This window comes from Oreochromis niloticus, linkage group LG2, assembly GCF_001858045.2.
Source record: "Oreochromis niloticus isolate F11D_XX linkage group LG2, O_niloticus_UMD_NMBU, whole genome shotgun sequence".
Classification (NCBI taxonomy): domain Eukaryota; kingdom Metazoa; phylum Chordata; class Actinopteri; order Cichliformes; family Cichlidae; genus Oreochromis; species Oreochromis niloticus.
In genome coordinates, this window is record NC_031966.2 from 32388686 (window position 1) to 32459713 (window position 71028).

The following is a 71028-nucleotide window of genomic DNA, read 5'->3' on the forward strand; positions in this document are numbered from 1 at the left end:
CCTTTGTCCCACACGCCATCAAACTATTTAACTCCTCGCCTGAGGGCAGGGGGAGGGGAAACAGGAGGACAAAGGAGGGCAGGAACAACTAAGCTGTAGTGCTTTTCACTGTGGAATATTTTTTATAGTCGACTGTGCAATAATCACTGTGCAACAGACTCACAATAGTTGAAATGTGCAATAGACCTTTGCGGTATACATTTCATCATAGACTATATTTCACTGGCATTCATATTTATCCCTATTATATATTCTGTATTTATATATGTGTATATAACCTATATTTATGCTTATATTCATAATCTCTCATTCCCCTGTATTTGTTATTCCAACTCTGTAACATGTAACTTCCGTCAGTGCTGAATTTCCCGGAGGAACCCACCCGAGGGGTTAATAAAGTTTGATCGAATCTAATTCACGCATGCAGACATGGTCATGACGATCTCTGAAGTTCAAACGTAGCATCAGAATGAAAGTGATGTTGTTGCCAGATGGGCTGGTCCAACTATTTCAGAAACTGCTGATCTGGGATTTTCTGACACAGCCATCTGTAGAGTTTCCAGAGTATGGTCTGAAGAAGAGAAACTATCCATGGAGCTGTGGTTCTCTGGGTAAAAATACTTTGCTGATACCAGAAGGAGAATGGTCACTCTGCTTTGAGCTGATAGGAAAAACGCAGTAACTTAGATTTCATTCAATTAAACCAAGTTGTGCAAGAGAGCATCTCTGAATGCACAGCATGTAAAGCAGCAGACGACCACAGCATGATTCATTCTTGTTAGCTGAGAACAGGAAACTGAGGCTACATTCAAAGAAAGTTGGACAATAAGAGATTGGAAAAATGTTGTCTGGCCTGATGTGTCTTGAGTTAAATAAAATAAATCCCAACTGAGAATTGCTTAAACATCACATTTGGGATGTGCTGTCAAGAAATCTGCAGCAACTGTGTGATATGTCTGTGAAGGTTCTCAGTCATCCAGGTCATCGTAGTCAAAGGAGTTTGCAAAGAAAAGCGTCTGGACTTCTTTAAGTTGCTTGAAGACGTTTCACCTCTCATCCGAGAAGCTTCTTCAGTTCTAAGGTCAAATGGCCGAGAGTCCCAGATTTAAACCCAGTGGGAGTATCCCCCCAAGGAGGGACAAAGGACCCCCTGGTGATCCTCTAATCACATGTGCCAAGGTGTGAAAGCGGGTGTGGGACCTAATCAGCCAGGGTTTTGGGTGAGCTCATTGTGAAACCTGGCCCCACCCTATCATGTGATTTCCTGAGGTCAGATGGCCCAGGATGTGAGTGGGCGTTAAGGCGTCTGGGGAGGGAACTCAAAACTGGATTATAGATGGCAGACAGTTGGTGTCGTAAACCACCGCCTCTGTTCAAAGTTGGTCGCTCACAGTGGACATAGATGGCTTCTTTCACTCCTCTTTCAAACCATCTGTCCTCTCTGTCCAATATGTGAACACTGGCATCCTCGAAAGAGTGACCTTTGTCCTCGCTGGTGAAGATCAGACACCAGCGAGGGAGGATAAGAAAGACAGACGCAACAACGTTGTCATCCCCTATGTAGCCGGTGTATCAGAAAAACTCAGGAGAGTTTTCTCCAAGCACGACATCCCAGTGTACTTCAGACCCAGCAACACACTCAGACAGAAACTGGTTCACCCGAAAGACAAAACTCCAAAACACAGACTTAACAACGTGGTGTATGCTGTACAGTGCAGCGAGGAATGCCCAGACCTCTACATTGGAGAGACCAAACAGCCACTTCACAAGCGCATGGCACAACATAGAAGAGCCACCTCCACAGGACAAGACTCAGCAGTCCACCTGCATCTTAAGGATAAAGGTCACTCTTTCGAGGATGCCAATGTTCACATATTGGACAGAGAGGACAGATGGTTTGAAAGAGGAGTGAAAGAGGCCATCTATGTCCACTGTGAGCGACCATCTTTGAACAGAGGTGGTGGTTTACGACACCAACTGTCTGCCATCTATAATCCAGTTTTGAGTTCCCTCCCCAGACGCCTTAACGCCCACTCACATCCTGGGCCATCTGACCTCAGGAAATCACATGACAAGGTGGGGCCAGGTTTCACAATGGGCTCACCCGAAACCCTGGCTGATTAGGTCCCACATCCGCTTTCACACCTTGGCGCATGTGATTAGAGGATCACCAGGAGGTCCTTTGTCCCTCCTTGGGGGGATACTCCCACTGGGTTTAAATCTGGGACTCTCGGCCATTTGACCTTAGAACTGAAGAAGCTTCTCGGATGAGAGGTGAAACGTCTTCAAGCAACTTAAAGAAGTCCAGACGCTTTTCTTTGCAAACTCCTTTGACAACTGTGTGATACTATCATGCCAGGATGGAAAGTCCGTTGTGGCTTTTTACCACAGTTTGTTTTTGTCTCTCCCCTCCCCTCACTCACCTCTCTGCTTACCTGCTGTCCTCCCTACCTGGGAGGTAAATTCCTGTGCAGGTTCCTGCCTTTGGCCAACAAACCTCCTGACAATTAGTCACCTGCAGCTCATTGTCATCATCATGGCCACTGCTAAAGGTAGTGGCTGAACTGCAGTTTTTGCTGGATCGTTGTACTTACTCTATCTGTGCCATCAAGAATTAAGGCAGTTCTAAAAGCAAAAGAAAGTTAAACTATCAAAGGGGCTGATAGCAGGGCATGGATATAGCATGTTTGGACCATGTACGTCAGAACTTTAAGTTGGCAGTAATTAAACCATTTTTTTAAAAAGCCATCACTTGACCCAGCTATCTCAGCTAATTATAGGCCAATTTCGAGCCTTTCTTTTATCTCAACAATTCTTGAAAAGGTAGCTGTAAAACAGCTAGCTGATCATCTGCAGAGGAATGGCTTATTTGAAGATTTTCAGTCATGTTTCAGAACTCATCACAGTACAGAAACATCTTCATTGAAGGTCCCAAATGATAATTCTTATGGCCTCTGACAGTGGACTGTGTTTGTCCTGCTAGCCCTCAGTGCATCATTTAGAACTGTTGACCATAATATTTTATTAAAGCGATTAGAGCACGCCAAAGGAATTAAAGACACTGCAATGCAGTGATATGTATCTAATATCCAATTTGTTCATGTAAATTAAGAGTCCTCTTCACACTACGGTTAATTATGGCGTTCCACAGGGTTGCATGCTAGGACCAATCTTATTTACATAATGGATTGCATTACCCTGACCTTCAGTAACACAGTGAGGAATCTTGGTATTTTTTGGCCTTCCTGTCCTTCAATGTGCATATTAATCAAATATGCAGGATTGCTTTCTTGCAATTGCACAATGTCTCTAAATTAGAAATATTCTCTTTTAGAGTAATACAGAAAAACTAGTTTATGGATTTATTACTTCTAGGCTGGACTATTGTAATTAATTATTATCAGGATGTCCTAAAAACTCCCTGAAAAGCCTTCAGTTGATCCAAAACGCTGCAGCGAGAGTCCTGACAGGGACTAGAAGAGAGAGCTTCTCTTCATTGGCTCCCTGTTAAATCTAGATTCAAATTTTGAATCCTTCTCATCACATACAAGGTCTTGAATAATCAGGCCCCATCTTATCTTAAAGGCGTCATAGTACTGTGTCACCCCTTAGTTACGTTGCAATAGGCCTAGGTTGCTGGGGCTTCCTGTGATGCACTGACTATTTCTTCTTCACTAACCTCTCGATGTGTTTATGCAGCACTCTCTTAATCATTAGCTAATATTAATGTCTGGCTCTCTTCCTCTCATCACCTCCAACCTTTTGCAGCAGATGGCCCCGCCCCTTCCTGAGCCTGGTTCTGCTGGAGATTTCTTCCTGTTAAAAGGGAGTTTTTCCTTCCCACTGTCGCTGAGTGCTTGTTTAAAGGGGGTCTTATTTAAATGTTTGTATATTTAATATCAGGTTAAGACTTGATCTTTGCTCAGATCTTAACTACTTAAACATGTATGACTTCTTTTTAAATGTCTTTGTTGTGTGGCATCCTTTACTTTTCACATTTCCCCCAAAACAGGTCCTCTCAGTCTATGCAGCTCTGATCAAAGTTAGTCGCCTAAGGAGATTGGAAAGAAAAGCATCTGGACTGAAGTCTCACCTCTCATCCAAGAAGTTTCTTCAGTTCTGTGATCTACACCCGTTTTCACACCTTGGCTCGTGTGATTAGGTAGAGGATCATTAGGGGGTCCATTGTCCCTCTTGGGGGGATACTCCCACAGGGCTTAAATCTGGAACTCTCCACCATTTGACCCTAGAACTGAAGAAGCTTCTCGGATGAGAGGTGAAACATCTTCAAGCAACTTGAAGAAGTCCAGACGCTTTTCTTTCCAAGCTCCTTAGACGACTAACTCTGATCAGAGCTGCATAGACTGAGAGGACCTGGATCAGCGGTCCCCAACCTTTTTTGTGCCACTGGTTTATGTCCGACCATATTTTAGCGGACTGGCCTTTAAGGTGTCGTGGATAAATACAACAAAATAAAACCAGTACTGGTACCAAAAAAAAGAAGATTTATTCAAAACACATGGGAAAAGACCCAGGGAAACCGAGTTAATGATAAAAACGATAAAAAAATAACACTAAAAACTGATAAAAACCCAGAAAACCATAAATTTCACACCCGAGCCTTAACTCTCGTGGCCCAGTACCAAACGACTCGTGGATGGACTAGAACCTTCACAGACATGAAAGTTAGTCCTTTGTATTGCAATTTGTGTCTGTGATAAATTGGTAAGGAAAGATGTGACAAGGAAATAAAGGCTCCATATCCATACCAAAGGTTCATGCATATTTTATTCAAGAGTAAAAAAGTGGATCGTCCCATGGGGCATGCTTACAGTGTTAGTGACCGGGGGAGTCAAAACAGAAAGCTGAGAGAAAGAGAGAGAAACCGAGAGAGAGAGAGAGAGAGAGAGAGAGAGAGAAAGATTGAACAAGAGACAGAGAAAGTCAGAACCGTGGCACAATTTCTATGGCACAGGGTCTCCCAAGGGGGGTTCACCTCTCCCAGAGAAGCACAAGATCAACCAAGGAGCAATGCAACATGAAGAGCAACCAGCAGAGAAAGAGAGAGAGAGAGAGAGAGAGAGAGAGAGAGAGCTTAATATTAAGAATAATGTCCATAATAAATAGAATCATAATAATCATAGACTCATAAATATCATCAAATAACAAGAGGAATCATCAAGAATTATGATCAGAGAGAGAGTACACTTTTTTCCTTTAAGTTGTGACGGCAACACGCCTCCCGTTAAAATGTGTCCGCTGCTTTTTTGCTTTGAACAGCGCAAATTTTAACCATGCAATCATGCTTTTGGCTGCCTGAATGCCTGTGCCTTTGTATATAGTAATGGTCATTCATCGATGCTAGTTTAATATTTGTTTATCATTATTCATATTTATCATTTTAAAACAACTCCTGTACATCGACAAAGAAGAGAGGAGAGAACGTGGACTTGACACTTTGAATAGAAGTGAGTCGTCATTCTGTACAGCGTCGAAAGAAACCGGAAACACAGGTCGTGAAAAAAGAAGAAGGAAAAAAAAGGTGGGAAAAATAACCCCCAATGAAATCGAACGCAAAATGAATACAAAAAAAAATAAAATAAATTAACATTATGTACAAAATAAATGGTTCATCATACCTCAGTTCATTTATATTAGCCAGAAAAACAAGAAGAAAAGAAAATCCTACCATAGTGAAACACAGAGCACAAATATAATCTTCACATTATTATCAAAGAACTTAACTCTGCATGCACTGATGCTTTAATATAAATGCTTTACAAAGACCCTTTTTCCCCCTTCGGACTTCTTCTTGTTGTCTTGGCTTCTGCCTTCACCAGAAGAGTCTGTTTCCTCAGTGGAATATCATTTCCTGCTTTTTAGGCCGGAGATTCCCGGCAGTCACTGCTGTCTTTTTAGCGGACAGCAACTCGGGAAGAAAGGAGGATGTAGAAAGAGAATGAATAGAGTGTTGAATTCACATTTCAACTCCCCTCCCCCACCTCTGCGTCTCCCTCACATACAGTACATTAGGTATCCCACGTTACCATACACTGGATCTTGCATCCTGTGACCAAACGCATCAAGATGTGCAATAAAACCTCTCTTATTTATTCTATTTACACACAACAGGTGGGGAGAAACACTTCAAATATGATCCCGGGTCACATTTGGAGCCAGGAGGGGGTTTCTCTGTTTCTTTTTTGGGTGGCTGGGTAGGCAGGGGGGTTTCCTGCCACTTGACTTCAAGTGGCGTATGCTTGCAGTGTGGTGCTACAAAAGCAAAATGGGACTCTCCTCCAAAGGAGGAAAGCATGGCGAGGCTCAGATTAGACCGCAGCTTGAGATTATCTCCGCACATCTCTCGCTGGCAGATAAGCCGCCACACTGCACATCAAAAACATATTCTCGCCGTTGCCTGATGCTCGGATCTGCTCGTGTTTGCAAACGTAAACACTTTTTCGTTTTTTCCAAATACAGCCATACAGACACCGACACGTTAAAAGCATGTGCACGCACTTTGGAAAATCAGCATTAGTAATGGTTCCACTTCCTGTTTTAGGGATGCAAACAGGAAAAAGAATCATACATGAGACTTAAATACCTCCCCCCCACCGTCTGCACCAGCCCTTAAACTTGACCCCGTCCATCACAAACAGCATACCTTCACAGGCTTGTCACTGTCAGCCCGCTGGTGATCCCCCCACCCCCCTCCATACAAGGCAAACAGTAGCTCCTCGTGCTTTGCGTTTTTGGAGACTCTTTTCCTGTGGTTGTGCAGGTACATGAGAGTTGTAGTTCTCTAAATGGGGCCAATCAGTTCAGTGAAGAGATCGAGCCTTTGGTGGTAAAGTCCAGGTACGCTCATGCCTTTACATAACAGCTGAGGGCGACAGGAAAAAGGGGAGGATGTGTGTATGTAATTGCATGTGTGTTTTATGTTGTCTGTACCTATTTAGTAAAGGAAATATTGTGTGTGTGTGTGTGTGTGTGTGTGTGTGTGTGTGTGAGATGTATTTTTCTTGTCTGTATATATGCCTATGTACACATAATATGAAATATGGGACCAGGTCAGTGTTGTGCGTGTCTGGGCACGTGGGCATGTACGTCCATCACTGTATATTGCTGTTGCTGTCGGTCCCATTGGGCTCTCCCATGTTCATGCGGCCCATCGACAGGCCCACGCTGTTGACAGCATCGCGGCGCGGCGGCATCCTCTCATTGATCCGATCCAGACCTTTGGCCTCCTCAAAACTGCTGATCCGATGCTGCGGGGAGAACCCTCGAATGGCTGCAGAGACACACACATACACACACCAAGGCAGAAGCACACATACATGCACAGTTAAAAGTCGACACCGTATTGCACAAAATCTTGTGTATCCAAACCCCCCGATAAGGAGCGTGAGCGTGGCCTGGGAAGTAAATGTTTTCCCAATTTCTCCAGTAACCACATTTAGATCATTTTGATGTAAATCTCTTCAGCTGAAGGTCAGCTGGGGTTTGGATAAACAAAATCATATCGTACATTCATATCTACAAAGATGTTATGACACCCATGAGCCAGTGTTTATCTGGACATTGACCTTAGATTAGCAGTGTGAGTAAAGTGGTTGGTAAGATGTTATGAGAAAAACAATATGAGCACAATCGGTCTTTCGTAAGTCCTTAAGATATCTTTTCCCCTCGGGACAAGTTTCTGACAGTTAGCTGTTCATTCAAACCATCATATACAGAAGGAGCTCACAGAATTTACAGGTAAAGACTTGTAGTCACGAGTCACATTTTTCCATTTCCCTCATGTTCCTCCCTTTTGGCTTTGGGAGTACTCCTTGTTTGTGACTAAGGGCGCAGCTTTAACCTTGGATTGATATCTTAAAGAGGCACTCCACCAATTTTAGTCAGGTCATAGTGACAGCCAGGATTTTCTTTACTTCGCTTTGGACTTGACAAATGTTTCAGGAAGTGCTTCAACATTTTGGGAAGAATATTTATTTGCTGACAGTTAGATAGAGCTGATTGCTACCTCCATGCTTTTCAAGAAATCTTTACACAGAAAAAAAAGTGAAACCAACTGGTTTCCAGAGAGCTGCAAGATATTATCAGATGGCGGTTTTACAGGAAGTAGTACAGGTGAGTCAGCAGTGTTTAGAGTCATTATGAAACAAACGCATGCGCATCTGCTTTTTGTTTTTATTTTGTTTATTTTTTTTTTATCCAAGTTGCAACTTCATACAAACCGACACTAATGCTTTAAAGGTGCAAATGAGGAAATGACTGAATGGACATTTATTATGTGTGTTACAGTCTCTGATTGTTAAATGGGTTTTATGTTTGAGTTAGTCATCATTATTATTAATAATATTATTATTATTTGTCAGATGTTTGCTCATGCTTGCGTAGTGTTAGCTTTGCTTTATATTTACTGCTAATCGTCAAATGTTAGCAAAGCACACAAACACATTAGCAGTACACCAGATCCAAATTATCGCAGTCTGTTCAGTCGCACTGAAGAGTCGGTCATTCACGCATATCTGGACTTCAGTAAACGTATTAATTCGGCAGCATGTTCCTTCTGTCATTCTTAAACCTGTTAGCATGCTAGCGGAAGCATTTCACAGAGCTAGCATGGCTGTAGACTTGGCTTTATTTCAGTTGTCTTTAAACGGTGTGTCTTTAAATTAGACAGAACATCGACCAGCATTAAGGTTGATCCTTGTAGTAGCTGTCACCCCAAACCAGGTAAACCTCTGTTCCAGCAGATGCTCCTGTACCAATAAGGAGGACTGTCTGGAGCGGCCGACGCCAACTCTTCAACAACGGCACAACGACAACTGTCACACATGCAGCTGCTCACAGATGCCACTGTACTGCAAAGCACATGTCTAACACCCAACTACAAATCATATATAACATGACAGAAAACTACAGCACAGGCGATACCCATAATTCATTTGGGTAAACAAATTATGGTCTGTACTTCAGGTAAGCCAAAGACAGCACTAAAGGTACAAACACAAAATAGTATGGGTAACTGAAGCGTGCCGAGTACTGGGCCTGTGCACGCTGGGCATGATACACAAAAGACACAATCCATGACCACAATCTGTTCATGAGCTCAAAAGAACCTGGCAGACCTGTCAGCCACCTCTGAATGTAATGCATCCATATGCCAAATTAATCTTTTTTTCTTTGCAAAGGTTTTGAGTGTGAAACTGTATCTGTATAATCCCAAACCCAACTTTTTGCAGAGGTTTCAGCCACACTAGCTTGCCTTCTTCAGCACACACCATCTCTTGGTGTAAGCAAAGACTTTTATTCTGAATTTAGGTCACGTGAATACGCTGAAGGAGGCTGAAAGCTAAATAAAAAGATGAGTTTTGTGGCAGATCAGTGTAAACGTTTCTTCAGCGAATTGCAAATGTTGCAAATTTTGATCCGGCCCGAGTTCTGCTGTAGGTTGTTGAGAAACAGATTGATTGCATGCTCATCTTCTACAGAACTACGGCATCTATGGAAACTATAGAAAAACACTAACACACTGCAGTCCGTGAGGAGGTCTGGGTGACCCTGCCCTCCATTGCAACATCCTCTCCCGCCCACATTCCCGCTCTTCTTATAAATGTGTGTGTGTGGAGAAAATATTCTCTGCGTGTTTCATCTGAACAGAATGCAAATATATGGCTGTATGTGTTTCCTGCTTCCCAAGAGGATGAAAAAGAAAGGTTTATGCATGTTGTGTGCTTTAATGTGGTGGCTCCAGCATGCAGCGGCTTTGTTGAGAGCGCTGATGCAGTTAGAAGAGCTGAGTGCATCGTGTCTAAGGAAAAATCTATGACCTTATGAGCATGGGCGACTGAGAGCGCAGCCATGCTGCACACACGTCCATACGCACACACACACACATATAACACACGCGCCCACACACAGTGAAATGAGTGGGATTTTACCTTCGGCGTCCTTAACTGTCTCGATAGCTTCAATGGCCTCAATGGTAGCTGAAGGATGGGCAAAAGAAGAGAAAGAAAGGAGGACAGGAAGAGAGAGATGACAGAGTCCGAGAGAAAGATGGAGTACAAAGAAAGGAGGAGGAGAAGGAAAACGAAGTGAAGGCTGAAACATGCTCTGTGCAGATATGCGTAAACATCTTTGCCGTATGGGTGAGCAGCGCTTGCTGAGGAGGCTCCGACAGGCTGAGCTAAATGTTGTCAAACAAACTCTGGTTGGAAAACAGTGTAGGCAGAACTTTGGGGTGATCCAAAAATCAAACAGGAAGTCACAAAACATAAAACGAGACCTCACGCTGGCCTGGGAGATCAGACAGGTATTATGTGATTTATGACGAGCACCATGAATTAAGGCAGAAGTGCAAGATTGCAGTTTTTGACGGCCAGCTTGGACCAATATCTGTTTGGCTGAACATGTGAAATTTCCTCCATGCTATTCTGTTGGCCTAATTCACTTAAGAGCTCTGTGGAGATGTCATCACGATAAATATACACAAGTGGGAGACTCTGTATCATCAGTATCATATGTAACATCCATATGTTATCAATAGCATTAGTTAAATATCCCAACTACCAGACACCCCCTTCTAAGGGGCATGTTTCAGGCTTTAAACAAGCAAAGCCCTCAGAGCAGCACTGAGACCACAGCAGGTTCAGAGGGCACCTGGTGTTAGCATTAGCTGCTGTTAGTTCACACACACACACACACACACACACACACGCATTCGCCCTGTATTTTGGTGTCATTCTCGGGTTCTCAGCCTCACGCTCATACACTCTCTCTAACACTCGTACACGCAGGCAACCAGTGGGCTGTTAGTATCCTTCAGCGCTGGCGAGGTGAGGTGGAGAGAGGGAGTGAGTCAGTGAGGCAGAAGGATGAGAGGAGAAAAACAGCTGGAGGAGGAGGAGAAGAGGAGAGAGGGCATGGAGGAACCTGAGGATGCTCCAAGCAGATACTCAAACTGTCTGTGTGGCATTGTGTTTCTGAATATGAGTTCAGGGTTAGGTTTGTGTGCATGTGACTGTGTGTGTGCTTATGTGTGTGTGAGTGAATGAAACGCTCACCGCTCTGCAGGGTCTGTTTGCCCCCAGAGAGAACTCCACTGGGCAGCATGCCTGTCGGGGTCAGTCCCTTCAGGGTCAAGACGTTCTCACTCTCCTCCCTGAGAAACAGAGACAGTGTGTTTGTGTGTGTGACAGATGTGTGTGGGTAAAAGAAGAGAGCAGGTGATAAAGAGAAAGAATTACACACTTCCTCACACACTGCACACCTGCAAACATGCAAAAAAAACACACTTGTGGTTTAAAAGACAGATTTTAGAAAAATCACTTTTAAAAAGTGAGGATCTGATGACTGCCGGCTTCTGCAGAAGTTACTGGAAATCGAGCATGTGCAGGCAAGCACACACGTGTTTAACTGCAACTTGACCCACCGTAGAACGGAGAACATTTTGGCCATCTTCCCGATGGCTCGGATCTTGTTTTTGATCACCTCTTTCCTCGCTGCCGCTGCACTGGCTGGAAGTGAGTGGAGCAGAAACGTTATTGAAAAAAGACACGTAGAAGAAAAAAAGAATGCTGGCGGCTCCTCACCGTCATAGATCTCCTCTCCATCGTTCATGAGTTCGTCGTCAGAGCAGATGCTCAGAACGTTGACCAGCATCTCAGTCACTGCGGGGCAAACAGACACAGACACGCTTCCATAAAAGGACAACAAAACTGCCAACTGGTGCATGCAGTTTAGGTCCTGGTCAAAACGTTGACGACAGGGTAATTATCGTGTCCCTCAAATGAATAGCGGTAAATTATCGACCTATGTGACAGCAGACCTTCACACCGACTCTCCGCGATCCCTTAATGCAGCGGTCCCCAACCTTTTTTGCGTCACGACCGGTTTGTGCCCGACAATATTTTCACGGACCGGCCTTTAAGGTGTCGTGGATAAATACAACAAAATAAAACTAGTACCGGTACCGAAAAAAAGAAGATTTATTCATAACACACGTGAAAAGACCCAGGAAAACCGAGTTAACGAAAAAAATGATAACAAAATAACGCTAAAAACCGCTAAAACCCCTGAAAACCCTGAAAACCATACATTTCACACCAGAGTCTCAACTCTCGCGGCCCGGTACCAAATGACTCACAGACCGGTACCGGTCCGTGGCCCCGGGGTTGGGGACCGCTGCCTTAATGGAACCTGAGCCATCATCAGTGTGATCGTTACCCATTTGATACGACATGTTTCAGTGTCTACTGTGAAAAATAAAAATGCCCAGCTGTGAAGACGTTAGAGGGCCGTGACGGGACAAAGATGAAGATATCAAGAATCACACTCTGTTACTGTTAATCAAAGACAAATTGAGCCTCTTTTACATCAGCGATCCGTTTTATTAATCGCTTATCAAAGCGGCATCCCTCAGGTCAGTTTGACCCGGAACCATTAACATATATCGTCTTGAGCTCAATTTTAAACTGCAGAGAAAAAATGTATGTTTATTGATTGCAACCATAATTAACAAAGCAACTGGTTTTTGTCACAAGGTTGTAATTGATGCTAAAAATCTGCTATGCTGAAGCTTATCTTGGAAAAAAAATGAATTGAGATGTCGTGTTCATTGACATTAAAATGTGTTCCAGCCATCGTCGGCCTTGTTTTGAGGTGCTACTGTCCCAGGTTGTATGACATATCTAGCACCACTCGCGTCTCCTGGTGTCTTTCAGCAGCTCCTCCTCCCGGCTGCTCTGTATACATTTACACGTTCCATAAAATAAAGCCCAGAGTCTGATGCCACACTTTGCTGGTTTTGAAGCCATATTCTGCCTGAAAGGCCAGCAGCCTCTAAACCTCACAAGCCATTCGCCCACAGTTACACTGGGCCCATAGAGGAAGCCAGTCCACCCACTGGTCCCACACACTGCGGGCTGTCCCTGCCTTCAAACAGGTCAAACGGGTCATCAAATCTGATGATCCTCGAGAATACATGAATGCTCTTTAGACACTTTAAGTTCCTCCTTCTGTCTCAGAATCCCAAAGACATCCAGTCAACTCCCCTATTGACCAGTTGACACCAGCAAGGACCAGGATCCCAAAGTAGACATGCATACTGTGCAAACTCTGTTACTTTTACTTTCAAAATTAAATGGTTTCTAAATTAACTTCATGTGGAAGAGGAAGATTTTGCGCTTCTTCTTCAACATCCTCTTCCATGGTATTTGTTACGTAATGTGTGTGTGTGTGTGTGTGTGTGTGGTACCTTTTTCTCCAACGAAGGGCAGCGACCATGTAAAGACGTCCATGAAGTTGGGCAACCAGTAGGGGTGAGGAGAGCAGTTGAACTGACGGATGTTCATCACATTGTTCTCATACTTTAGCACCGCAGCTAGACACACACACACGACACACACACACACACACACACACACACACACACACAGAAGCAGATATTAGCCCTTTGAAAGCTTGGAGGTAACAATGTTTCCATCCATCTGTACATGCAAAGATTTTCCTGAGAAGTCTTACAACACGAACAGTTTGCTCTACAATAATTGCATAACACACGTCAGTCAGACCTTTGTTGTTGTAGACATCCAGGTAGTTTGGAGCGGAGAAGATGGTGATGAGCGAGGGGAAACCTGTAGTCTGACTCTTCCTGTACATACGGTACCTGAGGAGAGAGAGACAAACAAGACGCCCACGTTACAGCCACTCAAATAGGACACCGCGCTGTGGATGAAAAAACCAAGGATTTGCTTTGCAGGTCTTCTAAAGCAGCCAGGGGATGGTTGGAGGTGAGACAGCCACACTCTTTTAAACTAACAGAACAGAAATAGAGCAGATTGCCTTGCAAAGCAGAGGAAAATGACAAGCAAAGTAAAAAAAGCGAAAGCTACTGGGCATCAGAAGCCTGCATAGAAATGAAAATGATCAAAACAAAACTTTGCTGTTCTGGGTTGTGGTGGCTGAGCGGGTCAAACACTTTCACCCAGAGCGTGGTTCATGTCCTGTGTGAATTTAATGCTAATATTCCTACACCAACGTATGTTTTGATTTGTTAGAATTCAAAATAGATCCTTTTTCATTGTCAGTCCACTATAAACAACACACATTTCATCAGGTAATATTGACAGGAAAGTGTGCTGCTGTAAATCAGTCGAACTACAGCTTTAGATTCTCACTGCTCCTTAAACTTCAGTGAAGAAAAACCCATTTTTCCCAGACAAAATCACCATTTAGGGTAGTTCCTGTAGCAGCTAGCTTAGATTTTTTGTTTTGAGTGAGCTGGCCGTTATTCTCTTTGTGCTGTCGCTATTGTTGGAGAATATAATGCACCAACGGCACATTCACAACTCAAGGGCTTTTTAAAGAATTCATAGAGACAGCAGTGAGTACAATGTCTTTTGTAAGTTCTCAGGTGAAAGCTGCTTCATTTTGTCTCCACACTGCTGCTGCTTACTTCATCGAACAGTCTTTTTTTTTTTGACCATGAATGCATGCTTTATCTCCACATTAGCTACTCTGCACAGGTGCAGAAGTCTGACGACTGAAATAGCTTCTTTTTTGGCCATCCTATAACAAGTGCATTAAGACCTCTGGATGATTACCCAGACTACCCGTCTGCATGACAGACCAAATACTGTTAATGGGTTCACCAAACAGCACACACACAGAACACAGCACTGCCTTAATTGCTGCATTACATCTAGAGGATTTTCAGTGAGATAATAGATGCCAGGAATGCATTTTTGGGTCACAATTTTTTTTCCCTTCACTATTTTATTCAGACTTTTAGTGCAAAGTGTACGAAGCCTCTTTGACTTCCTGTGCTGAGTTAGTTAGGGTTGAATCTTGCACCAGCTGTTGGTGCACTCTCAGTCAGACCAACTCTTAACAATGCTAATCACACAGTTTCAGGGTGAAAATTGTGCAGCCTCTTTTCCTGCAATGTGCCAATTCCCCGACAATGAAAAATAACAGCTCAGAACATGAAATGTCAGGGTAAGCCATTAAATGAAATGGTGCGCCCATTTAAGCTGAGAGAAAGGACTGAGCCGCAGCAGCCAGTCAGCTCACCCGGCATCCTGTGCTTCGTGCGCTCTGATGATTGACAGCAAGTTGTTGGTCTGTAAGAACTCGCACACTGCTGGATAACTGGAGACAGAGAGAGAGGGACAACAAGTGAGAGCAAGTGAGGGCAAAGGAAGAAACATGAAGGGGAAGAATTATTCAAAGCGATGCAGTAAAATACACTTTACATAACAAACAAGTCATATGTCAAGGCTGCTGTAAACCACAAAACAGATATTTAAAGTCTGGCAGTGGGTGATGAGTAGGCTTTTGTTTTCTGAGGTAGTGTCTGACTGAGACCAGCAGGGGGCATCAGTGAGGAGCGACAGGCCTGAGCCAGGCTTACGGCTGCCTCCGTGCTGAGGAGGGCTGAGTGTACACTAGTTGGCTGATTGATGCTGTGTCTCCTAAACATAGAAAATCGGCGTGTTTGCCACAGAGAACATGTCACAACACCCATTTCTAAACACTGTCTCCCCCTCGTCTGTACATGCCCCCATTCTTACTTTCTCATCTCACCCCCCCCCGCCACCCTCCTCCTATGTTACTCTCCCTCGTTCTCTCACTGTATCTTAATATCACTCCATATCTGGCAGGAGTAGCCAGTCGTCATAGCAACAGAACCGTGCAGTCTCCCTGGGGATTGTGGGATATCGTTTCATGCTGAAACGGAACTGTGTGTGCTGCGTGTTTGTGTGTGTAAAGTAGCCAAGATTTTCTACAAATCCCAGCGATCGTTAGTGGATCTCGGATGTGGTGTAAACGTGCACACGAGGCATCTCTCCCGTTCTCTCTGCTCGGGAACAACATCCCAAACCGGCAGCTTGAAGTCGACCTGAAACTTATTAGATTTCTAATTTGTAGGTAAGCATTGCACGTCGCTCGTGCATGGTAGCGACAGGGCGCTCAGATCATTTAAAACAAGACATCGATCTATCCCAGAAAAAACACAGAGTCAGGGACACGTGTGAGAACTTCTTTCTCTTTCAGGTGGTGATTTTAAAGAGTACTGTGTCTGCCGTGAACCGTCATCCCAGAATATTACACTCACACTGGCTTGTTGGAGTACCAGGTTAGCTCTTAGCTCTGCCTTTGAGCTTCACAAGCACAGGGCTCTGCTGCTGCAAGGCTGCCAGACTGTATTCATTCCCATTCAAAAATAAAATGTCAGGGCTCTTATGTAATGTTTTTTTTTTTGCCAGTCACAACACCTTGAGGAGTAATTCTGCTCTCCTGTACCTGTAGAAATAGGAGCACCCTCTGACTGTGTTGTGGCCAAAGTACTCCTGGGTCTTTTCATTGCCAAAGTCTTCCAGGGGGTCGGCCCACAACAGGTCGCACATGGGCCCAAACGCCGGAGGCTCCTTGAACCGGTCCAACTAGGACACACAAATAAACCCCCCCCACACACAGAAGTATAGAAATGTGAGCTTACAGAAACAGAGATTTTCTACATGAAAGAGATTTTCAGTCATGTAAACAACGCTCCAACACATATAGGATAAATCAGAGGAGAAAGAAAAGCAAACACATAGCATACACACACAAACACATACTGTCAGAGCAGAGCATCTCCATGGCAACCCTCACCACACAGGAGGGAGAAGATGTCACACCAGCAGATTCACCATGGAAACACTGCCATTAGATGAGGAAGTGTGTGTTCTCGCGTCTCTGTGTTCATGTGTGTGCCTTTGTGCTCTGGAGCTCAGTGAACTGTATACACACAGGGGTTATTTTATGGTTTCTAATGAACACACTCGGAGCAGGCTAAAAAGCTGAAATAAAAGTTGGTGTGTGTTTATGACTGCTTGAAAATGTGCCTGAGTGCTGCACATAGGTCGATCTCATGTTGCATGCATGATTAATTTTCCTTGCTCTTGTATTCCTTATCCTGCACAGGCAAAGAGCAGGAACCGGAGAAACGGTGAAATTGAGAATGAATAACAAACTGTGTGACAGTTACGAAGGCTGATCTTTCTTCTTTTTGTGCATTTGCAGGCTGATTACTCTTTATAACAAAACTTACATATATACCAGGATGCTGAATATAAAGTGACACCCTGTGTTTGGGAATGCCGATGCAAGGGTTAAATGCATCGTCTACAAAATAAATGTGTTCCTATGGCTTTGTAGGCCAAATCTCCTTACTATCATTATTTATACTTCCTAGTTATAGCAAATATAATGTATCACTGTTTTGTGTAAGTAGGAAAAGAAAAGAACAAATAACGTATGACTTAGCTACACACTGTCATCTGAATTGAAGGCAAAGCTGTAGCTACTGCTAAGCTAGGTTTACAAGGTCTAGATTCTTCTCTGCATTTGATTCAACAACTATATAATGTAGTTATGCAGAATAACAAAGGGTATGACCAAAACTGATATTTTTGCTATTTTTCATTGTTTTGTTTGCTCCGTGTAGGCCTTTAGTAAACAGTACATGAAGTTAGCTTTGGCTTCTTTAAGCTAGTTGTAGTGTTTTTTCTATGTGACACCTTCTACACTGTCAAACCAGAGTTTCTCACTCTGATTGGTAGGTTTTAGCTCTCTAATTTAGTTATTATAAATGTTTTTTAAAAGGCTGTTTTATCACTTTATATAAATCTTATGCATTACTACATAACGATTAAACAGGAAAAGGTTTAAAATGAATTCAGATTCAGTTCTTCACTAAATTTTCAGCGATTTTTCTACATGTAGGAAATGTTAGTACTTCTCAAAGACAGTTAACCATTATTTTTTAAGAGCTGATTGATGCTTCATTCACACAGTGGTCAGTGTTGTTTATCAGATACTTAGAAATAAAAACAAATTGAAATTTCTATAAAAAAAGGTGAAAAAATTTACTGTACACAGACAAAACATTCACCCTATAGCTAAAAAACATGTCATTAGACACCACTTTTTGTCAAAAAAGTTATCATTGCTTTGTTATCTCAGCAGTGATAACTCAAAACTGCTCGTGTGTCTTTGATTTTACCTTCTTGATGTCGTCCAGCGTGTGAATCTCTGGTGAAAGCCCCCCATGCACACATAGGAACTGCTGGTTCATCAGGGCTGCCAGAGGCAGGCAATCAAACGCCTCCATGCAGGAGTCATACACCTGCTCTGAGTACTTGATCTTACCTGCAGGTTGGGGGAGTAGACAGACATTTCAAGACTTGAAACAAAGGAAGCGCCTGAGTGTGTTTTGACATGCTTTGAATAGCCACCATTGCTACAAATGCACAGTCGGTCCCTGTCACTGGGAGACTGATGCACGGGGAACAAGCAGGCATACGGCCTTTACATGGACAGAAGTCAGTAATCTGAAGGCTTCGAACAGAATCTGTCAAAAACTCGATTGCTAACACGCTGTGGTGATGGTACGTATATATACCATATATATGAAATCATACATGACTTTGTGCAGTAAATAGCTTTAATTGTGTATGTGTGTAACAGACCTAGAATGACAGTGCAGTGTGCGTGCCTTAAAGAAAGAACAATAAATTAATAACAAAAACAGCAGTAATGGTAGTGAATGTCTATTCTGACTATTTCAGATTATTTTCAAGAATTATTTAACCATGATGTCTTCACGACCTAATGTTCAATAAATAAATGGTGGCTGGTCCTTCTTAACCCCCTGAATAGGGATTATTAATGATATTAAAAAAAAAGAGAAGAGAAACTAAAGAGGTAGATTATTCATTAAATTAGGTATCAAAAAACAACAGCGAGTAAAACGAGCTTGCAGCCGCACTTTTTGTTCTTAAAACATAACTTTTTTCCTTGTGTTGCTTTTGTTTGACATGATAAAAGATTAAGAAAAACAACTATAAATAAAGATGCCCGTTCTTTTATCTTTTCTAAGTGTTAAACTCTTTCCACTTGGAAACCTCTTCCTCTAATGGCCACTTGAGTTTGGCTCCATAACTTAGTCCAGACAGAAAAAACTATTTACAGCAGAAATAAACATGTTTACAGCCTAATACACAAAAAAAATCAAGCATGTCGGAAAAGTATGTTACTTAGCACTGATAACCAGATGTCTGCACCTATGCAGCTTGCTACCCAAGGCTGCTAACTGAACTGATAATTTGTCGCTCCATCCTCTCACCTAAATATGGTCACACCAAAAGAAAAGACGACCAACAACAGACCTAACCTTCAAAAAAAGTGTGTACAAACCATGGCTTTAACCGTCTTTTATCTTTGTCTCCCTCTCATAAATCTCCTTCAACTTTCATTTGTTATTCATCAATGTTAATAAAGCAATACCCAGCTCACCACTTTACCTTAGGCCCCTCAGACATGACGAAGTCATAAAGACGTTTTGCTTAGTCAACCACGATTCGAACATTTGAGCAGAGACAGTGAACACACACTCACTGCCTCTGCTCAGTGTTTTCTTTTTAAGCCTGCCGGTGCACACGGTTAATAACTCATGAATCAAGATGACTGAAATACCTTAGGTGTTGTATTAATTAATGTATTGTTCATGCATTAAGGCATGCATGAGATACTGTTAATTCATGCACTTTCCTGATGAGTCATGGGTTTTTTTCATGTATTAATGACGCTTTTTCGTGCATGAAATCACGAATGAATTCACGATAATACCCTTCCCGTAAAGCGTTACCACGTCATTTGGTTCACTTGGGTGCAAGGGCACTAACGTGTAGGATTTTCACACAACACGTTAATAATTTATGGGGCCAGCTCTTCTCCAGCACTCCCATATGACCTGTTTTTCTCCTCTCTGATGATGTTGGATTTTGTTTCAGAAATGCCACTTCAGAGATACCAGAAAAAAAAACCCAACACAAATCTCACTATTACAGCATTTTAAATAATGACCCAAATATAAACACAAAGCAGCATAGACATGTCACTTTTTTCTTCTTTTTTATGTGTGTCTGTGTGTATTAAAAACTCCTTTGAATTGGCAGCAATATCAATAACGACATCCAAGACACGGCATCTTTTAAAGTACATTTCACACATGGGCGTAACAATGCATCTGACATAAAATCAAAACCGCGGGATTAAAAATAGCTGAAAGGAAATTGGAGGAGGGAAAAGAAGAAGAAGAAGAAAAGGGTGATTTTTAGACAGCAGAGGAGGAGGGAGGTGAGAAAAGAAGAACGTTAAAGAGAGAAGGAGAAAGACTGATGGGAGGAGACAGGAGAAGGAGGAGAGGTTATAAGAAGGAAGGCAAGGAGACGACTAGGGAAGAGAGAAGGTAGAGTGTGAGGACATGAAACGACACGTACACTAATCAAAGCCGGAATGTGGAGTACAAGCGTACAGTAGCCAGCCTCTATGTGTGTGTGTGACAGCGAGGAGTGTGTTTGTCAACCTCTCCATCTGCCTTGTGTAGAGCAAGAGCTCATTATTGCCAGTCCACCAGTTGTCAGCTCCTTCCACACTCTCAAACATTTATGAAGACACTTGCACACGCATGCAGTCTCAGTACATGCTCTCGTGCTACACACACACACATACACACACGGCAGATGGTAATTGAGGGCGACCACTATTCGCCATGAGCACCAAGGGAAATTAGCTTCCTCGTCCCTTGGCCAATCAGACACAGAGGAGTAAGTCCCTGAGCCAATCATTAAGGGCCAAATTAATTTGCTGCTAATCACCCACTCTCGGACAGGAGGCTGAAGCTCGCTGACGGAGGAGTCAGAGAGATGGAGGGAGACACTGGGGGGAGAGAGCAAATGGATGGAGGGAGAGAAAAAAGAGGGAGGATACAACGTGCCAGTGGCAGAAAAGTAAGGATGGTGAGGGGGAGGATGAGAAGAGCTCCAGCAGAAAATATTTAACTGCATAGGTGAAATTATCAGGAAATGGAATAAAGCAGATCCAATCAGAGCTTCGCCACCTAAAGCACAGCACAGCTCGACTCGATTTGCACGTGTGTTACATGGTGTCATTCTCTCAGCAGTCGTGCATAACGTGTAAGGGCTAATCAGCTTTTCACCTACAATAGTAATCCTGGAAGCTACATTTAGGGTTGTAAACTTAAGACAACCTGGACGTGCAAAACTGCAGATACACATGTTAAAAACATTCACAGCCTGCTGCAAAAAAACTGTTCCCTAAAGCTAATTATGTAGGAAGACAACCATTAACTAGCTGCTATAGGTGTTAGTTCAGCTAACTTGTGTAATTGAAAAGGTGTTGGTTTTCATTATATTAGCTTGTTTGACAGAAAAAAAGTTGTGATATGCTTTGTGTTATTTTTATTAGAATTCTTTTTATCAAGTCTGAGATGAGTTTGGAAAGTGGTATTGTTGTATGTTATTGATATGTTACATAATTAGCAGATATATATCTCTGCGCTATTTTTAGCTGCACCTTGCTAACTAAGCTAGCTAGCTTCAGCTAATAACGCCTGGCTTTGAAAATAAAACAAAACATGATACCTGCTGTAGGAAGTACTGACTAATTATTGATTTTTCCTCTTTTTTTTTAACCATGATTAGGTGTTATTCAAGCACAAATAAACTCTTAGGTGTAAACTGAGCAGTGTAAGTTGTAAATGTATGATCCTGAACCAATTAGCATGCTAACTTTTTCACCAAGTTTGTAACCAAACTGAAAATATGTTCTCCAGTCAGCTGAGATTTACAAGATCTGTTCAAACTACTACTAATCAAAACTAAATAAGCACTGCTTAACAATGGAGGGTGAAAGGGGTGGAAGAACCAGTACTGAAATAAAAGAAAAATGGGCCGTGTAACAAAAAGCCAACTCACATTCTTGTTTGAAGGTGAAATATTCTGTCAGATGTCTACATTCATGGTTCCCCCGGAGAAGAAAGAGCGTCTTTGGGTAGAGGATTTTCAGTGACCACAGGTACAACACACACTAAATATTCACCAAAAGAAGAGAAAACATGAGAAATTGAGTTCAGCAGGTACACAACTGCAACAGCATTTCGATTTTCAAAGAGTGCAGATGTCAAATTAATTTTACATCGCAGGCCACAAACAGCCCACTTTGATATGAAGTGGGCCAGACCAGGCAAACTCCCCTTTTTAATCAATGTACAGAAGTTTAATTACACATTTAATCTCAGAATAATCTCTTGATATAAGAAGTACAATTTCAATAGTTTTTTCTAAATGCTGCTGTAGTAAATGAAAGAAATCTGTCAGTATGACTTCCAACACATTCTCACTCATAAAGCGTAACATTTTACGCTAGGTGACAAATCGTCGGTATATTACACTTTCGACCAACACGTCCCTATGTTACAAGTTCCGAAAAATGAGGAAACATGAGAACCGTTTGGAATGAATCTACACATGTACGTTTATTTTACATTAATCGCTTTGGAAAACACTTCACGATTAAGGTGGTGGTTAAGGTTATGATTAGGGTCAGGGCTGGAATGCACGGCTGGAACGTGTGTTACCGCGGGAGCGTCATTCTATTCGAAAGGTCACCTTTCGCGTTCCCATGGGCCGCCTCGGGACGTGATGAATTGTCGGTATATTACGCGTCGGGAGTGAGAACGGGCTGGACTCTTCGGGCTTAAATTGTAAGGAATAAATTTGTAAAATTACAGAAAAACTTCTTGAAGTTCATTCCTTAGACTTTCCTGTAGTCATAAAACTGATTTGTAAATTTTTTTTTTTCTAGAGTGTACAGTGAAAAACAGGAACTTTCCTGTCATTTAATTTTTTTGTCTATTACTTAATTATGTTATTGTGCTATGAATGGCCATTAGTCTTCATCAGTAGGAAAAACTGTAAAACTTATGCAGGTAAAAAACCAAAATTTATGCCCTCCTTCACATTTAAACAGGTGCATTTCTAAAGGAGTGTGGTTGGTAAAATCAGTATAAAAACTGTCTTGTATGTGCAGCGTTAATCTGAAAATATGTCATATTGCCTAGAATCAAAGTTTAGCTCAAATTTTTGGGCTGAACAGTTTGGTCATTAGAGTACCGAAGGATGTGTGTTTATTTTTCACGTTGGCTTTTTTACTCTTATCACTTAGGAAACCCTACAAATGGCTCAGAGGATGTTCTCTCACCTTTACACACCATCATCTCTGTTCTACATTTAGTCTCCTCCTTATGTGCCCTTCAAATGTGTTAGGAAGGTGGCCTAAATATCGCTCCCTCCGCTCCAAAGTCACTCCGTGTCAGCGACATATCCCATATGCCACGGTGACTCGACAGGCTGAGACATTCACGCGCTTGTATATTGTGGATTCAAATCAGTCTGCTCATCTGTACCACATTTCTGCTGGATAACGTAATCACACATTTCTTTATGATGCCCTCATCCATTTTGAAGAATCAAATATTCAAACAGCTCTTGGAATACCGTGCTGTTTCCATCCAACTTTCATGCATATTTACATTAAGAAGCAAACCACACTCTGGTTAGCGTTTGCTGTCCTTGAATTGTTGCCTGTCCTGTAGAAACATAAATAGTGAATGAAAGTTGATCTCAGTAACAAGGACCCCCTGGCCACAAATTTTAAATTGCATCTATATATGTGCATTTGTCAGACACATATAGTGCATCGTGTCACTGCTAATCTCAAGTACTTTTTGTACATCTGCAATACTGAATACCAAAATAAACCTTGCCCCAGGAATGTGCGCAATAGACTTCAATACAATGTACACCACAACAAGGATAGATGTTTTTTTCCCAACTGAATGCACAGCACTATAAATAAGATGTATACACAGTGTGTCCAATCCTTCCTCACCTCAATACTGAAGTACCCCCTGTCCACATAGTCCCCTAGGAAGAGGTAGCGCGTGTTCGCAGGAGAGCCTCCCACTTCAAATAACTTCATCAGGTCAAAGAACTGGCCGTGGATGTCTCCGCACACTGTGGAAACAGCACACAACAGTGTCAGGATTATAAACACTGCAGTTTTCAGCTCCCACATAACAAATTCAGCTCAAAAATATGGGACCGTCTTTGCTTCAGTGGCTCCATATGGCCTGATTTGCATCTGCAGAGGTATATCTGTCCTGGCTGCTGATCTAGAAACATCGCTCATCTGTTTGGATAGAAAAAACAGCAAAAATGTGCTTTAAAAGCTCCTTAAAGATTCTACTCGATCACTTCAAGGTCTGTTTAGATACTACCTGAAAAAGACCAGAAAACAGAGCTGGAAGTTTTGTGCTTTTTTCTTAACTGCATATCCAACTCCGGGTCATGGGGAGTGGGCTACAATAAGGGAGAGGTGGGACACACCCACCAGTGGATCGTAGGCTAGTAAATCTAGAATATGTTACTGTGGGTTATTTGTATTTACAGACTTGAGAATTCTGTGTTCAGATTTTTTTTTACATCAGTTAAACACACCTTACTAACCAAATTATAAGATAGGATTAGCTTATAATTTAGCCCCCAATGTTGGATTTTATGCATTCATATGCTTTCTCTTTTGATTTGTTGCAAGTTGCTTCCAAGAGTAAATCAGGCTGCACACACTGAAGACTTCACATTTTGAACGACTTCAGGACTGTCTGCCCGTACGATCTGCCAGCATACATCTTACCATCCGCCTCCCTCGCCATCTGTCTGGTCTCTCCTTTCACTTTTAGTTGATGTCATAGTTCCCCTCTGCAGCCATTTTACGATGGCCATTTCGCATCTGTCTGACCGCCTTCGTCTGCCTGTCTCTCCATCTGCTTGCCATGTTAATGTCTGTTTTTGTGACTACTTATAAGCATTCGCTTTAATTTGAACTGGGAATTGGGAATGAGAAATGTCATGAGTGAAATTGAGCCGTACCTGCCTGCCTCCTCTGAGCTGTCTCAGTATTCTCCCAGAAGCCTTCGTGTGACATCCTAAAAGCCTGTCAGTTCAGATTTTAGCCATCCAGCTGTCTGTCTGTCTTAGAGCTCATACTTTGAGACGGCATCAAAGTGCTGAAGTTTTCTTTATATCTCCTTTATATTGCACTTTTGGTGAAAGCTCTTTCTACCTGAGTCTATTTTGCTGTAGTTTGTATCTGAAATGTAACAGTCATTTCCAATCACGGCACACTCTCAGGAAATTCTTGTGTGTTTCTGAGTCAGACTCTGGTGAAGTGGAACCAGGAAAGCGGGATCAATATGTTGCTCATTGGGAATGAACAGGTTAGAGAACCTCTGCACTAAGCTGCTTATGATTGACTGTCTCTCCATCTGCCCGTCTATCTGTCCTTGTCCCCAGGGATCTGTACCTGTGAAAGCTGAGCGATGTTCCCACACTGCGTGGGCACAACAAGCCCACACAGAATTATCACACCGCTCACATTTGCATAAATGCAGCACGCAGAAGCACAGACACATAGGTACACGAGCCAGGCAGAGTCAATAGGTTGCCAGTGTCTGCGTCTGCCTGCCCGCTTGTCTGTCATCTCTGTCATTGTCTCAGAAACTTCCTTTCTATTTTGCTCTCCCTCGATTTCGATCCCCGGCTTCTCCTCCGCATCCTACTCACTTCTTACCATTTCCCTGGGAGGGGAATACATGCAGCTATTACCGAAGCCAGAGCGAGCTGTTGGGAGGTGCACAAGCACCAATTGGGTCTCTCAGTGAAGTGCGACCAAACAACAGTTCATATTAAAAGGGTGGCAGATACATATGGCAGATTAATGAATCAATGAATGGATTCTGATTAATACATAATTATTGATCTTTATGCCTTTTTGCTCCACAGCTCTATTCCTCTGCCTCTCTGTGAGACTGCTGCTATCTGTCTCTTCACTGTGAAATGTCTGATCTATTCTGCTTGTCACTCATGCCTGCATTTTAACAAACAAGTAGCTTTTTTTTTATTTTGGTGTGGCTTTGCTCAATGGGTGACTTGCAGATTCTTTAAAAAAAATAAAACGTTGACATTTTGCGATTTAAAACAGGTGAAAGATCATAAAGAACACCTTCTTTGGCATATGATAGTCTGGAGGCCACAGTGAGTAGGGTTACCTACCATAGCCATGGTATAAAGACGCTACACCTTCTTTTAATTCGAGCTACATTTAATTTTCAGTAATGCAGTAATGTTACATGTTTGTGTGCCAGGAGGAGGAAAATGGTGGAGTGGTCTACATATGCTGCTCTTTGCAGAGATAGCATGCTAACACAAAACTATCCAAGAACCCAGAGTTATGATAAAGCTGAGTGTTTGCTGACCCCAGCCCAGCAGCCAGAGCCTGAACCTCAGCAGGTAACAAGCTGGGATGAACGGTCAGGCTTCAGAATCGCTTTAAATTCTCTTTGTGCTGGTTTTCATCTTTGCTTTGTGTTTAAGCTTTATGTTAATGCATAAACAGAAAAGAAAGATCATATGTGTTTCCTCAATAGGTTGGGAATTTGTGTTGGCGTGTGGGACTGTAGCTTAAGGTTTATATTGTTAACTGGTAATTATGTAACAGTGCATTTCAGGTTATTTTACAGAGTAACACGAAAGACCAGAGCCCAACAAAATAAATACAGGCCAAAGAGTACATCGTGGGAGACAGTGTGGGAGATGATTGATTGGTGATCTGAAATTTATAGGTTCATCAATCATGTGATGGACTTTATCTTAGTTGAATCCAGTTTTCCCCACATATAAATAAAAGCTAAGATGTGGGAGTGGTAGTTGGGGTCTACTCCAGTAAAATAATATCAGGAACACTTTTAGTGCTGTCAAGAGACATTATACGATAACCCTGGGACTCCTGCAACAGCAATGAGCATAACTTTCAGGGGAAAAGAGCTGTTTAAAAAATGCAATGATTTGCTTTCCTTAGGTGTTTCAAGATGGCTGCCCAGTGCAGACACTTTCTTCTAGAGAGACTTTGCAATACTCACCAAGTCTCACATAAAGTTGGAGACCTGATCAGCTTCCCTGTGCGGGGAAGCCACTTTGTGCGGCTAAGTCTTGCAAGAAAGCGTGTTAGCTTTCCAACTGTTTTCTACCATGTCTTAATTGGTGCATTAAATGACTTCCTTACCCGTGACTGGCGCCTCAATATCCAACATAGTGCGCTCCTGGCGCAGGATGGCGGCGCCCTCATCGATGATGCGCAGGGCCACGGCTTCCTCGAGACGGCCTTCCTTTGTGAGGTGAGCTTTGAGCAGGTCCACTCGCGGCCGGCCCTCCGCGTCAAACACCTCCTTCATGGTCAGCCGGTGGGCCAGGGGGAAGGGGACCGCTGGAGATGGAAATGTGGGGATGATGGAGAAAGTGCGGGGGATGAGATGGAAGCGAGAAGAAGTATTGGAGGATTTAAAAAGGACGAGCAGGGTTTGAATGGGTGTATGGATATGTGGATGGAGGGGAGTTAAATTATGCAGGGAGAGGGAGAAAGAAGCAGGAAAGAGGAGATTGTTTATTACAATGCAAAAAATGATTTATTGATATTTCCTGTACACTTCAACAAGCTTGCCCACAGTTGTCAGAAGCCCCAATCCTCACCATTATCCTGATCACACCTCTGCTCCAGGCTTGCAGTGTGTGCGTATGTACATGTGTGTGTGCGTTGTGTGTGTGTGTGTTATGGAGGCCTTAGCGGGTTGTACTGAAGTAGGGGCTGCCACAGTTATCAGGGCTGCTGCCTCTGTTCTGCAGCAATGTCTTTCTTACATAATGAAGGCCCCCAGGGCGCCAGTGGAGAGGGGGGTTGACTGACGATGAGGGTGATACAGCAAGAGTGCACAGCTGCACGTGAGAAGGCGTGCACACACACACACACACACACACACACATATGAAGACACGCTTGACAAAAGCGCACACACGCCCTGTTCTTAGCAAATAGGCAGAAACTATGTGGCACAAAACAAAAGGCAGAGGTGCAGGAGCGCATCTGTACATCATGTATGTCACAATGGCATTAACATGCACGACTGCACAAGTTTGTATAAGTGGCAGTGTGCACACACACACACACACACACACACACACACACACACAAGCTCATAAAAGGTATTGTTATGAAGGATCCACAGAGCCTGTTTGAGCCCCACCAGTGCTAACACAGATAATGGCCTAGATCACACGCTAAAAACTAGGCCTGGCTCTGAATGCGCACACACACACACACACACACACACACAATCTGACACACACTGTCACTTTGTCTCTGTTTTGCGCTCTCTCCTCTTGTCCCTTCTCTGTTTTTTTCTGTTTTCGCTCGCCTCTCCCTCTTGCTCCTTCGCTCTCTTCTTTCTGCTCTAACAGGCCACAGTCTCCTCGGCGAGGTTCCACGCTGATGTCTGTCGTTACATTTTAATGTGACCGCGTGTTTTCATTTCATTTTCACAGTAAAAGCAGCTCAGCAAAAACACAGAGCCAGTCAGCGGGGTTTTATGTAGTCATTGCTGAGACATCGGCATCATTTAGCCAATGCTAAATGAGCCATTGCAATAAAATATATTACAATGTGACTTTAGTCACAATATGTCTGTTAACGCACGAACAGTTGCTGACATATTCCTGCATTTGTGGCTGTTAATCAACATGGAGAAAGAGGTTACGTTGAGATTTTTGCTCCGCCGAACACTCAACACACCCTGAATACGTTAACCCTCCCGGCACACACAAAGATCTACCTGATTCATATTTAGATGTTCCAGAATATCTAACGTCACCTCAGGCTGCTGCTAGATAACTGCTACTGCATCCCCATGACACTTTTACACACCTTAAGATTGAACACAACGCAGGAGAGCATGCTGAGACATCCCAGGACACTTCAGGCTGCCAAGCCGAAGGGTCTGCTTTCCATCGATTGAGAACAGCGGTTCTTACATGTTAAAACCAGTTTTGCATTACAAGTTAGGAGCGATTAATATTTTAAAAGCCTTGTGCACCCCAGGCTGTCAGGGAACATAAGCCCAAAAAGGAATTACTCATGCATGCTGGTATTTGTGTGACATTATATTTATTTATAAAAGGAAACAACAGGGCTCAGGCAGTATGTGGATAAACCTCCTCCTTCAGTGTACCGTCCTGTACCGGCGTATAGCACCGCACTGTTCTGAGCTGTGCTACAAAATGTACTCGGGCTGGAACATGTCATTACAAAAAGCTGCCAGCACAGTGTGAGAAGGGCTGCGGTACTCTTTTAAAGCTCGAGCACACACGTGAACTCAATTTGTGGATGTATATTTCTGGTTGAAGGTAAAACTGAGGCCTCGAGTGTGCATGTGTGTAACAGAGAGAGAGTCTGAGGAGGGAGAGAAGGGTAGAAGTGAGAGGGACGGAGTGTGAAACTCGTAAATTGTGAGAGCAGTGTGAAAGTAGGGCAGGTAGGAGAGAGTGAAGAGAGCAGCAGAGACACACAGCTTGGGAAAGGAACTATACTTGGGAAAACTATACTTGGTAGTTGGGGAATAGAGGCGAGGAGAGGTTCGGCACAGGCAACGGCAAACCGTTTGATGAGTGTACAGTTCAAGAGGAATGCTAGGAGATTTGAGTCAAATCTGATAGCTTTGAGTGCACGTGCGGAGGTTAAAGACAGACAGATGTAAATTACGAAGAGACCTCGTTTGGATTTAATAAAGCGATTCTGATACGAATCTGAGAAACATGCCCGTACAGCTTTTCTGTCTCAGAGCAATTTTCTGCTTGTAATGATGGAAAGCTTTCTGCAGTATGCATATGAATTTGCAAGCCTGGAGGAGAACATTAAGGCAGAGGAAATGCATTTAAGACTTACTATACACTCATAATATACAGTATATTACACCATTGCTGGAGTCCGATCATCAGATCATCCTATAGGTCTGGCTCATGCATTTGCATGTCTTATATGAGTCTATACTGGATCTTATTGAACAAAGAAAGTGGATCAAGTGAGAACAGGTTGGGAGGGAGCATGGCAGTGTATCCTTGAGCAAGATACTAACCCCAGGTTGCTACTGATGCATTCGTGGGAGTCTGAATGTTCGATAGAAAGCAAACAGAAAAAAAGTGTGATTTGAGCTGTCAAGTCGAGTAGAAAAACGGTATATACGAAGCAGTCCATCCACCATTTTTCCCATTTATTTCATTAGAATTTTATGCTATGCTAGTAGCTCTGTGGTGCTTCATGCTAAATGCTAACACTAGTTGTTGTCACATCCCACCAAACACGGATGAAACCCTGACATCATCTCACACGCTACAAGACAAAAAACTGAGCCAACAATGAAGTGCAAACGATGATGCTGTTTCCAGGAGAATAGAGGTCGAGTCACATGATCTTTTACAAAGGCTGAATAACAATCAGGTTATTGCATTTAGGGCAATTAAATGCATTTGTCAGTGACGTCTAATATGGTATGTAAATGGTACACAGAAAGCCACACATCTTCTGCATGTGCACTACTATTACCGTGGCCTTTTTAAAAAATGTAAACAGTACTTTTAAGCAATTTATAGCCATTTAGATCAAAACTGTGGGTGACTTCACCTCTCTGTCTCGGATGTCATTATCAGACTCAGAGATTTCACTATTCAAGGATGAAGATGTATAGCTCAGCAGGATAAGAAATGGGCCTGAAAGCCTGAGGTCACTGTACATGTGCCTTTTTTATCCTTCATCCTTTCAACGGAGAACGTTTTGTGCATTTTGAACAATAAAGAGATGGTAAAAAAAATATTCTTGAACACTCTTGGCATCCAGGCAATGTTCAAGATGCTCATGGAACCAGCGCCATTCCCACTTTCAGTATGGAACTAACTAGACGCTGAGAAAGGACCGCCACCCGTTATTCAATGTTAAAATATATGCTGGGATGCAAAGATGAATAATGTTCATGTTGTTAGTAGTACATCACAGCTGAGACTGTCAGATGTTACACAAAAAGTAACATTCCCATTTTAAAATGTTTGACTTTAGATAAATTCCAAGTTAGTCCATTGTCAGCTGAGCTTTTCATTATTAACATTTTCATCCCGAAGGACATCAAATTAAATATTAACGACTAAACTGAATGTTCTGTAACCCTGCTTGACCCTCACATACATGATGATGACTGTGCTACCTGCCAGAGGGACTTCAGGGATGGAAATTATTTTTCCAAGTCTGTGTGAGAAAATGATGTTTTTGTTCCTAACAAAGGCTCATTATGTGTCATTTGATGGCGATGACAATAAAAGACCACAAATTTCTGTGTCGCATCTTGTGCTGAAAGTTCAATACGCAGAATAATTTCAAGTGGTCTGTTGAAACTGGCCTATCTACACTCAGCAGAGACCGATGAGGAGCAGTGATTTACCGTCTTTTTTTCTGAAGACAAGCACCTCAGCCACAAAGCCCAGGAAACTCTTAAATTCATTTTAGCTAACATGGTCCTTCTTCTGACCCAGGTGCCAGCCTAAACAGTAACTGAAAGCAATGGCAGCCAGCGAATTTAAACACAACTTGAGGATGAAAGTTTGAAAGCCATCGGTTCCATATGAGATTGGAAACGCACACTGTAAAAAAAATTTGTAATATAAAAGTATTTTACTGTGTATTTTACAGTTGTGTTCTGTTCTTCTAGAATATCATTAAATTGACATAAATAGACTGTGATTTTACATTTCAAATGTAAGTTAACGTAAAATCACTGTAAATGTAATAAAACATAATTTGCTTGTTTTTTAAATGTATCTGTCTGTACATATGCATAATTAGATTGTTACAATACATTCACAAATCTATCATGATTTCACAAATATGTGTCCGATATTTGAAAGAATGAACTGTTACATTCAAATGTAATGCTATGGAAAAATATATAAAATGATTCTTATAAACTTTTTTTGCATCAAATAATAATAATAATTATTGTTATTTAGGACAATTGTGGCTCAAGAGATGGCAGTTCGCCTTGTAATCAGAAGGTTGCCGGTTCGAGCCCCGGCTCGGACACTCTCGGTCGTTGTGTCCTTGGGCAAGACACTTCACCTACTGCCTACTGGTGATGGCCAGAGGGGAATTGGCACGTGACTTGCTTCCACCAACCCTCCAGCTGCTCTATAAATTTAGAAGCGCTTTACTGTGTTTCCATGGAGACAAATCAACAGATAAAATTTAGTAGTTCACTAACTTCCCCACCACGTGTCGCAGGAACTGCTTCTGTGCTTGTACACAAAAGAGAGAAAATTTGTCTCCAAGAGTACCAATAACTGCACTTCATGACTATTTGTTGAACTGCTGTGAGACTGTTTGGTGTGGTGGATGAAGGCCTCAGTCAGAGAAACAATGGCAAAGAGCCATCTGGCAGCCACTGGTCGTATTCCCCAATCACTTGTGAATGGTTGCTGGAGGTTGCGGGCAGTCACGATGAAACCGATTGTTAAATCTGCATTCATGCAAGCCTAGAGACTGGTAACCACTAGTCACTAGAGAAGTGTGTATTCTGCAACTGGTTAGCGAGTTGTTACTGGTAAATGAAATTGATTGCAAAGAAGTACATGGTGGAGCACCAGAAACCTCCGTGTGATTGCCTTGGGCTCTAGCAGACTGCTGTTGTCACCCATAGTTTGCACGAAAGACGCCAACTAGTCAGCAAATACTTGCCGAGTACTCACCAAGTGGTACTGAAACTTTGACTAGTGCAACGCAAAGAGGTTACCATTCACCTTTTTCCAGTTTCACTACAACTCAGAAAGTAAATGGTGAGTGTTTGCAGACAAGTCTGTGTTTTCCATGCAGACACAGACTCTGTGTAAGTTGTTGTAATGCACTGTCAGAGTGTAATGCTTGGATGAATCCCAGGAAGAATAGCTGCTGCACTGCTGTAGCTAATGGAGATCATAATAAGCTAACTAAACCCTGCCAACCTGCTAGCAAACAAAGCAACAACAAGGAGGTTTTTGGTGCAACACCCTCTTTACAACTGAGTTCACCTAGCAGCAGTCAGCAACCAATCAAGCAACCAATCACTAACCGATCAGGGAATACACGTTTTTCCCTCGTGACCACAGGTTGCCAGGGGCTTGCCAACTGGTCTGTAGGCCTATGTGACTGAGAGGCTTTAAGAGTCTGCACATCTAAAGTGACTAAAACCTTTGCACAATGCTAAAGCTGTTTACATAAAATAGGATGGATGAATACTGTAATATACAGAAAGAAGGAAAGCGTTATCAATAAGATTAGCTCTTAAAAAGCAGTCCGATGGCATCACATTGATCGGGATAAACAATAGGCTAGGCTAAATCAATCATTTCAGGATGTAGAATCGAAGCACGTCTTAACTTTAATACTAAAACTGAGGAAGTCCTAGTCAATTGCTAATGGCTACTGTGCAGTGTCAAAAAACTGTACTTAATCAGTTAATCGTGAACCTTTCACGGTAACATCGCCTGTCATGCACTGGCACATAAATGCATCGTCGCAGTATGACATGAAGCCCATGTATGCCCAAACATCAGCGCAAGCCTTTATCCTTATAAGGAGGACATCTGAGGTCACATGACTGTTTTTGTATCCCCCGTTTTTTCTGGAAGACTTGAGTAAATTATGTAACACAAGTAAGATAACTGCTTGATTAATATCAGAATTTAAGAAGAGTACAGACAAATGTTGATTACAGAAATGTGCTAACCCCAGCGCCTCTAATCTGGCACACTCTCACAAACTATGAAGTAGGATGCTTTTAATGATTTCCTATTTTTCCCAGTTCTCAGCAGTGTGAAGGTCTAAATAGTTTGGCTTCCGAACATCTTTGGAAAAGCCCTGCTGTTAAATATCAGGCAGCTGGGTAAAACCGGCACATTAATATTAATGTAATGTGTGTTGTCATTAGAAATACATCAATGAAATACTGAGTAAAATAGCGTCTCACACACAGATATCGGCATAGTAAAGATGGTGTGTCTCTAACATCCGCATGAGCTCAGACCACACCGGCCACACTTCCTCAGTGAAGTGGCGGCTGGTAGTATTTCTCCCAAATGCTGCTCTAAGGCATTTTAACACTTTGTGATGCTGCCAAGTGTTTCAACCTTGGGAGGGAACTTTCCTTCCAGAAAGTACAGTCTGAGCTGTCCCCTGTCTGAGTACAGATGACGAATACAGTGAACTCCACTTTCTGGAGTGGAGTCAAAAAAGAAAAAGTTATTCATCCAAAACTGTCCACTTCACGTGATGCATGGCGTGCGTGTGAGGTGAGACGGGCCGAGCGGCGCGAGATGAGCAAATAGGTGAAAGCTTTTCCGTCTTTTTTTCCTCATGCACTTTGTACTGTTTTCGTCTTCTGGCCCACTCTCCACAGCTGAACTCCCCGGTGTGGAATTTATTAGGCGCCAGAGCTGCCAGCTCAGCCAAAAATCTCCCCATCGCAGAGCACTGAGGGGGAGCCTGAGAGAAAAATCTATGACATAGCTGTCAACCAAATCTCCTAAATTTGTTTGGGCTGGCCTAATAGCCTAACTGGAGCAGAATCTGATCGGAATCCTATTGTTTTGTGTGCATCGTCCCTAATGGCTAAAGTCAATTACGGGGAACTATTTCATCAGTTTTAATAACACAGGGACACCATTCACGATCAGACAGGCTGGTGCAGGATGCAGGAAGTGACAGCAAGCGAGAACAGACAGATTGCAGAAATGACGGTAGAAGGCACCCATGATCCATCTGTCCTCGTTTGTGTCTTTCCTCCAAATGTTGTAAAATATGACTAAAGAGGTATAAAACAAAACAAACTCGTGCCTCCTAATCAGCCGGGCGTCAGATCACCGAGGCGAGAAGCAAATTGTTTTTGGAAGCAGCCAATTAATACGAAGACAAGGTGAAAATGCTGTATCCACAGTAATTAGAGCAGCATATAGACGGGCTGTATGTGTTACGTGCTATGAATGAACTCATTACGGTGCAATGCTGCGCCTCCCCAGACTGTAACCGTCTGATGCTCATCCAGTGACATCAAACACAGCTGATTGCACGCCTGCATATGTACGTGTTTGTATGTTAGATGTGTTGCCCTCTCCAGGACCTCATCTAAAGTGATCGCGCGCGCGCACACACACACACACGCGCGCGCGCGCGCGCGCACACACACACACACACACACACACACACACAGCTCCCAGGATCGTTTCAATCCTACTGTCTACTGTCTGTGCATGAATAAATGAAGGAGTAAGAAACCAAGGGGTGAAAGAATGAGAGCAGCAAAGAGAGAGAGGGAGCAAAAAAATTGGGGTGTATGAGAGCGATGCATCTGTTCACATACATGTGTGTGTGTGTGTGTGTGTGTGTGTGTGTGTGTGTGTGTGTGTGTGTGTGTTTCTACCATCTTTGACCCAGATCAGGAAACATGGATTCATGGGTCTTTGAAGGTGGTGTTGGTGGGGGGGACAGCTAAAGATACGTTTGAAGTTGTTCAATTAATGCACAGTTCACACATGATGGACCATCTGTGTACACACACACACACACACTCACACACACTGAAACAACGGCCCATCCCCTAACAGCCTGTCCTCATTAGACAATCCCTCTCCCTCTCTCTCTCTGGAGTACCTCCTCTATAAATAGCCTTTGCCCTGCCACCCTCCCCACAGGGCAAACACAGACCTGTCAAGGTAGGACCCCTGGCTCACAACAGTGATGCCACAATCCGACACACACACACGGACACACACGCACATTTCACATAGAGGGAATGGGATTGTATGTTACACCAAAAGGAAATATGCCAACTTTGCCCCGAACCTTGCCAGAGGTGATGTGGTGTGTGTGCGAGTGAGTTTGAGTGTGTTTGTGTGTGGTTTATGCATGTATGAATGCATATATGCATGTGAGCATATTGGATCACTCAGCTTTGGTGAGTCCTCTTCAAAAATGTAGCGATTTGTTCAAAAGGTCATGAGCTATAACAGGCATATTTGACCTTTGCACTTTGAACCAGTGGGAGGATGCAGTTCAGCACGTGATATTTTCTTTACCTTAAATATGACCAGATATTAGACAGCAAAATGATAATAATAAGGCCTGCTCTGTATTATCTGCTAGCATGCATCCTAGCATATGAGCACAGTATCCTGAGTAAATCATGACCCAGAGCGGAAGTAACAACTGTAACAACTGAGCTAGCATTAAAAAGATGTAATGGCACAACAACAGTATCATCCACTGAGTTTGCAGTGTTATTACGTACGCTTGGGACGGTCGGTGACAGGAAAGTGTTGATTTTTCTCTTCTGTCACTACTCTGGTGGTGCAGACCTTTTCACATCATTCACCTCAACTTGTCTTGAAGAGAAAAGTTGTAACTATCTGTAATAATGATGGCCCCATTTCACTTAGCTGAGCCAGCAGAGTGCACGCTACCAGGACACTGACACTGGGACATTTAAATGAAACATAGCCATGATTAATCTTATTAGTCACACCCTGCGTTTGACAAGCCAAAATATCCACCACGAGTAAGGTCTGTCAGACTGCAGGATACCGAAAGCCCAGCAGAGTCACATTCAGGGGTATTCGTGTTTTAATTTGTGTTCTGATGGGCTGTTTTCAGCACACAACGACTAGATATTTGGGGTGTTTGATTTACAGTAGGATTTACAGTTATTTAAGTTTGCGTGGTACTTGGTACTGATGGAGTTTTTTCTCGCGGCATTAGCTGCTGATTCCAGTTCAAACAACAACACCAATGGATATTTTTCTCAACAGGTGCGCTCTAAGCTACAAGTGTCGCAGTCGGCCATGAAAGTGAGCCACGGAACTGTTACACATTTTATACATATATCTGCTCTTGGTGTCCATGAAAGCTTTTTAACACCACTTGTGTGCTTTAATGGTGCCCAGCTTGTCGATTTTTATTGAGCTATTGTATCAACCTACTGTGCAAAGGGTTTTTATTTTTTACATTTGAGGCATCTTAAAGGGTCTCCAATTCATTCTGTAGCCTCACAACTCCCCCCAGAATACATCCAGCATCACAAAGAATGAGCTCACTGTCCGTGCCATTACCCAGCAGCTACGATTTCAGTGCAGTATTTGATGATAGCATTAAGTCGGTGGTCTACTTACAGATGAAAGTTCAGATTTTGAATATTTAAGATTGCTAGCTGCTGACTCATGGGTATAAGATTGTCCTGTGTCACCAGTGACCACTAGAGGAGACAACAGTTTCTAAATTATGCTGCTGAAACTATAATAGCATCAACATGGCTCTACTGTACATGCAGAGGGGTTTCTGCAAAACTCTGCACACATGTGTTGTGTTCAAATAGTGTGCATTACATGCAATTCAAATATAAGCCTTTTGTGACAGACACACCCACGCATACATACAAATGCACAGAGAGGGCAATGGGTTTGTTAAGTAATCAAAGAGTGTGCAAAGTCCATTAGGATGATGCCCTGCTACTCAACAGTGTGAAATACTACTCCTTCCTTTCTCTCTCTCTCTGTCCCTCTGTGCCTCCTTCTCTCTCACCCCAGCTTCACCTCCTCTGTGGCCTTGTCACATTTTCTCGTTCCCTCTCTTCCTCACCTCGCCCCCACACTCTCTGCCTCTTTGTCCAGTCCTCTCTTTATGCCTCCGTCCTTTGGTTCCATGTCTGTGCAATGCTCTCTGCTGAACATTGCTAAAAATCTATAATGTGGGGAACTACCGGGCACAGTCCATCTGCCAGAAATGCCCACTCTTTGACTGACGCTCCTCTCGTTGCTGCGGCTTTGTTGACTCTACAGCATTCTCACCTTGCTGATGGATCGGTGTGTTTATGACAGAAGATGCATATGAGTGTGTGTTGGTCTGTGAGATGGATGATGCACGAGGATGTAGATAATTCCGCTGCTGGCAAAAGAGCTCCGTTGACCTAACTGCATTACAACACACATGCAAAGCAGAGCTGAGAATATAAAATGATATGTGGCTTCTGCACATGTGGAGGGGAGCTGGTAACTTGAGGGTGAGGGCTGATGGGATTAATGGATGGATGCGGCAGTCAGAGAGGATCCAGGTTTCCCTGCACAGCTGCATCCATGTAGTTTTTCCACAGAGGTGCAGCACAGACATATGCACACGCAGCCCTAAATTCTTACGTGCAAAAATCTGCAAGAGCTCTCACCCCCACCCCCACCCCTTCTGAGCACGACGCACCACGGAATACCGGGGCATGCCCGAGCGACGCATCCAGCTGTCAGCTCCGCTTCTTCCGGCAGAGAGACCTTGCGAGTTTATTAAGGGGAGCCAGTGGGAGAGACAGCCAGGGCATCGTCGCATGTGACAGGCTGCGTGCGTGGAAGCATCGCTGCCATGCCCAGCCTCGTTGTGACCCGATAAGCACGACAATCTGTGCAAGCTCACACGGATCACAACCCAAGCAAGAGCCCCTCCTCGCCTCCCCCTCCTCCTCATATAGCCGCCCACGCATAAAGCAAACAAAAAAAGGGGGGGGAAAGGAGCGACTCACAACACATCAAATATTCCACAATCTAATGATGCAACAACACCATTAGAGCGTTGTGCATCATCCTCATCGGGCGATGGGGGTCGGATACGCGGCTCAGCATCCATAAACTCCATTTTGTCTCTCATTTGACACTCAAGAGAAACAAGAGGAGGGTGGGTGGGGGGAAGCGGGGTGGGGGGAAGCCAGGGAGACCTTAACGGAGACGTGGAAGTAAGATACGCACGGGATTAGCAGAATCACCCGCTGACACTCAGGTCCGTGTTTGAAAATGATAATAATGATACTACTAATAAAAACGTGGGTTTACAACAGCTGGTCGAGCAGTATCATGGTCACCGGTGGTTATTAAACGTTACAGCCACACACATCAGCGGCCGGTACAGTTAACGTCAAACTCACAGGGGGGATGACGGTGCGCACTCGGCCTGGCAAAGTTGTCCGCCTACCTGCTGTTCCAATCAATAATCTGACTTTGGCTCGGATTTGATTTACAAACAAATAGAAGCTAATGTAGGCCAACATATGGACGCACAGTTCAGCACATCTAACACAGAGAAGGCATCACGTGCAGTCAGATATGCAGCACACAAGCACCGATGACAGAAAGCTAAAAAAGAAAAAAAAAAGCCCCTTCCGAATGGCGAGCCCCCTTCAAGCAGCATCCTACCCCCCTCACCCCCCGCACTCTTCTTACACCGTTGCATACATGCAACATCATCCCGTGACACTATGCCCGCATCCACAGCAGAAACACGGATCGTACGCTCGACATTTATTTACCTTTATGTCTGCCTTTCGCTGTCATCGTCACACCGCTTGATGTTTCATTGGAACAAGATGCTCATCTCCCTCCCTGCTTTTACCTCTTATCACTCTCCCGGCTGTGCCTCTGTGGGGTATTATTCAGTAACGCGAAGCCACCGCTAGGAGTGGAACGCGTATGGAGCTCATGCAGCACAGGGGTGTCGCGCAAACGCTTTGGCTATACATAGAGGAAGAGACCCCCCCCCCCTCAGTTGGAAAGGGGGTAATGCCACGGTGAGGGGGTGAATTCTAATAGAATAACGAGGGAAGACCCTGATTATGGCGTACCGTGCTGGATACCCCCACCCCCTTCCCCCCTCCATCACCACCTCCCTCCCCTAAAAGGTTCAGAGGCACATGCATGCTGACACGCCAGCCAAAATATGCTGTTTTTATTGTAATCATTAGGTGCTATGGAAAAAGAACCATAATGATAATAATAATAAATGATGAGCAAAACACGTGCGAATAAGAGACAGTGGTGCAATGACAGGGATGAAAACAGAATAAAATTTAAAACAAACTAAAAACAAACTAAAAAATAACGATGAGTTACAGCAGATTATTGGCACAGAGGAGCTCTCACTGGCCGTGCAGGGTTTGGCATGCCTACATTTGATCACCCGGTCGGCGGGACTTGCGTTGCAGTCGGACATCCTGGAGTCGGGACGGGAACAGAGCCGAAGGGGGTTGGGGAAAGGGGGGCTCTCTCTTCTGTCAAGGGCCGAGATTGTGGTGTCGGGTCCTCCGGCAGGCGTCGACAGTATGCGCGGTTGCTGGGTGCTTTTCTTGCTGCAGTAGTGGCATCACTCGGTGGAGTCTCCGTGCTCTCTCGGACGGGGGAAGCCTGCTGCTGCGCCTGCGGTGACTTTGGGGGAGGATAGGCGGATACCTAGCTGCTGTTGTGGCATGCTTGGATCCCGAATTTGTTTTCTGAGAGGGGGCGGGAGGGGGTTTGGTGTGTGTGAGGGGGTGCTGGTATAGCGGTGGTGCCGCTACTGCTGCTGGTGGTGGAGGCGGGGGGTGGGGTGGTGGGGGTAGACTCTGGAGGTTAAGAGGCCGAAGAGACGCCTTGGAGAGAGGAGAGACGCGCAGGCTCTACCTCTCCAGGACGCCTCTGCAAGCGGTGCCGTGCAGCTGGCAACACCCCGGAATGGCGAAAGAAGGAACTCCCACGCAGATTCACGCACACGCAGGAGCGCATACACACACACAGAGACACACGCGCGGGCACACACTCAGACTCATACTGCCATCCTGTGGAGAGACTGATTACGGGGCTTTCCCCCCTGAACAGCAAATACTGTGGAGTGGGCATTTTGTGCGTGGGTGCGTGCATGCGTGCGTGTAATAGCTTTCTCTGTTTGGCGTGAGCTTCTAGAATCACGTTTTGTATGTAATAAGGCTAAATATCATGTAATTATTTATGATTATTTATCAAACTGATCTGTGTGCCAGAATGGGAGTACAATCCAGTTCATACATGTTAACCTATAACTGAAAGTAGCTCATTCAAATGGATCGCAACCGAAGTGATGGTTGATAAGGATTAAAGTTTATGAATGCAGCACTGAAATGTATAATTTTCAAATTCTATGTGCATTAAAAACATTAAAATGTGGGACAGAAAACAGAAAGCATGACTTTATATAAAAAGTGGCACTGTAAAGGAGTGTAAAAAACACATCACTGTTTTCCACAGTGGTAAAAGACCTATAAATCCTATTCAATTCAATTCAATTCAATTCAATTTTATTTATATAGCGCCAATTCACAACAAAAGTCGCCTCAAGGCGCTTTATATTGTACAGTAGATAGCACAATAATAAATACAGAGAAAAACCCAACAATCATATGACCCCCTATGAGCAAGGACTTTGGCGACAGTGGGAAGGAAAAACTCCCTTTTTAACAGGAAGAAACCTCCGGCAGAACCAGGCTCAGGGAGGGGCAGCCATCTGCTGCGACCGGTTGGGGTGAAAGAAGAAAAACAGGATAAAGACATGCTGTGGAAGAGAGACAGAGATTAATAACAGATATGAATCGATGCAGAGAGGTCTATTAACACATACAGTCAGGTCCATAATGTTTTGGACACTAACACTTTTTGACTACCACAGTGGATTTTAAATTAAACAATCAGCGTGAAATTAAAGTGTCCAAATACATATAAAGCTAAATGAATACCATGAAGCACATTTTATGCATTAAACAATTTTTTTTCTCAACACAAATTTGAAAAACAAGTCGAACAAATACAAATACAAATAATTTATTTTACAAGGAAGCAAGCTAAGATTAGCCACTGCATTAGGAGATTAGCTGTTTTGTCTCAATTTGTCTCAATTAGCTAACATAAGCCAGAGGTTTTAGCTATTAAAGCCCATCTAGCAAAAGTGACCCACATCAGTACTGTGACAAAACATCAACTAGACATTCAGTTTAAGGAAGGACTTTAATTTGGTATGATGGATCACAGCTGTCTCTGAGGTGTCTTTCCTCTGGCTAATATTCCTAGCTTGCTATGCCAGCACAGATCCAGGCAGGACCCCTCTGACTGTTCCCACTTTCATGCTTCAAGACAAAACATGCAGTTAGAGCTCCTCGGTGAGGAACGTGGGGAACTCTTGGCTTTGTCTGTGTCTTCTTTGGAATCAATTTTCAAGCCTTTTCAAATCTTAGGGCTTTTTTGTAAAAGTTATATTGACTTTTTTATAGGCTTGTTTAGCTTCTGTTATATTCTTCTCTTTTTAATTTTTTTTATTCTTATCTATTGAATCTCACTCTGTTTTATTCTTGACGCTTTGGACGACTCCATTTGAAACAGATTTGTCACTTCTTTTCATAAATGGTTTTTATTAAGTTCTTTACAATCGCATTTTATTTTGTTTTTGTAAAGCACTTTGTAGCACTGATTTTGATAACTGTTAGAAAGTTACTAAAGAGTCTCCATACATTTTAATGCTATGAATAACAGACTCTGATGTGGTACTGGCAAACTGAAGTTCTGATAGAAAGCAGACAATTGCTTCACAGGGTGATGTGTTTCATTATTATTCAAATCTTTTTATTGGTTTTAAACAGTGAAAAACAGCATGACTCACAGAACAATACAATCACAACAACAGGTGCCAAAAGCAATCAGGCCAAAGAAAAAACAAGCAAATAAAACAAAAGACAAAAGGAGAAGGAGGGGTGATGTGTTTTATGATACTAGTTCAAGTGTAATGTTAAAATATGGTTTTTGCCAGCAGCAAATGATGTAATGTACTGGCAGCAGATCCATTAACATAGAGAAGGTTGCTCCTCTGTCTCTTGAAAGACAAAAATATAATTATTAAAAAGCAGTAAAGGCTCAAATAAACCATTTTCAAGTCTCAGTATCATTTATAAAATCTATTGTATCTATTTGCTGGAAAGTATCCTTGATTCAAATTCTGATTAAAATGCCTCAAGAGCCTTCATCAGGAACTCAATGGGAATGTGGCACACAACACTAGAGGCCAACTCCAAGCCCATAGCACAAGTCACCATCAAGTGCGGGATCTACCAAGGAGATGCTCTGTCCCCACTGCTGTTCTGCATAGGCCTGAACCCCCTCAGTGAGATCATTAACAAGACTGGCTACGGATACCGACTACGGAACGGAGCGGTTGTCAGCCACCTCCTGTACATGGATGACATCAAGCTGTATGCCAAGAGTGAACGAGACATCGATTCACTGATACACAGTGACATTCCAATGTCATTGCTGTATAGCCTATACAGCAATGACATTGGAATGTCATTCGGGCTGGAGAAGTGTAGTCGGATGGTAACAAAGAGAGGGAAGGTAGTCAGAACTGAGGGGATTGAACTACCAGAAGGCAACATTGCAGACATAGAGGACAGTTACAAGTACCTGGGGATCCCACAGGCGAATGGGAACGATGAAGAGGCCGCTAGGAAAGCTGCAACCACCAAGTACCTGCAGAGGGTCAGGCAAGTCCTGAGGAGTCAGCTGAACGGTAAGAACAAGATCCGGGCCATCAACACCGACGCCCTGCCCGTGATCAGGTACCCTGCTGGGGTAATAGGCTGGCCAAAGGAGGAGATAGAAGCCACTGACATCAAGACAAGAAAGCTCCTTACCATGCATGGAGGGTTTCACCCCAAGTCTAGCACCCTGAGACTGTACGCTAAGCGGAAGGAAGGGGGCCGGGGACTGGTGAGTGTCAGCACCACAGTCCAGGATGAGACAAGAAACATCCACGAATACATCACGAAGATGGCCCCAACTGACAGCGTGCTCAGTGAATACCTCAGGCAGCAGAAACCCAAGAAAGAGGAGGAAGGCGAGGAACCATCATGGAAGGACAGGCCCCTGCACGGTATGTACCACCGGCAGATAGAGGAGGTGGCTGATATACAGAAATCCTACCAGTGGCTGGACAAAGCTGGACTGAAAGACAGCACAGAGGCACTAATCATGGCAGCACAAGAACAAGCTCTGAGTACAAGATCCATAGAGGCTGGGGTCTATCACACCAGGCAAGACCCCAGGTGCAGGCTGTGTAAAGATGCCCCAGAGACAATCCAGCACATAACAGCAGGGTGCAAAATGCTAGCAGGCAAGGCATACATGGAGCGCCATAACCAAGTGGCCGGCATAGTGTACAGGAACATCTGTGCCGAGTATAACCTGGAAGTCCCGAGGTCAAAATGGGAGATGCCCCCAAGGGTGGTGGAGAATGACCGAGCTAAGATCCTGTGGGACTTCCAGATGCAGACGGACAAAATGGTGGTGGCTAACCAACCGGACATAGTGGTGGTAGACAAACAGAAGAAGACGGCTGTAGTGATCGATGTAGCAGTTCCGAATGACAGCAATATCAGGAAGAAGGAACACGAGAAGCTGGAGAAATACCAAGGGCTCAGAGAAGAGCTCGAGAGGATGTGGAGGGTGAAGGTGACGGTGGTCCCCGTGGTAATCGGAGCACTAGGTGCGGTGACTCCCAAGCTAGGCGAGTGGCTCCAGCAGATCCCGGGAACAACATCGGAGATCTCTGTCCAGAAGAGCGCAGTCCTGGGAACAGCTAAGATACTGCGCAGGACCCTCAAGCTCCCAGGCCTCTGGTAGAGGACCCGAGCTTGAAGGATAAACCGCCCGCAGGGGCGCGCTGGGTGTTTTTTTATATATATATATATATATATATATATATATTACCAGAGGCCATACCTCATAAAATCTTAGTTATACTTAATACATAACTATGAAAAAGTTATAATTACACACTGTTTGAATGGGTTTAAAAATGAATTCTGAAAACATTATTCTGCAGACAGCCTTCACTCCTCAGAGCAGTCAAAAAAATGTGAAGATTCTTAAACAGAAGCAGCTGGAAACAGAGAGATCCACACTGCTCAAACCACAGGAAGTGGTCATAGAGGGAGTACTCCAAGTCCTGCGGGGTTTCTGGGAGCATCGTCCTTGTCCTCTCCTGATCATGGGATCTCAGATTCTAAATAAACTTGGATTGAGTCTCTGCCGCTCACACAGCAACAGAAAGCCAGGCCACCTTGTCCTACTCCATCATCACATGGTCCAGACCATCCTGACAGGAATCAGAGAGATGTACACACACAGCCAACTTTGCACATGTGCTGCTCACTATAATTGTTGATGTAGCAATGGAACACATTTGGAAGATCTTTTAGCCCAGGGCCCCAACGAGCTGGCTCATCACACACTTCTTCCCAACGAAAGCAAGGTTCCTTAAATATTACTGGAACTGAAGAAGAACCAACAACCACTCCATACTCTCATCAGGTTCTGCATCACCTGCTGCTATACCTCCATCGATGTCTGAAATTTATTTCAGGGAGGATGAAATTATATCATGCAATCCCAATAAAAGGGACCTGAGTCTGCTGGGGTATTAGCTCCAGCTCCTCCTGCTGAATCTGTGATTATTCGTTCAGCACAGGATTGCTCTCACACCACAACAGAGCATCAGACCACATTCTTATCTGTCATAAGAAATTAGCAAAACATATCCAGACAACAATGCAAACATATGACCAACATTTACATATCTTATCATATCACTTTTATTCAATAGCCTCAGGAGAACCAGCCTATTCATCTATGTCCTCTGTAATGGACATTTGTTTTTGATCTATATCTTTTGACTTATTTAAGCTACCCTACTAAGTCTCGATGTACTAAATAGAGGACATCCTGGGCTTACCATTGATATCTCATCTGTCTGGGTGGCCTCTTTTAGCTCCAATCAGGAAGGAAATCACAAACAAAGTTCAATGGGAAGATTCGTTTTTTCCTCGGTTCTCAGGAGGATATGAACCAAAATGAGGATATGGTTTACAAGAGTCAAGACAACTTGCTTCAACAGGTAACAAAGGCAGCGATGAGGAGTCAGACTGTAGCCTCTGTTTCTACCTGTTCGTGTTCCTGAAGTAGAATCACTGTGGAGATTACTTTGAAGTCTCTTTGGGCTGATTTCCACTTTGCTTTTTGTTGTCAGCTTTGTATATGTATAAATATGTAAGCTACAAATAATGATTATTCAGAAGTTCCCATTTTCAGTCTTCTGCATTGTATTATTCAATCATCACACCTGTAACCCCCTGAAGTCTAAGTTACCATGTGTGATAATCCTGTGTGTCAGAAAATTACTCTCTTTGTTCCCTGATTGCCAAAACCCGGAGAATAATTTGATAAATACGCACCACATGCTGACAGCCAAGGGTCAGAGTTAGGTTTAAGCTTAGAGCTGGGGTTATCTGAGGATGACTTAGACCTCAGAGGGTTTATCATATATCAGGGTGAGGGTATAGCACTCCTTCAAACACGCCGCCTTACCTGTGTCAGTGTGTCTGACTCCTGCACTGCTAAGATCAGTGGCTGACAGCAAGTGAAAAATACAAATGTGCTATCTGCATTTGACCATTTGGGAGTACAGCTTAGCTTGCCTGTAAGCTGTATTTAAACTGTCTCAGCTAAACTTCTGCTGAGGTTTGCTTTGAGCTGTCCTTCTGATGTTTGCCAAGGCAATCAGCATACTCTGATGAAAAGTCAGAGGGCCTTATCTAACCATGAAATGATTTAAAGTGGCATGTCTTCATCTCTTGTTTCCCATCTTTCACTCTCAAAACCATGCCCATTATTCACACTGCTGTACTTTTAACCCAGCTCACCTCTGGATGTGGTTTTTGGATACATTTCCTATTTTTTTTTTGGGGGGGGGGGGATTCAAGTGTAGATCACTGTTGTCCAAATCAAACAGTCTGCTGCTGTTGGCCGTTTCAACAGCAGATATTTTGACATGTCACAGCAGGAATGACTGAGGTGTGATTGATGGTGTTAATCAGAGTCCACTTATAACCGTTCCAGTCCTTGTACTGTGTACATTTGCTCACTTGCATACATCTGCATGACACAGAGCCATCATTATTGACATCAGCCACACCTGTGCTTTCCTTCCAATAAGAAATCAAATGTTTAAAAGCTTTTTTTTTTTAAATAACTATCTCTCTATGATTGTTGGGGAGAACATACAGGGCAAAAAATTATGAAGCTATACTTAGTGATATATCTCTTAACACTATTGAATGTAGCTCTTTAGTGTGCAACAGAACTACAACATAGCTAGTGACATAGGCCAGAGCTTAAAAAGACCATTACTGGACGCTGATTATGGCGTGAAGCTCAGTAATGTTACAGAAAGTCCTCAGAATTTCCTCAAAATCTACTCCGATTCATGACGGATGGTTGATTTGGCCTCGTACTAAAAGTTAGTGAATCATTAGCTTGATTGTGTTGGGACTCCTTTACTTTTGTAGGTTCCTACATGTTTGTTCTTGAAAAACTCATGACGGAGCCTGCTCTGTTTGAACCAGTGACTTTAGTTAAACGCAGGGTCATTTGCATTTACTGGAATGCAAACTGGAACTATTTTTCATTCACTTTGACATGATTATGTTTTTCTCTGCACATAGGCCAGAGCTCACAATGGCCATAGTGGAGTATGTGGGGCCCAATTTTCAAGCTTTCAAACGAATAAAAACATTTGCCTTGAACAAAGAGATCAGGTTTTATTTTATTTTATATTTATTTTAAGTCAAAATCCAAGGGTCCTCCCCTGAAACTCTAGTTTCTGTCAATGTAAAGATGTTTAACTACACAGTCTCAATATCCTCCTGAGAACCAGCCTATTTATTTATGTCCTCTTTAACAGGCATTTGTTTTTGGTCTAAATCTGTGGATTTATTTGAGATACCTTAATAAGTCCTGTTTTGCTCAAAAGATGACATCCTGGCCTTTCCAATGATATCTTTTAGCTCCAAATAGGCAGGACATCACAAAAAAAAGTTAAACCGAAAGATCCTCTCTTCCTCGGTTCTCAGGAAACAAAAAGAAGCGCAATTTAAACTGTGTGCCTCAGTTTTTCTGCATGTTAAACAAATTCTGCTGCAGCAAACAAATTTTTCATGCACAAATTCTAAGAAATAATGGCAAATTCCTGAATAAGAAGAAATCCGTTTTTTTTCTGGAATGCACTAACGGAAGAGGTGACATCACTCCCAAGGTCCGACATCCTAGTTCTGAGGTATCTGGAACTCATTTTTTAAACTACACAGAAAGTTCTGGTAGCTCATTGCCCGTGTTTTTGTTAATACTGTCCCACAGTAAAAAACTCATTTCTAAAAAACATCTATCACTTTATTGTTTATCTATTACTTAATAACACTGATGTAGTAGGAATGCGGAATGGGGAAGCTCTTTATCAGTTGGCAAAGCTTTAAATGCAAACACAGTTAAAAGTCTAAAAACTATGCCCTCATTCACATTGTCCAAAGTCGTCCAACGGGCCTTCATTGCTAGGCCGATTCTGGCACCCGGGCCTTATGTTTGACACCCCTGCTGAAGATTATTGAGAAGCGAGAAAGCAGAACATTGTGTGCCACACGGATATAACAACGAGTTGCCGAGACAAACAAAACAAAACCACACAAGTAAGGCACAAACATAAACTGCAGTTACTGTACAGCTAATATATTTTTCACTTGCTTAAACAAACCAATTATGTGCCCTCCGCGAACGAGCTCGCGCCCACAGTCGCGAGTCATATCTCTGCACTAAACAAACCCAGACTGTAGTTTATCTGTTACATAAGCCTCTGAAAGTGGACTTACACCTATAGCCACAGCCAGCGGCTTTAGCGTGTTACCAACTGCTGCACTCCCTGCGAAGACGCATACGACATTGAAACTCTTGTAAACCATTTTAGTCTCACGTCCCGGGAGTTTACCTACTGCAAAAGACATATTCTGGGTAGACATTTTGGCTCAGCCCAGACCGTGCCCGTTCAGCCTTACCCTCGCGTGGTGGGAGCCACAATGACGCCAGTTGCACCACTACGTAGGCGGCGTGCACCACGATCCCTCAGGTGCGCATGTCAGCGAAGGGGTTCCCTAGCGGTAACGCAGTGAAAAAGCGAACCAACAACACTTTTTCCGGTTTGAAATGGGCTTTCAGAATAAAGGTTTTTAAGAAACATTTTCAAAATGTATTAAGGCACTGAATATTTGAGTATTACTGATCTCAGAAAAGGAAAGAAGTAAATCAGACAATCAGCTGTCAATTTTGAGTAGTTCAGACTCTGTCCGGAAAGGGACAATAAATCCTGCCAGTCTATAATCCCAAAATACAATGATTGTGTGGGGACAGAAAATACACAGCTGCTCCGAGCTTTTGAAGTCTTGAGCTTGGTAAACCACCCAGGTTGCTTTTGTTGATGCAAAATAGTTGTACCTGTGTGAAACGACTTATAATTTGCAGTGTTAACAGATATTGGGTTACTGTTTAAAAACTCCTGCTCTCAAAGGCAGCCCTCCACAACATTTTATAAAATTGTTTAGGTTTTTTTTAAAATTCAGGATAAAATGGAATCTCCTGTCCTGAGCTTGGGATATTAAATCTTACTGCAGCTGGACAGTTCTCTAAGACTGTGTGGGAGCCAGTTTTTCTTTTCTTAATCTTTCTTAGTGAAATAAACTGGAAATAAATACTGTTTAAGCAGGGAAAATTCTTCAAAGGTTAAGAAAAGTTCTAATGAATTCTCTTACACATTTTTTTTTTTCCACCAATGACTTTTTTAACCAAATAAAATAAAGCATTAAAAAACATTTTTGTTTTGACTGTTCAACTGCAAGTGTGCTCATTCTTGAATCTATGCCTTGAACAGGTGCGGCAAGCTTTACATGGATTGTGCTGTTGCACTGGATGTTGTCTGATACATCCAAACAGTTTTAAACTCAACTCTTTCTTCTACTACTGGCAATACACCTGCATGAGCGAGGTAGAGCGGGTGAATTATTGTTGAGAAAATCAAAGAACACACAGGCACACACACAGAGCTGTCTGCACATTTTTTTTTTTTAGAGAGGTTTAAGGAAGTGCCAAATATTCCATGGTTCAACTTTTCAGATGTGTCGTCTTTTTACTGTTAATATCAATGCAAATTGTTGTATAGAAGTATAGGAATCATGTTTGCAGCCCAAATAATTCATTGACATAGCAAATGACAATCTATGCATTAATAAAGTAAATGTTTACTTCCAGCCCAGGAAAAGGATGCTTCTTTAGGGACATTGGACAGAAAAGCCTGTCAGAATATTAATTTAAAGGCGTTTCCTATGAGACTGTAAACATGTAACAGTCAAAAAGTGGATTTACTTTTGTGTTATATGAGGATGGAGGAGAGCAAGGTAGTTATGTCACTTTTAGATGGTTGTGGTTTGATTGTGAAAAGCGGAATTCGGAAGTGTTGCCGTCTTTGCTGCTAGCAGAACACAGGCCGCAGTGATTTGGTAGCCGCTGCAGTAGGAGGAAGGACCGCGGTTCTACCGCTTCTATCTTTCAGTTTCGCCTCAAAATTCGCTTGGTGGTTCTTTCTGATAGCAACCAGTTAATTATATGTACAGTAACGATCTTCTATGAGAGCTAAATCGTAGTATTACTAACGGACAGTGATATCAATCGCCATTTTAATCGCACGTTTTCCCTGTCAGAAGCGCTAGCACAACAATGGCTCTGAAAAGAATTCACAAGGTAAGGAAGTGAACGGCGAGGCCCAGGATTTCGCAGTTTGGTTATAGATTTAATTCCAAGGTTGTCTACCGGAATCTTGTCCGGCAGATTAGTTGTACTGACAATAATTTGAAAAACGGATCTATTTATTCAAGTTAGGTTTGAGCTGGCAGCTAACGGTCTGTGAGTCTGAATAGCGAGCGGCGACACTGAGAGCAGCAATGCGCCGCCTTTCAGTGCACATCAGTGCTACTATAAATGGGCCAACTCAACCATTGACTGTGTTAGCTGTTCTTGGTTGTGTCACATAGCTTCATAATCTGCTTCGGTTCATTAAGAATGTATTCGATACCGCGTATAAAAAGATGTTTAGCTTGCCATGGCTGTCACTAGTTAATGGTATTAGTGGTGTGTTAGCTGCTGCTGGCTAACATTATCTCTCCCGGTTGTTGGCTAGTTTGGATGAGCTAAAGGGTTCTGTCAGGCTAGCTGACTGCATTTATATCTTTATAGTAAACTAGCGGCAGTTTTCACGATATGCTATCAGATACGTCTTCATTAGTCGATATATACAGCAGCCTGCGTAGCTAACATTATTTAACACGATGGCTCACCTTTACTTAACCCGCTATTTGATTTGACAGATACCTGAAGTTATCCGGCTAGCGGTAACGCTAACGTTAGCTCAGGACTCCAGAGCTTATTTAATTAAAGGACGGACGACTTCTTTGTCGCTATCCATTTAAATATTCGATCATTTGCTGTTGTTAAAGGAACAGTAAAAGTTCAAAAATAATCATCGCTATATCGGAAGCGAGGATGTACCTCTTCCCCGTTTTTTTTTTTTTTCGTTAACTGTATATTGTCATCGTAATTCATAACCTGCAGGTATTCGCAGTAGTCACGTCAAAGCAGCCATGTTATTGTTTGTGTTGAACATGCTTACGGCTCAATAGGAGAAGCAGTACATAAGAAAATTCTTGCTAATGTTAGCAGCGAGTCGGTGTTGTAAAAACAGGCCCCACGCGTTGTTCGCCTTTGATGGCATGTTGCTGATAGCAGGCGAGCGCTATAATCGTTATTGTGCCGCTCGTCTGATTGAGTTTGCTCCGCGTTGTTTGGTCCTGTTGCAGTTAATTTCCCAGTAGCATAAAGCCATGTCATAATTTGGCCAGGCAGCTCGCTTCATGTTTCTCTTACATGACATCCTGTGCTGCTGTCGAGCCGGAGAAGTTAGCGTTTACGCTAAGCTAACGTTTCCAGCATACCGTGTACTGCGAGCTAACCAGTTTACACGGCTGTGTGGGCTATAGTAAAAGCTTTGTTGTCAAATTACCGTGATCTCGGTTTGGGTGTACGTGTGTTAGCCGCTCTACCTGGAGAAAGGCTGTTACGTAATAGCGGTCAGTGCCATAAGCAAAGGCTCAGGGTACTATAGTAGTGTTGTTGTGTCACCGGGAAATGCTTTGAGAGTTACTGTAGCAGGGAGACTTTATGGCTGTGGCACCGGCCTCAGGAGCTGTCTGAAAACAAGACAGAGAGCTCCTGGTGAGCAGGGGAAGTAGTAAGTAGAACAGCCTCTATAAGATTATTGAAGCTCTTTTTTTGTGTCCACCCCCAAACACATGCTTAAACAGAGGAAATTCTTGTGTGGTTATTTTTATGTTGCATTTCCTTTTTCTCTCTCTGTTCTTTAGATTGGGGTTTGCACTGATTGTTTAATTAATAGCCCGATGTTGGTGTTTGTAAAACAACCTGGCTAAAGCTGATATTTCTGCTTGCTCCTTTTTTGTTTGTTTTTTGTTTTTGTGTTTTATCATTTCTTCTTTCAGTTTGTTCAGAGGATTGTTGAAGGTTACTTTAAAAATGTGTATGTTAGGATTTATTCCTAACGATTAAGTTGAATTTCTGAGACAAGAGTCAAAATACACTGATAATCGTGTTTTAGAAACGAGGAAATTTTCTCTGTCAGTATATAGACATAGTTAATGACTGCTTGGACCTCACACAGAAAAGAAGAAGAAGAATAAAACAGCAAAGTACTCAAGCCCTCTGTTCTATACATTGTAGCTAAGAGGTTGAGATGAAGTTTGGCAGGTTCACCTTAAACCTTCCACGCTTTCCTAACACCCTTTGATGAACTCAGGGAGTTGACTTCGATCTTTAACATTTTAAATTTATTTTCTAAATGGAAAATATTAAAATCAATTACTTTTTATTATTCTTATTTTTTTCTTCGTTTGGCCCTACTTAATTACAAAGAAATAAATGTCATTCACCTCTTAAACACACTGTTTGGACCCTTATCTGGCACGATACTGATGTGACACAAAAGATAAACAGACACTTTCATCAGTGAATGCTGTCCTGTATGCAGATACTGGTGTTTTTAGCCCTCTTATCGGTTCTTAGTTAGCTTTTATGATCTATTTAATGCTTCGTTGTATGGCCGGACCCAAACAACTCACATCTCTTTGGTTTGTCTCAGGAGTTGAACGACTTGGCACGGGACCCACCAGCCCAGTGTTCTGCAGGACCAGTAGGAGATGACAGTAAGTCAACCTTTAAACCCACAGTGTCACGTTAGCTGTGTCTAACCAGGATTCAAAACCCTTTCCCGCTTTTTATTTGAACTTATTTGTAATCTTATGTCACCAAATCATTTTTCAATCATCAAATTATACTCGCACATGACATAGGAATCAATGACAGATCCATGAAGACCAACATCTATAAAATAGATTAAATTAATGTTAGTTTCTGCTTGAGCGTTATTTTTAGAGCTCACATCCAGGAAATACCTGCACCTCCTATTGTGAAGATTTCTGGGTAATTATAAAAGCATAACCCACTGTATTGCTTCATGTAGGTTTTACTTTTACTTTCACAGCAAGGGTATTTTTTTCTTTTGTAATGTTGGGAGTAAATTAGAGTTCAGATTTATCTTTTTTAATCTCAGTTTAGTTAACGCAGAAGGCATTAACTAAACTGAACTTAGCTCTGTAGTATGTGTGTCAATGTTTCCTTGTAACCAGTACTTTAAATGTTGTATGTAAAACTCTCAAGGTGCTCCTATTATTGCAGGTTAATTAAACAAAATTTGGTCCTAATGCTAAAATTTGTGTGCAGAGTAAAAAAAAGAAATGTACAGAATATTGGAAAAAATTTGGCAGATGATATGGGGGTATTTTTTTGTACTGAAGGAAAATGTTTAGTGAGCAGTTTAACACTTTCTCTTTGACACATTTCTGATTTGATCAATAACCCCGTTACTCAGTCCTAAACCACAGTTAAAAGTCAGTGTCCACAATCTTGTGACCTGAGGTTTAAGTGTCAGTAAATCCAGACACTTGAAGCCTCCTTTCTTTCTTTCTTTCTTTCTTTCTTTCTTTCTTTCTTTCTTTCTTTCTTTCTTTCTTTCTTTCTTTCTTTCTTTCTTTCTTTCTTTCTTTGCACTTGGATTATCAAATGTGTCATGCTCTTGTTGTGGTTGGTTACATGACATTAAAAGAGGAATTTGTGTCTAAGATCCTTTTAATAAACGCCCTGCAAAATTTTGGAATTTTCACTTTGGCATACTCGGTCTTGTCAACTTGGTCTTGACCCTGTTGTAACGTCAAAATCCAAACTGTAGCTTTTAATGACCAGCATCCAGTTTAGTTAGTTGCTTTTAAGAAATGTTTTGATACATTAAGATCTTGTATTGTGGTAGATCTGACGCTATCCTGTGCTATATACACAAACAGACACATTCAGATTAATCGCTCTGATGATATGCCTTGATATTTAAGTCCATTTAATGATTGATTATATTCTGTGTTGGTAATACAGCAGTGTTTTTACATATAGCTGTAATCCTTTATAATCATGTCTTTTATGAATGATAGTGTGGGTGTAATAAAAATAGCCCTAGATGGATATGTTTAGAACAAGTAGCATGAATAAACACAGACAGATTGTATTTAGGATGTTTAAAAAAGTAGACAGAGTGAATATATTAAGTGTATACACACGGATTTAAATATGAAATCATGGACTTGCAAATTGCGTGCTGCCCCAGTCATTGCACAGAGGTTGACGCAAACTTAGCCAGGAGTAGTAATGCGGCGGCTGCCTGCCCGACACATCCTGAGTGCAACACCTGGGTTCAACAAGAGACCGACACCCACGCTCTTATCTCATGTTTGAGGTTTGTGATGTATGCATACATAACCAGAATCGTCACAGGGTATACAGTGCAGCTGTGCTCTCATATATTGTATTATTTTTAGAAAAAAATCTACATGCTTTAGTGTGTGTGTGTGTGTGTGTGTGTGTGTGTGGGGGGGGGATGTTGCATTTAGGTGCCAGTGTTCCAGTCAAAACAAAAACATTTGATTTTTATCTGAGGACAGCACGCGCAGGACACGTCCGTATGTGTCCGTATGCTGTCAGGATCACAACAACCGTCTGAGGAGTTTTTCCTTTGTGCCATTAAAATGTCAGACTTTAAAACAATCATAACGTGGATCCCATAAGCACTGCGTCTTGGGATTTTGGTGTGCAGTCAGTGTTTGTGCACGATAGCGTCTAACTTTTGTACTTGTGGGGGAAAAAATCAGTAGCAGAACTTTTTATTTGTTTGCTGTATACATCGCTTCCTGCCATCAACATCAAAAAAACCAAGACGGTGTCTCTTGTGAAATGCAGTTATTGTGGCTTTCTTCACAAACGCGACATTTCTCCTCAGACAGGATGCTTGAATTGGACAGGTTTAAAAGATCACAGTAAGATTACAGTGGTTTGTTTTGGTGGTTATCCAAGCTCTTTAAAAAAAAAAAAAAAAAAATCACTTCTTGTTTATTAATTTCCTCTAAAGCAGCAGGTTAGTGTTATTCATGTGCTGCAAGTGTATATGTAATCATTTCTAATTAAGAAAAGACTGTCCTCAGCTGCACTTTATTTAAAGCCTGTTACTCAACTGTATAAATAAACAGGCACGCTTCATGTGGCATTATTTATTCTAACACTTCCCAGACACACATCATGTCCTCAGTTTCATAACAAATTTCTCCTTTTTTGTTTCAGTGTTTCACTGGCAAGCCACAATAATGGGACCTGTAAGTACTCACACAGTCGCAGCTTTAACTGTTTCTTTAGGTTTATGGGAAATTCACGTACATGCGCACGACTCTGAATTGTTCTCACTATAAGTTTTCCACCTGCCTGTTTCCTTTTATACCATAATTGTAATGAAGCCCATTGGGCTTCTCTCTCCTTCAGAATGACAGTCCTTACCAGAGCGGGGTTTTCTTCTTGACCATACACTTCCCCACAGACTACCCCTTCAAACCGCCAAAGGTGAGCACCAGAGCATGCAAAGAAGTAGCTTTTCATACACCTACGCCTAAGTTCCTCTTGCCCGTTAAAGCGTGCCACAGCTTTACGTCATTCAGCTTTCTGCCGTCTCCCCCTCTTTCTTGGCTCCCCCCATTCATCTGTTTTCAGGTTGCATTTACCACAAGAATCTACCACCCAAATATCAACAGCAACGGCAGCATCTGTCTTGACATCCTGCGATCACAGTGGTCTCCGGCTCTCACCATCTCCAAAGGTAAGGAGATGTTTCTGGCTGCAGAGTAAAAGAGAAACGTCTCATTTTCTTTTTCTTTTTTCTCTCATGAAAGCGCTTCCTCCAAATGCATTCCTGTGGCAGAGGTCCTTGATTTAAACTAGAGCAGCACAATCTCCGTGAATGTCAGAAATGGTCCTTGAGCTAATACAGTGGTTTACACAAATAGCGTCCCTCATGCACTGTGAGTGTTTTGTGGACCAATTATGTTTATGATCAGAAGTGGAATAGATGTGACAGGCTAGCATGTGAGGGTCATCCAAAGGAAAATGTATCCAAACTCTGAAAATGTCAGTTTTTATTTGTGAGAACTCTTAACCTTTTGTGTGGTCCGTTCCAGTTCTCCTGTCCATCTGCTCTCTGCTGTGCGACCCAAACCCGGACGACCCATTAGTACCTGAGATCGCCCGCATCTACAAGACTGACAGGGAAAAGTGAGTTGTTTGCATGAATAGTTTGTTTTCACGTGCCTTTTCAGATTGTCGCTAGTAACACTGTTGCTAACAGTGTGTGACATAACAGAAAAAATCGAAACTGTCACCACGAGTCTTTAAAATAGCCGCCCAGTTAACAGTGAGGTTCACAGATGTGTCACTCACTCCCCACATTTGGTTTCGAAACACCCAGACAGCAACAGCAAACCCAACTCGGGGCTTCATAATGGGCGAATATCCCCTGTGGCCATGTCCATCTTTTATATACAGGCTATGGTCAAGAAGGCTGTCTAATGTTAGAGCGTGTGAAACTTGAGCTTTGTGATTAGTCATTTGTGAGGGTGAATGAATGCAAACATTTGGGCACAGACATGTCACCTTCCTGGAGTTGTCACCCTGTTGAGACAATTTTCTACCTGTGAAATTAACGATTGATCGATAAGGTCTGAGAGCCAGAATTGGCTCAACAAAGACTCCCAATTTGGCCCACTGGCTCTGGAAAGTATGAAATATTGCATATATTTTGGACTTTAAACTGTATTTTCATAACTTGGAGCTTTTATAAAGACCCAGAGAGCTCCCCATGGTCATTTGTGCTACATCAAAGTAATTAAGTAGTAGATAAATGACTAAATGGCAGAAAAGGTCCTTTTTTAAATACCTACTATAAAAAAAAATAAAATCTTACAATGGATCCACAGTAAATGGGAAAAAAATAAAAAATAAAAAAAATTACATTTTATGTGAATGAACAAATTAAGTCACACAACTCTTTCATCAACTTTACACATTTATTTCTTACTCTTTCAGGCCAAAGAGTCGTGCTGACAGGTGTGTTTTATATACAGCACGTTTCTCTTATCGTGTAGAAAAACGGACACGTTCCATTGAAAACTCCTTTTCTTGTTTTAAAATATCTGAGGGATTTCATATGAAGCTAAACCTCTTTATCGTGACAGAAAGGAGACCGGCACTCATCTGAGCCTACGATGTAAAATGAGGACGACGTGTCTGCTCTGTGCCATTCGCTCATGAACTTTCTGCCCTCCTCTTTGTGCATCGAGCTGGGAAGAAGCCAATCTGACAAAAAACCTAATAGCTGTGCAGGTTTAGTGACAGACAGTGGACGGCCAATTAAATTGTTGAAACTGCAAGCAAGTTTTGAACAGTCGCGGTGACGTCGCAACAGAAAATTGATGTGGCCGCACTCGTTGTAATTTAGACTTTGGAGAGCGTCTGCTCTAATTCAGCTGCCACGTTTCAGACACGTTGATGACTAAAGGCAGTGGTGCAGATTGACTACAAGTGTTCAACATGTTGATCCTTCACTGAGTTAAAACTGACCACTCTCTTTCTCTGTTTGTTTTTTCTTGTTCACAGGTACAACAAAATAGCTCGGGAATGGACACAAAAGTATGCAATGTAGTGTTGGGGGTAGAAACATGGCCAACCACCTCTACGATGTAAAGGCTAGGGGAGCTTCAGATGTAAAGAGAAAACAAACAAAAAAACCATACAAACAAATGAAAAGTTTAAACAAGATCTTGTTGGTTTCCATTGGAGTGCTTTCTTTGAGCCACGCCTCCCCTTCACCAGAGTACCTGTAAAACTCCCTCTGCCCCACCTCCCCACCTTCTCTCTCCCTCCTCCCCACCTTCTCTCTCTCTCTCCCTCTATTTGCTCTATCTTTACCCCTTCCCTCCCTCCGCCCCTCAGTTCACCCACCCCTCCTCTAGTGTACATATTGTCAACTTGCAACGGTAAAGCCCATCTCTCCTTTTTCACCACCTACCAACTCCTCCTCCATCTCCTGACTTCTGTATTCCATTTGTCACCGAGCAGGTTGGGCTGTCACCGATCCTCCACCCTCCCCTGTTTATTCCTTACACGCCCGCATCCTCACCCACCATCACTAAAAGCATTCCTTTAAGCACCAGTCAAGCTTTGAGGGGACTTTTTTTTTTTCCCATTATCTGCCAGTTTAATTTTATTTTTGAGGGGGGAGGGGACAGTAAGATAGAGGGATTTTTACACTCTGTACCCTTTCTTGTTTTTGTTGTCCTAATGATTTCCATCTGTAGGGGTGACATTTCAAGGAAGTAGTCAAAGGGCACTCTGTGTTTTATACAAGGCTATGTAACATGGAAAAAAATTACACGCAGCCTATTTTTGGTCTTCTGGTGGATTCTATGAAAGGACTTGAATTTATCCCCACACCTCCTGCTCCTCATTCTTCCCTCACCCAAGTTGACCCCTTTGTATACACACACACACACACACACACATGCACGCACAACTGTAACCCCCATGTCACCCTCACCACCACCACCACCGTTTCTTTATTCACAAAAAGTGGAGGTTCTGGACCAGGTATTTAAGCAATTCATTTTTTTTTCTTAGTTTAACCTGTGTTTTTATTTCCTACCCCATAATTCTTTAGGTTGCTTTTATCTTTCTTTTTTTTTTTTTTTTTTTTTTTGCTATTGTTAAATTAGAGGCTAACATCTTAAATGGCTATGGGACTGGCTTGGGCTCTGGGTGCGAGGAGAACCCACTCTTCTTGCACAAAACCTCTGTATATTGAATTACCTGAGAGGCTCGTTGAGCTTTGTGTGTTGATTAAACTGTGTAATAAAAACCTCGACTCCTGTGTTGACTCATACTCAGGCTCTTTTTGAAAAAGGCATACAGAGGCAGGTTGGCGACATCTGAATGCAGTTAACAGGAGGTTCTGCAGAAATCTAACAGGATAAATAAGATGAGCAATTACCTCATTCTTTTATGGTTACCTCTCTTCCACAGAATTCTTTGAATACTGGGGAGCATAACAAAAATACAAGACTTGAAAGCTTTTGAAATTACATAATTCTTGGGGGTTTGGTTGAGTCCAGTCAAGCCTTTAGAAAAGGTCATTTGTCGCCCTCTGGTGGTATGTAAAGTAATTAAAAGTTGGGAGACCTTCCAGCTCTATCACAGCTAAATTTAAAGCTTTGACTGGTAAAACTTCATACTGTTAATTTATATATTTAAGTCTTGTAAATTTATAAGTGGGGTTTGTTTTGAGTCGAAGTTGTAGTTATGTTCAAAAACTGCCACCCCGTTTTTTTTTTTGTTTTTTTTTTAAGCCTGTAAAGGAAATGGGACTCACCAAAGCTCGCAGTGGTCAAGATAATTATCCGCCGTTAGGAAAATTTGCCAGGCAGTGGAATTTTATTTATCTTTTGGTTATGGACCCGATAGTGAAGAGTTTTTTTTTTTTTTTTTAAAATACACTTAAAATAAAACGTAATATTTATTTATTTTGTTTCTGGAACGTTTTACTCATCACGGCAATTCCACTCTTCTAAGAGCGCTAAAGCGAAGCCGGAAGTAGTATGGTGGTTACGCTCTTACTCTTGTCAAGCTCCGTTCCTCCTCGGTTTTGATTGGTTGGTGGGCAGTGACGCAGCAGGTTCGGTGCGCTGTCAGAGCGGATCGAGTTTTGGTAAGCTCTGTGGTTGACCTTGCTGCTGATCGCTGATCACAAACAGTACACCGTCCGAGGAGGAAAAAAAAAAAAAAAAAAGAACTCCCAACATGTCAGCTACAAGTTTACCTGCAATGCCAATGCCTCCGATACCCGACTTACCCAGCTCGACTTTCAGGTTAACTAAAGGTAAAGTATTAAAGCTGGCTAATAGCATGCTAGCCTTGTATGAGTGTTTTGTTAGCCGTTAGCGGGTCTGCGACAGTGTATAAAAAACTGAAGTATACTGTGTGGTTGTATTGAGGCTACCGCGTGTAATGGTAACGTAAAGACTCAAATATTTTTGTATAAACTTTGTAGTTGCACTGTAAACCTTTTCCCCTTCTGGCATGGCGCCGTTAGCTGGCTAACCGGTCACCGAGCCCAATTGGACACGGGTTAATGTTTCCAACTTTAGCCTTCACTCAGTGTGGGGCACCGCTAAACGCCATCTCTGTATGCCCGGCTTCCCGCCGCTCCAGCCAAGTAGCTAATCACAGAAGTTGCTGATCAGGTCTGACAGCAGGGCCCACATTCCAGTTCTGAAACATGTGATTCTCAGTACTCCTCGGCAGATAATCCTCCATGGCTTGGAAAAATTTCGCCACTCCTGGCCAAAACAAAACACCGCCGCATACCTGCTTGTTGGTTTTCTAAGAATAGGCCTAAACTACTCTGGCATAAACCCTTTCAGAACCGGGAAACTGTTAATGGCACTAGTTAATGCTATCTATACTGCACTGGGTCCTACAGGCTGAAATGATGACTAAAAGGATGTTGCCTAAAATGACAGTTATGATCACTCGTTTAAGACATTACATAGGAGTCCTCATCATATTTGTCTTTTTTTCAGAGCATTTTTTGGTTGCTGTGCCGGTGGCGGTGGTTGCAGCTGTCGGAGGCTTCCTTGTCAGCCAGTACCTGAACAGGCGGAGCTGCAAAAAGGGCCAAGTGAACACCTGCATCAACAAAGACAGCCCCAAAGTGGTCCACAGCTTTGACATGGAGGACATCGCCACCAAGGCCGTGTACTGCCGCTGCTGGAAGTCAAAGAAGGTTGGTCCCCAGGCAGCGATAAATGTCCTTTAGCTTAAACTTCAAGTAACAGTCATTGAGCTTTCTAAGCTTGCAGGTAATCTTATCAGAGGTCCAAAACTGCTTAGCTTTCTGCAGTCACAGGTCACGGTTTGACACATATTGTGCTGGTCACATCCCAGTCGGTAATGGGATGTGACCATCTTTAACATCCCTGACCTGTGCTGAAAGTTACCCTCTGATAGCCCTCCATGCTTAGTCTGTTTCAAACTGCTGTTAGCATGAACTCATAGGTGGCTAACAGACTCTCTTCATATGACTGATAAGAGTGAATTCTGTTCTTGTTTCTCCTCTTCCCTGCAGTTCCCTTACTGCGATGGTTCCCACACTAAACACAATGAGGAAACCGGGGACAACGTCGGACCGCTCATCATCAAAAAGAAGGACGCGTAATCTGAGCCACTGGAGAACTCGGCGCTCCCTGACTCCTCGCGCGCCCGGCCCGATCATCTGTCATTCTCATTGCCGTGTCACACTGATTGATGATTACAGTATGACGCTGATATGTTCAGTCTAAACTCGTTCTCGCGTTCTCCTTTGCCTGCAACAAAAAAACATAGTTTTAATATCAAACCGGCCACACTGCTCTGACACTGCTCAGTGTGACTTTGAAATCAAAGGTCATTTGAGGACAGATAACAGTTAGACATGGTGGCACTATGACTGCAGCTTGCAGTATGACCTACTTAATGTGGCGTTTGTTTAAAGTTCTCACTGGCCCTGATAAAGGTGAAATATTTCCCCATGCGGGCATTGTGCCTTCATGTTTGGCATCCTTTCAGCCGCCTCCTCTGGGTGTGGGGCAGGTGGCTGAAAGACGAGACCTTCAGTCAGTCCAGCGTCTTGGTGAGCTGAAGCGTAGGCCTTAAATTTAAATCTAAACCAGAATCCAAACGCTCACACAACCCTACATGAATGTTAACACACGATGTTTTGTTTGTTTTGCTGCTTTAGTCAGAGGAGGTAGAAGTTTAGTTTGTTGTTAATGAACTGTTGAAACTGTCTCCTTGTAACTGGTTCCTGTGGCTTTTTGGGAAAACTTGTGTTGAATCTGTGAAGTGTTCAGCAGCTCGTGCCCATTAAGAATATATTCTGCCGTTTCAGCAGGTTGATTTTTCTACTGGCTGTGGGGGTGTCTAGTTTGATTCATTGTTCTGTACATTGTGAATAAAACTTGAGTGACCCAATTCGAAAGCTTCATTTATTCATTTCAGGACACACTCCCATCGCATTCGTTCGCCTTTTTCCACCACAGGATCGGGAACGCGTGTCACTAAACCTGTGTGGCTGTTTCGCAGCACAGCGCCGTGCTGATGGATTAACAGAGGACGGGGGTAATGAGTAAACAGCTCTGTGTGCGTGTGTGTGACTGCGGTGGGATCGGGGCTGTGAGATGTGTGGGAGAGACGGGAGTGAGGGGGGCTGCCGTGCTGCAGTGGCCATCGACACCAGTGGCCATTTTAAGACGGAGCAGTATTTGCGGTGACCGCTAGAAGACGCTGTGTTTACACGGATCGCCCAGGCCAGACAGACAGCAGTGTACGCGAACACGGTGGGCCCCTGCTCCCATAGTGACACGCGCGCGCTCGCACACACACACACATACACACGCATGCACGAGGTATCTGGCTGCGTGCCAGATGCAACGGAGGACTCTCAGAAGAGGTGGAGTGGACTCCGCCGTCCCCGCGTGAGGAGTCACCTTTAACAGACAGCGAGCTCACGTGCTTCAAAGCAGACGGACATTAGCATAAAGGCTATTTATGTTAAACCGGCTAATTTAGCTAACAGGGCTCTTCCTGTTTTCCGAGTGGCTTGTAAAAATATCATTTTATTTTGTAGCTGTTTGTTTTGATATTTATTTACATCCACCATGTGTGACACCACAACCCCAAACAGTGTGCTTTTATGTATGAAAGGTCACGGCGCCGGCTTCCGGTGTGGATAAAACACCAGACGGTAAAAAAATAAACAGTAGATCTCTATTTAAAACCATTTTAAGGGGAAGAGTTGTTTTGGTTGGATTGTTGGTTGTTTTTTTGTTTTGTTTTGTTTTTTAAATAAGAGCATTTTTATGTTAAAATAAGTAGGCGAAGCCTGGACTGCACAAACAGTAAACACTTATGAGTTTTCAGCTACTTTACTGGACATTTAATATAGCAAAGTTTGACTGAATACATTTAAAGATTTATAAAAGGATAAACAGGAATTATTAATAAACTGGGCTTTTGACTAGTTTCCACGTGCCTGAATAAGGCATAATGATATATATAATTATAGCCTAACAAGAATTTCTAATAGAGAAAACATAACTAGCGTAAATTATTAGTGTGCCCGGTGTTTACATAATTTTTACATGTGTCTCAGTTGTGCTGTTGACTGCGTGTGACCGGTGGCCTTGATTCGCCTTAGTATTCCCGCTGCCAGCTAACGGTGTGTGCTGATCTGCTTCTGTGGACGTTTCACGGGGTCGCTCTGACCAGAGCCTCGACTGCAGAGTCCACTTCGCATTTTGAGCGACGCCCCCAAATTCCGTGCAGAGTGTTTGCAGACCCTCCGGGACGGAGAGGTGGAGGAGGAATCAGCAGCTCCGCCGTCCATATACGCTACAATCACCACGCCATTAGTTCATGACTTCATCATATCTTTGACAGGAGAGCTCGGGTCGTGTTTGTAAGGTAAGCGGGGAGCTTTTCTCGACACTTCCTGTTGATTTTCGCCGTGTTGTATTGTCGCCTTTTTTCTTGCGCGCAGCGCCGTGTCGCAGCGACCACTCGGACTGTGGTCAGCTCGCCGTGGCGTCGGTCGAGCACCGTCTTCTTAGGTAACCTTAATAACGGCCAAATGATCGATCTGGTTTCCCGATCGATCCGCCAAAGGGGGCGATTGGCCGGTCTTGTAATAACACCCATCTCCCGTGTTTAATCAGCGGAGTAGTTTTTCTACAAATGTGGACACGGAATATAGCCTGGTCTTTTTTTATCCACAGCAACCGCATCGTTGCGCACCTCGCTCCTCGTCGTCGATAGCAGACAAAAGACAGCCTGTTTTTTTCCCCCGGCGTCCCTTATTTAGTCTTTCTCTGCTGAGCTTAAGCTTTGGCTGGCACACATAACAGCAGTCGTCAAAATGTATTTGAAAAGCGCGCTCCACATTTGACCTGCGCATATGCGCATATCTTTGCATATTGTTGTCGCTCTGTTATTGATTGCATTGATATACCGTGAAATTCTTAAAGGGATACTGCCTCCTGTATGCGGAAATCATTGGCAAGCATGCAGTGTGTGTCAGATACATGGCTGCCTTCATCTCTGTCCGGGGAGTTTGATTTCTGAGCCTGGCCACATGCATGTTATATTTTTGTCTTTAAGCGCCGAATCTCTGCACTCTGCTTCTCTGGCTGTGTTTGGTGGCTCTGACTGAGAACATATCTCCCAGCCCTTCTTTCCTGTAACTCTCTTTCTGTGTTTGTCACTCCAACATTTCTATTCTTAACCTTCCTCTCTTCATCCCCTATTCATTTCTAGCTCTCCAGGACTCCGAGGCTGCTGCAGAGAATGGGAATAGGGACACAGGCCAAGGCTTGCCATTTTGGCTGAAGTAACAGCAGGACAGTTGTCAGCCTCGCATCGCCTTCAATCCCCTTCTCCCTCACCTCTCCTCCCACACGCGCACGCATACTCACACAAGGACAGACAACTCCCCGTAGCCAGCTATGTCCACCGCGGTAGACATCGCTGGCCCTTCCTCCCCGGATCAGGCCCACAGCAGTGCTAAAATCCCCAATGAGCCACTGAGACCAAGCCTTAAGCGCTCTAACCACCCCTACAGTCTCTCCCATTACATCTCCACCCCTTCCCCGGCTGTGGATGTCAAAAGCCTGATGGAGCCCTCCTCATCTCAGCAGCGGGCCACCCAGCCCGGCCACGCTAAGCCTCGCCGGGCCCCCTCCTGGCCCGACATGTGGGAGTCGCCCAGCGGGCTCCACCTGGCCCACGCTGCGGAGCTGCTGATGCGCGCTGGGCTGCTGGCTCTCACCCCTGCCACCACAGAGCAAGCCAGCTTGGGCGCACAGAGCAGCCAGCCAGCTAAGAGGGAGGCTGCAGAGGCAAAGAGCGGAAAGGGAGACGGCGAGGGAGGTGGGTCCGGGCCTGAGGAGGAGGAAGAGGACTCCTCTGCATGCAGCACTGACTTCCAGCCCTTCCTGGGTGCCTGGTTCCCCTTCAGCCCCGCTCTTTTCCCCCTGGCAGGCTTCCAGATGGGGGGAGGTCACTGGAGAAGCACGGCCATGGGAGCTGAGGGCATAGAGGGGCTGGTGGCCGAAGGATACTCTCCCAGCTCCCTGGGCGGGAGCAGCGGAGGCAGGAGGAAGAGGAAGAGGTGCGGGGAGTGCGTACCGTGCCGGCGTCAGACGAACTGCGAACAGTGCAGCAGCTGCCGCAATCGCAAGAGGGGACACCAGATCTGTAAATACAGGAAGTGCGAGGAGCTGAAGAGGAAGCCCGGGGGGCCGGGGTTTGAGAGCAGAGTGTCTGGGTTTGATCTGAGGGGGTCTGATTTTACTTTGGGTCTGGCACAGGAGAGAAGCAACGGAGCCTTGGATGGATAGTAACGCTTGCGGTGGCAGGATTTGTCAGAGGTTCCCGGTTGGATGATTGTTGAGGAGCTGCAGTTTTAACAAAACAAAAATTACAAAACCACACACACACCAACACACACCCACCCACAGGACACCCTGTTAACATGCTCGGACTGTGACTGTCAGAGACGTTCAAAGATGTTGTGTTTCGTGCGGAGCTGCAGCTCCCGTTTAAGAATGTCCACACACGTTCCCATCCATTTTGACAATCAGTGAATTGGAGAGGCGAGAAAGAAGGATACCAATGTTTGTCAATATTCAGATGATGACAAAAATTCTGTAAATAGACTGTAAATATCTGGAAAACATTATGTCTTCTTCTTCCTTCTTTCTCTTTTTTTTTCTTTTTTTTTTTTTTACGTTGCTTTCCAGTTTGGATGTACTGTGCTTCAAAGGTAAAGAGGAGCCAAATGTTTTGTTTCTAATGAGGGGAGTTCTGTTTCTGTTGTTCTGACGTCACTGCATCAGTAAGAAGTGAATGAGTTTGGCCTCGGCTAAATTATTTCATGTGCAACTTGTACTGTATAGCGCTGTTTGCCCTTTTGAAATAAAAGAAATTTGCCATGTGCACTCGTCTGCAAGCTCTATGCTACGTCTTTGTGTGTGTGTGTGTGTGTGTGTGTGTGTGTGTGTGTGTGTGCGCGCGCACTCATTTGTAATTGGGCGTATGTGTCCGTTTGCAACCTTGTTTCTGCTTGCGCACACATGTGCTCCTGTGTGTGTGTGTGAGGTTGTGTGTGGATTATGAGTCACCTAATGGTGTGGCTGAGAGCCTTATCACAACCCCACAGACACACAAACACACCTACACGCTGCCTTGGCAAGTCCAGTGCGTGCACTTGAGCACACCTAACCTGACACACACAATCATCACAAACATTCGGGCTCTTCCTCGCACACAATTTCCCTTTTTTTTTAAATTTTCCACGTACGTATATATAAATCTCACACACGCACACACAGATGGGGGGGGGGGCAGATTTCAAGCCGAATACACAGCCAGCTGGGCTGAGGCTACAGGGTGGGTTTTTGCTTGTTGCCGTAACGATGGCTGATGTGATAAGACCTTCTTCCTCGGCGCCACACTCCAGGGGACCGCAGGGAAGACGTAACCATGGCAACGGTCGGCCCGAGGTGTCACGCTATAATTGGGCCACGGCTGCACTTCCTGTGAGCCTTCAGTCAGGGGGGATCGCAGAGGGACTGTGTGTGTGCGTGTATGTGAGTGTGCATCTGTGGGGGTGGGGGCGGGAGGGGGATGTGCACGTCCGTGCGTGTGTGTGTGTGTGTGTGCGTGTGTGTTTGTCAGGCGGGGAGAGAGAGAGACAGAGAGAGAGGGAAAGCACTGCACGCCAGCCAACGCAGGACACTGCCAACTCATGGAGAAAAGCAGCGAGCTCCAACATCATGCAATTACAACGCTCCCACTGAATGAGAAACACACAGTCTTTTAGTTTTGAGTCCACAGTCTAGTGTTTCTTCATCTCCCAGACAAAGGGGGAATTTCAAATTCTTGGATCTGCAGCTTTTTCTTTTCTCACCCCCCCCTCTCTTCAGTGCCTTTCTAGTGATTTGGAGCTTAATCCCCCCACACCGCTCCTCCTCCTGGTCTCGTCACACATGCACACACACACACACACACACACACACACACACACACCGGAAATCTGTGTCACCCGCTGCCCAGCAGGTCCAGTGACTCCCTGAACGCCTGCAGTCTGGCTCCACTGGCCTGCAAGATGGCAGGAGCAAAAAAAGGAGGGGGGTGGGGGGGGCATTGAACGGAGGACAGAGGAGAGGCGGAGGAGGGCTGTGAGAGAGAGAGAGAGAGAGAGTTGGGGGAGGTGGAGGAAGAGGAGGAGAAGGAGGAGGGAGTGGAAAGCGGATCCAGGGAGAGGGTGAAGGGGAGAGGAGGAGGTGTGTGTGGGGGGTGGGGGGAGGCATGGTGAAGGGCAGAGAGAGAGAGAGAGAGGGAAGGGGAGGAAGAGGAGGGGTAAGAGGGAGAGATGAAAAGCAGGCCACAGGGGGAGAGAAAAGAGAAAGCGAGGGATATGCAGGGAGGAGGATGAGGGAGATGGACAGCAGGGGATGAAGATAACGTGGGGCCAAACAAAGAGAGTGGGAGAGATGAGTGTGAGATCCAGCGAGCGCGGTGATGGAGGCCGATTGAAATGCAGCGAGACATAGATGCGGGGAGGTTAATGATGGATGCATTGTCCAGATAGACAGTGTGTGCCGTCACAGACCCCTGTGGAGCCTACATATGTTAGCACCAGCGGCCCTGCCCACTCTGGAGGAAAAACTCCTCACACACACACACTGCAGTGGAGCAACCTGCCAGCCCGAGGCAACCTGCGCTGGAGCTGGGCGGACCCTCGCTCATGAGCAAGTCCTCTGAAATTTTGGCCACTGCGTTTGCTCTGAGACACTGTGTCTCATTGTGAAGATCTTTTTTTCCCCTTCGACCATTGGCCGTTTCCCCAGTGTTAGGAAATGTGTAACAGCTTTGCAGAAAACATCATCTTTCTGAGATCACTCGTCATTATGCCTCTGTTATCCATTTGCATTCCCCTTTTGTACAGATGGAAAACATGCATCTCCCAAACAGCAACACAATGGCTTCTTACATCCTCAAAAAGCCCTGTCTCATCTTCCCCCCAGGTTATATTTTGGTGACACCGAGGTCAAAGGGCTTTCTTGACCTTTGACCCTTAAAGCTGTTAAAGGTGGATTCAGAGTACGCCAGCTTCTAAAAACAGCAACAGGATGGTCTTGTTTCTACCAGTGAAAAACAAGCAGAGAAATCACTAAATGATACATGTGACTTCAAAAATATCTGAAATGGATTCTTATCCTGTCAAATCAAAATACAGTCATAAAATCCAGAACAAATAAAAATAACTTTCAAATCCTTCTCACATTTCTATGCTCGGAGGTAACGTGTGCACAAAATTCTGTTAATGTTTAGCTTGCTGCTGATTTTCAAAAAGGTAGTTCCAGGAAGCTAGGCAAAGCCCAGGGATAAAGTCTCTCTGTCTGCAGAGATATTTCATCATGACGTCGACCACCCCACGATGTGGAATTGATTATTACCAAAGATTATTGGGCTGGAACTCCCTTTGCACCTTTAAATTTGCACAACTCAACTCCGAATCTTTTAGAGCACTACCAATCTCGACCACAGCTGCAATGTCAGTTATACAAAGTAGTACACCGTGATTTTTGTGACAAGCCCTGCGAATTTCAGTTAAGTATTAATAAATAAGTTTTTACAAACAACTAATGTCCAACTAATAGACTGTATATAGAAGATAGATGTCATTTTTAGATCTGAAAAGTAAAGTCAGCGTGAACTCGGCATTCTTTCTCATTTCCAGCAGGGGGCGCTGCCTTTGATTATAAACAGATGTCTGGTTGTAACTCTTCCTGATAGTTTCATGGTCTCAGTGGCTAGTTTTAAGTTGTTCCTGAAAACAACACAGTGCTCGTTTCATAAGTTATGGTCCCCATTAGAGTCAAAAAGGATGATAAAGTTTGGTTTACAGTGTGATTGACAAGTTGCTAGTCTATAAGTTTGTTGTGTTCTTCCATTTGCACCTAAGTGAAATTGTTTAAATATCTTAGTTTTATTAGTTTTGAATACAGTTTATAAATACATAATTCACAGCCTACCTACAGGGAGACCCACAAACCTGGACTTTCTATTTTACTTTTGACGCATATGGAACAAAACAACTATTTCAATCAATTCTTTAAAAAAATAACAATAATAAAGTCGATTTTTTTACCCTATCAATGCTACAACTCTGGGCCAAACCTGGAGGACTGATTGTCATTTTAATGTGTTTAAACGTGTTTAACATGTTTATTTTATATGGCGAAGTCCCTACGAATGATCAATGGTCACCGTCAGCCTCTCAGGCTTTTTTTTTCCGCAGTATTCACTTGCAGTATGTCTTTAAGCACAGTTTTTAAAAACATTATGAAACAACTCTAACCCATGGATTTACAGTTTGCAAGCACCAAATATCTAAACATTTCAGAAGAGAATCACTCTCAAGCTGAGTAATATGCCAATAGGGACATAAAGCCTGGGATCAGGAATGTTTCATAGCGAGTCACCCAAACCCCGGAGCAGGATATTAATGTCCAACCTTGTGTTGTGGATGAATCATCTCAAACGTTCTCTTGCCTGAAGTTTGGTTAGTTTTTGGTGTTCTCTGGCCATTGGGGACTCTCACATTAACTTCTATTCTGGGGAAAAAAGTTAACCCTCATCCTAGTGAAGATGGAGTGTCTAATGTGTTTATATTATGCTGGCCATTACCACACCAATATATATCAGTTAGCCCAGCTCCACTAACTCTACAAACATAGTTGGGCTTTAGATTTCCGTCTTTATGTGCAAAGCAATAGCAGAAGAGTACATTTTAGTCCTTCGGTCCCGATCCTTCAGTTATATCACCTTCAAATGAAAACTAGCGAGCTAAAGTCCTGCTTTCCTCTAGCTTTGTTAAACATCTTTCATGGAGGCCTGGATGTTAAACTTTAACACCTGAGAGAAACAGTCATGATGATCCTTTTTTTTGGAGATTTATTTGGACCGTTTCTCAGTGATGCCACAGTGTTTGATTGATTTTAACCGAGGAAGAGTTCTGACACAGAAACGGCCGATAACATCAGACATAGGAAGCGGATATTGTCTTGCTAGCACCCAGTGAAACTTCATAGCATGAGGATGCTGTGGCTACATCCAAATGTAGGCAGGTATTTTTTAAAATGGGTATTTTTCCAAGGTTGTTTTGAAAAATATCTCTGTTCACATCAAAATGCAAAAAAACAAACTCAAGTGCTGTCAAGAACAGCCAAAGCAGGTGGCAATGTAACCTCGCGAAGACATGCTGCTCAATCAAAAGCACTGAAACAATAACAGAACACAGTCTGGTGTCAAAAAATCAAACCACATACCTTTGGTTTTAAAATTTACGTTTTCCTTGTCTACATGTAAATGCAGTAATGACGTTTAATGCATTTACTTGTTTTAAAATATTCACCCTGCCAGGAGTCTTTCAGAAACTCAGTTTTCAGTGATCCAAACGCCGCTTACATGTGTACGAAAGACCCCAAAAAATAGTTATTTACCTAAATAACCATGTGGACGTAGCCTTTAAAACAAAACATAAAAACTCAGGGGACTCAGAGGATCACATCAGTATAACCCATCCAACAGTTGTTTTAGTCTGGATCAAAGTGTTGGACCCATAGAAAGTATAAACCAGAGACGTAGTGACCGTGCTGTCACCCTCTGGGTTCTGAAGAACTGTTTTAAAGCCTTGAGACCAAATGTTTCTGCTGTTGCCATTTTGGTGTAAAAAATCCAAATGTGACAAAGGGGTATGGGTCTAACTGTGAACC

General features: G+C 43.3%; 4 protein-coding genes and 1 long non-coding RNA gene across 8 annotated transcripts; 4 read left to right on the top strand and 1 right to left on the bottom strand.

Annotated features, from left to right (window-relative positions):
* Window positions 1-4770: 4770 nt before the first annotated feature.
* On the bottom strand, window positions 4771-40254 carry ppp3cb (protein phosphatase 3, catalytic subunit, beta isozyme). Of its 3 annotated transcripts, none has more exons than XM_013275423.3 (14): window positions 39851-40247; window positions 27043-27243; window positions 23812-23936; window positions 21837-21948; window positions 18062-18207; window positions 16318-16457; window positions 15085-15162; window positions 13584-13678; window positions 13268-13393; window positions 11604-11681; window positions 11444-11528; window positions 11076-11173; window positions 9951-9998; window positions 4771-7291 (listed from the first exon to the last, which is right to left on the bottom strand). In XM_013275423.3, exons 1-14 carry the CDS (start codon window positions 39891-39893, stop codon window positions 7113-7115), a joined length of 1554 nt encoding a protein of 517 aa, XP_013130877.1. In that variant the 5' UTR covers window positions 39894-40247; the 3' UTR covers window positions 4771-7112. The 3 variants fall into 3 exon arrangements, with proteins under 3 accessions (XP_013130877.1, XP_005456368.1, XP_013130878.1); XM_005456311.4 differs by lacking the exon at window positions 39851-40247 and adding an exon at window positions 39214-39392; XM_013275424.3 differs by lacking the exon at window positions 9951-9998 and having other exon boundaries at window positions 39851-40254.
* LOC106098724 (uncharacterized) lies at window positions 15617-16419 on the top strand. The gene is made up of 3 exons (XR_001225006.3): window positions 15617-15942; window positions 16069-16150; window positions 16281-16419. It is a non-coding gene; the product is annotated as an uncharacterized LOC106098724 (long non-coding RNA).
* A 9814-nt stretch (window positions 40255-50068) lies between the features above and the next one.
* Window positions 50069-59024, top strand: ube2d2 (ubiquitin-conjugating enzyme E2D 2 (UBC4/5 homolog, yeast)). 2 transcript variants are annotated; one of them, XM_003451766.5, is made up of 7 exons: window positions 50069-50350; window positions 52818-52881; window positions 55397-55428; window positions 55592-55669; window positions 55817-55922; window positions 56281-56374; window positions 57755-59024. In XM_003451766.5, the coding sequence occupies exons 1-7, from the start codon at window positions 50327-50329 to the stop codon at window positions 57798-57800; spliced, it is 444 nt and encodes a 147-aa protein (XP_003451814.1). In that variant the 5' UTR covers window positions 50069-50326; the 3' UTR covers window positions 57801-59024. The 2 variants fall into 2 exon arrangements, with proteins under 2 accessions (XP_003451814.1, XP_005456371.1); XM_005456314.4 differs by lacking the exon at window positions 50069-50350 and adding an exon at window positions 51196-51217.
* A 769-nt stretch (window positions 59025-59793) lies between these two features.
* On the top strand, window positions 59794-62161 carry zgc:110843 (CDGSH iron-sulfur domain-containing protein 1). The gene is made up of 3 exons (XM_003451775.5): window positions 59794-60029; window positions 60733-60935; window positions 61278-62161. Exons 1-3 carry the CDS (start codon window positions 59951-59953, stop codon window positions 61365-61367), a joined length of 372 nt encoding a protein of 123 aa, XP_003451823.1. The 5' UTR covers window positions 59794-59950; the 3' UTR covers window positions 61368-62161.
* Window positions 62162-63217: 1056 nt separating this feature from the next.
* cxxc5b (CXXC finger protein 5b) lies at window positions 63218-66183 on the top strand. The gene is made up of 2 exons (XM_005456315.4): window positions 63218-63652; window positions 64502-66183. Exon 2 carries the CDS (start codon window positions 64690-64692, stop codon window positions 65581-65583), a length of 894 nt encoding a protein of 297 aa, XP_005456372.1. The 5' UTR covers window positions 63218-63652; window positions 64502-64689; the 3' UTR covers window positions 65584-66183.
* The last annotated feature ends 4845 nt before the right edge of the window (window positions 66184-71028 follow it).

Coding starts and splice junctions, on each gene's coding strand:
- ppp3cb (XM_013275423.3), bottom strand. CDS start 39,893: ATGTCCGACTGCAACGCAAGTCCCGCCGACCGGGTGATCAAAT. Junction 21,949..23,811: donor GGGGGTACTTCAGTATTGAG/GTGAGGAAGGAT, acceptor GTGAATATTTAG/TGTGTGTTGTACCTGTGGTC. Junction 13,394..13,583: donor GGATGTCTACAACAACAAAG/GTCTGACTGACG, acceptor GTGTGTGTCTAG/CTGCGGTGCTAAAGTATGAG.
- zgc:110843 (XM_003451775.5), top strand. CDS start 59,951: ATGTCAGCTACAAGTTTACCTGCAATGCCAATGCCTCCGATACCCGAC. Junction 60,030..60,732: donor GACTTTCAGGTTAACTAAAG/GTAAAGTATTAA, acceptor TCTTTTTTTCAG/AGCATTTTTTGGTTGCTGTG. Junction 60,936..61,277: donor GCTGCTGGAAGTCAAAGAAG/GTTGGTCCCCAG, acceptor TCTTCCCTGCAG/TTCCCTTACTGCGATGGTTC.
- cxxc5b (XM_005456315.4), top strand. CDS start 64,690: ATGTCCACCGCGGTAGACATCGCTGGCCCTTCCTCCCCGGATCAGGCC.
- ube2d2 (XM_003451766.5), top strand. CDS start 50,327: ATGGCTCTGAAAAGAATTCACAAG. Junction 55,670..55,816: donor ACCCCTTCAAACCGCCAAAG/GTGAGCACCAGA, acceptor ATCTGTTTTCAG/GTTGCATTTACCACAAGAAT. Junction 56,375..57,754: donor TACAAGACTGACAGGGAAAA/GTGAGTTGTTTG, acceptor TCTTGTTCACAG/GTACAACAAAATAGCTCGGG.